General features: G+C 48.0%; 2 protein-coding genes across 3 annotated transcripts; both read right to left on the reverse strand.

Annotated features, from left to right (window-relative positions):
* Positions 1-2,493: 2,493 nt before the first annotated feature.
* Positions 2,494-10,107, reverse strand: LOC138641649 (zinc finger protein Xfin-like). Of its 2 annotated transcripts, none has more exons than XM_069729209.1 (4): positions 9,819-10,107; positions 7,135-7,219; positions 6,634-6,723; positions 2,494-6,540 (listed from the first exon to the last, which is right to left on the reverse strand). In XM_069729209.1, the coding sequence occupies exons 1-4, from the start codon at positions 10,002-10,004 to the stop codon at positions 2,786-2,788; spliced, it is 4,116 nt and encodes a 1,371-aa protein (XP_069585310.1). In that variant the 5' UTR covers positions 10,005-10,107; the 3' UTR covers positions 2,494-2,785. The 2 variants fall into 2 exon arrangements, with proteins under 2 accessions (XP_069585310.1, XP_069585311.1); XM_069729210.1 differs by having other exon boundaries at positions 9,804-9,910.
* Positions 10,108-17,719: 7,612 nt separating this feature from the next.
* LOC138641653 (uncharacterized) lies at positions 17,720-44,357 on the reverse strand. The gene is made up of 4 exons (XM_069729214.1): positions 44,174-44,357; positions 35,556-36,329; positions 35,011-35,079; positions 17,720-20,119 (listed from the first exon to the last, which is right to left on the reverse strand). Exons 2-4 carry the CDS (start codon positions 36,292-36,294, stop codon positions 18,972-18,974), a joined length of 1,956 nt encoding a protein of 651 aa, XP_069585315.1. The 5' UTR covers positions 36,295-36,329; positions 44,174-44,357; the 3' UTR covers positions 17,720-18,971.
* Positions 44,358-72,089: the final 27,732 nt, after the last annotated feature.

Raw genomic sequence — 72,089 nt, forward strand, 5'->3', positions numbered from 1 at the left:
GCAATTTATACAAATACCAGAGACACTTATACATGTAGACACATTCAAATCAATGGGTCTCCGCACAGGTCACTGTTTCCACCGACCATGTGTGCAATACACATTGACATCCATGTCTTGCCAGCAACATGGTCCGCAATACTTCCTGCACACTGATGACACCGGGATGACATCTGTGTGACATGTACCGCCACCTGGTAAAAGCAGTAGTTAGCGATGTTCCCAGGTGCTGAATGCAGGTCTCATTATTGTCGCCTGCGATTAGCGAGACCAGGCGATGCTGATGAGACTTGGTCAGCACTAGCCAGATGTGTATTAAATAAAAATAACTGCGTGAAGTCACTGTTAAATTTTTCTAACCAGTTGAGGGAAAGCAGACCAGTAGGTGTTAATATTCTGGCAAGGGGCCAACAAAGGTTCCCAGCCTATTAATTACAGCTCACAGTTGTTTGCTTAGCCTTTACTGGTTATTATAGGGGGGTCCCCCAATAGTTACTAACCAGCAAAGGCTGAAAAGACAGCTGTGGGCTGATATTAATAAGCTGGGACAAGACCATGGATATGGTTATTGTCCTCATCATAGACTGAAAACCTCACCCGCCACAGAAATGGCGCAACCAGTAGATGAGCCAAATCTGAAGCTTAGCCTCCGCTCTTCCCACTTGCCCTGGTGTGGGGTAATAGTTATGTCCGCTGACATCAAGCCCAGGAGTTAGTACTTGAGAGGCATCTATTAAACCCCCTCAATTACTAACCACATAATCAAATTTAATAGTCACACAGAGTAGAGTCCTTTAATTGAAATAAACACTCCCTGACCCTCTTACCTATCTATTAACCAAAAAATCTAAGCCAGCTCATAATCCATTAGGCTGACGGTTCGGTGAGCGGTAACATCAGTAATGTGACTGCTCATGCTAAGCATGAGTGCACAGCTGCATGTGACTGGCGGTGATGGCATTAAAGTTACAGGCGTTCACAGACAGCGGTTCTCAAAATCGGCATGACTGGTGAAGTGAGCGGTCGCTTCACTGAAGTCATCTCTCACTACATCACCTGGATACACAAAAGAACACAGTGAGGTCAAAAATACTCTGTTGTAAAAAAAAAAAATCACAGTAATAAGCAAGTGCTAGTCAAAAGATGGGGAAAATAACCTGGGTATTTAGTCGATAGTATACATTTTATTGCAAAAAAATGTATACTAAGCTGCTCCACCAATTGTCAAGGTATACCCATATACCTAGACATAGAGCAGTCCTAACTAATGTATATAATCCCTATCTAATGTATTTAAAACCTGATCATCTGTATAGTTCCTGTATAAGCAGGGTTCAGAGAAGGAATATCCATGTGGACATGCTGGATGGAACAGCTTAAGTGCAAATGACCCACAAATGAGTGGTGGACTCCCCAGTCTTGTAGAAACAAGAGGTTGAATGCTGGACTGAGAGTGGGGAGATAGATTAAACCTTGCAGGCACAACCCCAAGCCGCATGCTGAGAGCGGATACGTGACGAATTAGTGACACCACGGAGTTGGGATCCGTGACAATGAGCATTATAGATTCAGCGGAAAGGTGAGGATTACTAAAAAATTTTGGCTAATAAATGGGTAAAAAAGGGTCGGGGGAATGTTAATTAAAATCTTTGTGTGTCTTTTATTAAATTTGATTATGGGGTTAGTAACCCATGGGGTTGATTTCAGCGAACATAAATCAGCTGACTTAAACTCCAGAACTATTACCCCACTTGCCACCGCACCAGGGAAAGTGGGAACAGCGGAGGCGAAGGGCTAGATTTGGCACATGTAATTGATGCGCCATTTCTGGGGCAGCGGAGGACTAATGTTCTTAGTCTGGAAGGGGGCCAGTATCTATGGCCCCGTCCAGCCTGTTATCAGCCCACAGATGTCTGTTTAGCCTTCTCTGGTTAGTAAATATAGGGAGGTTGCCCTATAATAATCAGTAAAGGCTAAGCAAAACACTGTGAGCTGATATTAATACGCTGGGAACCTATATGGCCATTATCCCCTTCCCAGAATATTAACAGCAGCTGTTGGCTTTCCCTCAGCTGGTTAGGAAAATTAAGGGGGGCAGCATGCTTTTTTTTTTTTTTTTTTTCCATTTATTTAATTTGCTTAATACACAGACAGCCGGTGCTGACTACAAGTCTCATCAGCGTTGCCTGATTGCAGGAAGACCAGGGGACAATGATGAGAACTGCAATCAGCACCCGGTGCCTGGGAACAGCGTTAACAGTACTGCTTTGTCCCAGGCATCAGTAAGTGTCCCACTGATGCGGAACATGAATGCCACACGTATGTTACACACGGACACAGATAGCACTGCTATTGGTTTCTACAGTACCAGAAATATCAGGACGTGTGAAGGTGGCCTTAGACTGTGAACTAGATAAACGCCAACAGCTTGCCTAGAAGTCAGGGGTACAGCATCGCACATAGCAGACAATGAAACTATGTCCAGCACTCGAGTGAGGATAAAATAATGATGGAGCTTTATTCTCAGAAACATGAACATAAAGGTTCTTAGTGGCTTAGATTTCCCCTTATATTTGCTAAGAAAAAAAAATGCAGATTTTGGATTTTAAGCTCTGGCCACCTAATCACACCATATACCCAGGATGCTAAAGACTATGCTGTAAATTCTAGTTTTACTTTCAGAATTCAATTCAACCCTTAACTTTACAGACTTAGTTTCCATTCATGTCGTTTGTCTTTTGTTTTGTTTTTTATATCCCCTCTGCTGACTGTATACCGACATCCATCACAGGGCCACTCCTGATGCCCTCATCAATAATCTAGAACCTTCTATGTTAAGAGCCTCAGGAGGTGGCTGCTCTTCCCAGGTTAACATATCCGGGTAGAAGAGGTTGGGGTCTTGGTACGACATCACCTCGGAGCACTTATGTCTGTGTTTGACGAAGGCAGAATGAGAGCTGAATGTTTGGTGACACGAGGCGCACGGATACATGTTCTCACCTGTGTGAAGCCTCATATGTTTTGCCAGGTCAGATTTTTGCACAAATCCTTTCCCACACTCCTGACACTTGTGTGGGCGCTCTCCAGTGTGAGTCCTCAGGTGTTTCACCACTGCAGACCGATCGATGAAGCATTTCTCGCAAAGGTCACACTTGTATGGTTTCTCTCCTGTGTGGGTTCTCACGTGCTTCACTAAATCCGAATTCTGAATGAAAGACTTTGCACACGTGTGACACTGATAGGGTTTCTCTCCAGTGTGTGTCCTCATGTGTTTCACCAGGGCCGATCTTTGGCTGACTTTTTTGCCACACACACTGCAGACATGGAGCTGATCTCCATGAGTCTTCTTGTGGGTTAAGAACACGGAGCGATGGCTGAACGTCTTACTGCATTCTGGACAAGTGTACGACTGTGTTTTTGTCACCTTTCTTTTATGCTTAAGTAAGGAGGGTAAACTTTTAGAACTGCCTAAAGGAATGATCGGAAGATTATCATCTTGCTTAATAATGTGAAACTTTGGTGTCAAACTCCCGGGACTGTCCGCTGATTCCCCCCAGTAGGTGATTTGGTGCTGAAGTCCTGGATTCTGTGACACGATGCTCTCCTCCTCAGTTCTGCGGTGCGTTTTCTGATGTTTAGACAAAGTTGACTGTTCAACAAAGTTCCGTCCACATTCCTGGCAGTGATATGGTCTCTCACCTGTGTGTGTACGGTAATGCTTCACAAGGTCTGATTTTTGGATGAAGCTCCTGACACATAGGTTGCACTTGTAGGGTCGCTCTCCCGTGTGAATCCGTAAATGTTTAATTAGCACGGACTTGTACGTAAATCTGTTTCCACACACACTACATGGAAACAACCTTTTACCTCCCTCCTTCTTGTGTGTTAAGGAAACTGTGCGGTCAAGTCTCTGAGAGACTACAACTTTGTTCTTGAGCGCGCCAGCTAGACGTGATTTTTCTTCATCATGCCATTTCATGTGTTTAAGGAGATTGGGGCTCTGACTAAACTTTTTTCCACATTCTTTGCATGGGTATGGCTGCAATCTATTGTGAATCCTGCGGTGTTTGATCAGGGACGACCCCTCGGTGAAGGTCTTATCACATTCAGGGCAGCGGTATGGCTTCTCTCCTGTGTGGATCCTCCGATGCTTCACTAGATCAGAGTTCTGGATAAAACATTTCCCACAGAGCTCACATCGATACGGTTTTTCACCAGTGTGAGTCCTCATGTGTTTCGTCAGTGCAGATTTTTGAACAAAGCCACGGTCGCACATGTCACACTTGAATGGCCGTTCCCCTGTGTGGGTTCTTTGGTGTTTTACAAAGTCTGAATTCTGAATGAAAGCTTTCCCACACTTTGCACAGTGAAAGGGCCGTTCTCCCGTATGGGTTCGCAAATGTTTGACTAAGTCTGAGGTCTGTAAGAAGGTCCTGGGACACTTGCTGCATGGGTACTGTCTTTCTATATTGTGTGTTCTCAGATGCTTCTTAAAGGCTGGTCTATTATGGAACACATTGGAACACTCTGTGCATCGATACGGGTACCCCTCTTCCATCGTATTCTTGTTCAGATACTCTGGGTCTACAATGATTATTTCATGAAAAGCGGTGGTGGCCGGTGGTTCTTCTACAATGTGAAGTAAATTATGTTTAATTAAGTCCGAGTTTTGTGTAAACGTCTTCTCACACTGTTGACACTTATACGGCTTCGCTCCTTTGTGTGTTCTACGATGTTTCACCAAAGACGACCCTTCTGTAAATCTTTTATCACATTCCATGCAATGATAGGGCTTCTCCCCAGTGTGGATTCTTTGGTGTTTGACTAGATCTGAATTCTGAATGAAGCGCTTTCCACACTGACCACAGGCATAAGGCCTTTCTCCCGTATGTTTCCTCATGTGTTTCGTCAGCGCTGACCTCTGCAGAAAGGCTTTCTCACACAGAGAACACTTATGTGGCCTTTCCCCCGTGTGGATTCGACCGTGCTTCATTAAAGCAGATTTCTCTGCAAAGGTCTTGTTACAACACTGACATGTGTACGGACGTTCCCCTGTGTGGGTCCGACAATGTTTGAGGAGATCGGACTTTTGCATGAAACTCTTAGAACATATCTTGCAGAGATGGGGCTTGTCTACCTTGTGGCTTTGGATATGTTTCAACAGATCTGACTTCAGGATGAAGTCCTTGTTGCACTCGGTGCATCGGAAAAGATTATGTCCACCGTGCACCAGGGTATGCTTTTGGAAATCAGACCAGTGGTCGAAGCACAGACCACACTCGCCACACAAGTAAGAACAGGATTCCTTCGCTGTAGGGCTGACGGATAAACACTGCTGCCTTGTGTGCACTACCTGATGCTTCACCAAATCTGACTTCTGTATAAATGTCCGATCACACTGAGAACAACTGTAAGGACGATCTCCAGAGTGAATTCTTTGGTGCAATAGGAGATTTGATTTCTGAGAAAAACCTCTCCCACAGGTCGGGCACCTGTAGGGCTTTTCCCCCGTGTGCGTTCTCTGGTGTTTGGCCAAGGCAGATCGTTCAGCAAACATCTTGTGACAGTGAGTGCACGGGAATGGCCTTTCTCCGGTGTGCGTCCGGTGATGCTTCACCAGGTCAGATTTCTGGATGAAGCCTTTGTTGCACTGTACGCACTGATAAGGTCTGTCTCCAGAATGTGTCCTCATGTGCTTGACCAAGTCAGACCTCTGGATGAAGCTCTTGCTGCAATGTAAGCACTTGTGGGATTTCTCTCTCGAATGCATCGTTTGATGTCGGATGAAGGATGTCCACTGCTTCCATGACTTCCCACAGTCTGCACATGTGTACTGAGAGTCTACTGCTCCAGTCTTATTCCCCTGAGCACGCTGTACGCTCTGCTCTTTGATCGGCGCACTTGCCTCTATTTTCACCTGTTTAATTTGATTTCTACTTTGGGGACGATTTGTAATGTGTGTTCTCTTGTGTTTAATCAAAGCAGAACTTTCTGCAAAGCTCTTAGGGCAGGTAGAACACTGATACGGCCTTTCTCCAGTGTGGGTTCGAATGTGTTTAACCAGGTCAGAATTTTGGATGAAGCCCTTTGAGCATACAGAGCAGCAGTAAGGCCTCTCCCCGGTGTGGCTCCTCCGATGCTTTGTTAAAGCAGAACTCTGACTAAACGCTTTGTGACAGTCCAAGCACTTGTACGGTCTCTCACCAGAATGTGTCTTCCGATGCCGCAGAAGAGTGGATCGTTCTGAAAAGTTCTTCTTACATTCTGAGCAATGGAATGGCCTCTGCCTTTGGCGAGTTTTTTGCAGTTTGGTCATATGCTGCTGTTCACACAAGGCCCGATGTCTCTCCACAGCAGTGTAACAACTGAAGCTTTTACCACAGCAGCTACAAATGTGAGGTTTCTCTTCAGAGATCTCCATGTCTGGGGGAGTTTGTGGCAAGATCTGGTTTTCATGTTCTACTCCCATTTCTTCTTGGTAGATCATCTGGTGGTCTTGACCAACCATACCAGCTTCCCATGCTGCTCCATATTCTGTTTCTGTTACATAAAATAAACAAAACCAAGTTACCAAATGAAATTGTAAGACTTCAGCGACTCACGGGCTGGTTGGAAAAAAAAATAATCTCTCACCTTGGTCTTTGCCACCAGGACAATCTCTGGTCCATGGTTCCTGACCACCTTCAATTCTAGACATGACTTCAGGCTTGTACATCTCGTAATCTGCAAATTGAAGATGATGTTTACAGGTGGAGTTCAGGCAGAGTTTTGTAGAAGGAAAGATATAGGGTGGCCATCATGGTGGGTACATAAAACCAGAAATGGTGGAACTATTCTGAGACCCATTTCTAAATATCTGCGGCATTTCTGCAAGATGTGAGGTCCTCGCTAACCAAAATATTGTAATTCTACAATGACTGTTAGAAACCCTAACACCATCTTGATGAATGGCCACACCTAGACCTGCCACTAAGCAGGATGTAGATACAGATGTAGATGACTTGTAAACACCTCACAGAAATACATCTCGCCACAGAGGTGACATGTTATCTACAATTACAGGATATGAATCTTCTGCACCTCTGTGACAAATCCAGAATCAGTCCACCCACACCTGGCCAAGTCAGGTCTTACCTAAGGAAAGCACGCTCTGGTAATTGTCTGTTATCACCGACTTGTACAGATCCCTCTGGGACGGGCTGAGACTCCGCCACTCACTCTGGGAGAAACAAAAAGCATCATCATCAAATGTCGACTCAATCTAAAGAGACTAGAGAAGTCGGGGGATCTGCGGAGGACGCGCTGTTATGGGGGAATCTGCGAAGGACGCGCTGTTATGGGGGAATCTGGGGATGACGCGCTGTTATGGGGAATCTGCGAAGGACGCGCTGTTATGGGGAATCTGTGAAGGACGCGCTGTTATGGGGGAATCTGCGAAGGACGCGCTGTTATGGGGGAATCTGCGAAGGACGCGCTGTTATGGGGGAATCTGCGAAGGACGCGCTGTTATGGGGGAATCTGCGAAGGACGCGCTGTTATGGGGGATCTGCGGAGGATGCGCTGTTATGGGTAGTGATGAGCGAGTGTGCTCGTTACGTGAGTTTTCCGAGCATGCTCGAGTCTCAGCCAAGTATGGCCGATGCTTGGATGCGATGCTCAGATCCCTGCCCTGCAGGTTGCATGGCTCAAAGATGCAGGAATTATCGCCTGCCACGCACGGTTACACTGTAGCCATGTTTATTGGTTGTATTACAGCGACGAAACGTGGGGCAGGGATCCAAACATCAGCAATACTCGGTTGAAACTTGAGCATGCTCGCTCATCACTAGTTATGGGGATCTGCAGATGACGCGTTATGCGGGATCTCGCTCTAATCTGGGGAGGACGCGTCATCGTGGGGGATCTGGAGAGGACGCGCTGTTCTCAGGGATCTGGGGAGGACACTTCATCGTGGGGGATCTGGGCAGGACGCCCTGTCGTGGGGGATCTGGGGAGGACGCGCTGTTCTCAGGGATCTGGGGAGGACACTTCATCGTGGGGGATCTGGGGAGGACGCGCTGTCGTGGGGGATCTGGGCAGGACGCGCTGTCGTGGGGGATCTGGGCAGGACGCGCTGTCGTGGGGGATCTGGGGAGGACGCGCTGTCGTGGGGGATCTGGGCAGGACGCGCTGTCGTGGGGGATCTGGGCAGGACACTTCATCGTAGGGGATCTGGGGAGGACGCCCTGTCGTGGGGGATCTGGGCAGGACACTTCATCGTGGGGGATCTGGGCAGGACGCGCTGTCGTGGGGGATCTGGGCAGGACGCGCTGTCGTGGGGGATCTGGGCAGGACGCCCTGTCGTGGGGGATCTGGGGAGGACGCGCTGTTCTCAGGGATCTGGGGAGGACACTTCATCGTGGGGGATCTGGGGAGGACGCGCTGTCGTGGGGGATCTGGGCAGGACGCGCTGTCGTGGGGGATCTGGGCAGGACGCGCTGTCGTGGGGGATCTGGGGAGGACGCGCTGTCGTGGGGGATCTGGGCAGGACGCGCTGTCGTGGGGGATCTGGGCAGGACACTTCATCGTGGGGGATCTGGGGAGGACGCCCTGTCGTGGGGGATCTGGGCAGGACACTTCATCGTGGGGGATCTGGGCAGGACGCGCTGTCGTGGGGGATCTGGGGAGGACGCGCTGTCGTGGGGGATCTGGGCAGGACGCCCTGTCGTGGGGGATCTGGGGAGGACGCGCTGTCGTGGGGGATCTGGGGAGGACGCGCTGTCGTGGGGGATCTGGGCAGGACGCCCTGTCGTGGGGGATCTGGGGAGGACGCGCTGTCGTGGGGGATCTGGGGAGGACGCGCTGTCGTGGGGGATCTGGGCAGGACGCGCTGTCGTGGGGGATCTGGGGAGGACGCGCTGTACTGGGGGATCTGGGGAAGACGCCCCTTCGTGGGGGATCTGGGGAGGACGCGCTGTACTGGGGGACCCGGGGAGGACGCGCTGTCGTGGGGGATCTGGGGAGGACGCCCTGTCGTGGGTGATCTGGGGAGGACGCGCTGTCGTGGGGGATCTTGGGGAGGACGCGCTGTCGTGGGGGATCTGGGCAGGACGCCCTGTCGTGGGGGATCTGGGGAAGACGCCCTGTCGTGGGGGATCTGGGGAAGACGCCCCGTCGTGGGGGATCTGGGGAAGACGCCCCGTCGTGGGGGATCTGGGCAGGACGCCCCGTCGTGGGGGATCTGGGCAGGACGCCCCGTCGTGGGGGATCTGGGGAGGACGCGCTGTCGTGGGGGGATCTGGGGAGGACGCCCCGTCGTGGGGGATCTGGGGAGGACGCCCCGTCGTGGGGGATCTGGGGAGGACGCCCCGTCGTGGGGGATCTGGGGAAGACGCCCCGTCGTGGGGGATCTGGGGAGGACGCCCCGTCGTGGGGGATCTGGGGAAGACGCCCCGTCGTGGGGGATCTGGGGAGGACGCCCCGTCGTGGGGGATCTGGGGAGGACGCCCCGTCGTGGGGGATCTGGGGAAGACGCCCCGTCGTGGGGGATCTGGGGAAGACGCCCCGTCGTGGGGGATCTGGGGAAGACGCCCCGTCGTGGGGGATCTGGGGAGGACGCGCTGTACTGGGGGATCTGGGGAAGACGCCCCTTCGTGGGGGATCTGGGGAGGACGCGCTGTACTGGGGGATCTGGGGAAGACGCCCCTTCGTGGGGGATCTGGGGAGGACGCGCTGTACTGGGGGACCCGGGGAGGCCGCATTTCTGGAGGGCTCGTGTGGTGACCTCTCAGTGACGCTGCGGACGTTACGTGAACTGGACACACCGTACATGCTGGTACCTGACTGCCGGTTGCCATGATGCTGCTCTTGTTGATGAGCCGCAGCTCCGGTAGGAACAGACAAAGGAAGTACCGGGAGAGCCTCAGCCTATGGTCAGTGACCGCCGCACTGCATTCTGGGGATTTCTGAGCGCCGTACACGCCCACAATGTGCGGACTACATATCCCACAGTGCACTGCGGGCATCGTCCTGCTGGAGGGGGACTGTGCCGTCCGGTGACTGCGGGCCGCGGTCCTCACTGTGCGGTACACGGTCAGTGGAGGGTGATGAGGCGCAGACCCTCCCGGCGGAGGCTTCTCTGAGGGGCGGCAGAACCCGCGTCACTGCCGGTTTCTTCGGGACATAATCTGATAAAATACATGAAGAAAACCTCCGCGTGTGGAGGAGCCGCGAGTAAACCGCTTTCCTCCGTGTTTTTAGGCCTCCGGGTGCGGGATTCTGCGGTCAGAGCGATGGCGGCGATGCCGGACTCTGCGGTTTCATTATTCCCGGGGAACAAACTCGCAACTTACGAGAATTTTTCATTTTTTTTTTCTTTACAGTTTTCCGAGACCCAGAACGTGCAGCTCTATGGACGGCGCCTCGGCCGCTTTCTGCGCGGTGAGATGACGGGTTTATTGGTTCCTTTAGGTGTTTTTATCGCTTTTTACTGCATTTTTTGGCAGAGGTGCAGAAACCGGAAGATTTTGGGACTTTGCTTTTAGAATATGTAGTTTTATGGACCCCGCGGCACTGCCCCCGACCCCCGCGGCACTGCCCCCGACCCCCGCGGCACTGCCCCCGACCCCCGCGGCACTGCCCCCGACCCCCGCGGCACTGCCCCCGACCCCCGCGGCACTGCCCCCGACCCCGCGGCATTGCCCCCGACCCCGCGGCACTGCCCCCGACCCCGCGGCACTGCCCCCGACCCCGCGGCACTGCCCCCGACCCCGCGGCACTGCCCCCGACCCCGCGGCACTGCCCCCGACCACACGGCACTGCCCCCGACCCCCGCGGCACTGCCCCCGACCCCCGCGGCACTGCCCCCGACCCTGCGATACTGCTCCCGACCCTGCGGCATTGCCCCCGACCCCGCGGCACTGCCCCCGACCCCGCGGCACTGCCCCCGACCCCGCGGCACTGCCCCCGACCCCGCGGTACTGCCCCTGACCCTGCGATACTGCCCCCGACCCCCGCGGCACTGCCCCCGACCACACGGCACTGCCCCCGACCCCCGCGGCACTGCCCCCGACCCTGCGATACTGCTCCCGACCCTGCGGCATTGCCCCCGACCCTGCGATACTGCTCCCGACCCTGCGGCATTGCCCCCGACCACACGGCACTGCCCCCGACCCCGCGGTACACCCCCGACCCCGCGGTACTGCCCCCGACCCTGCGGCACTGCCCCCGACCACACGGCACTGCCCCCGACCACACGGCACTGCCCCCGACCCTGCGGCATTGCTCCCGACCCTGCGGCATTGCCCCCGACCCCGCGGTACTGCCCCCGACCCCCGCGGCACTGCCCCCGACCACACGGCACTGCCCCCGACCACACGGCACTGCCCCCGACCACACGGCACTGCCCCCGACCACACGGCACTGCCCCCGACCACACGGCACTGCTCCCGACCCTGCGATACTGCTCCCGACCCTGCGGCACTGCCCCCGACCCCGCAGCACTGCTCCCGACCATGCGGCATTGCCCCCGACCCCGCGGTACTGCCCCTGACCCCCGTGGTACTGCCCCCGACCCCCGCGGCACTGCCCCCGACCACACGGCACTGCTCCCGACCCTGCGGCATTGCCCCCGACCCTGCGATACTGCTCCCGACCCTGCGGCACTGCCCCCGACCCCCGCGGCACTGCCCCCGACCACACGGCACTGCTCCCGACCCTGCGGCATTGCCCCCGACCCTGCGATACTGCTCCCGACCCTGCGGCATTGCCCCCGACCCCGCGGTACTGCCCCCGACCCCGCGGCACTGCCCCCGACCCCCGCGGCACTGCCCCCGACCCCGCGGCACTGCCCCCGACCCCCGCGGCACTGCCCCCGACCCCCGCGGCACTGCCCCCGACCCCCGCGGCACTGCCCCCGACCCTGCGATACTGCTCCCGACCACACGGCACTACCCCCGACCCTGCGGCATTGCCCCCGACCCCGCGGTACTGCCCCCGACCCCGTGGTACTGCCCCGGACCCCCGTGGTACTGCCCCCGACCCCCGTGGTACTGCCCCCGACCCCACAGCATTGCTCCCGACCCTGCTGATGCAAGAGGCAGGTTAGCGGCTGCCCTGTGCGGAGTGGTGCTGCTCCTGACACGGCTGCTGTGAGGCAGGTTAGCGGCTGCCTGGTGCGGAGTGGTGCTGCCCCTGACACAACTGCGAGAGGCAGGTTAGCGGCTGCCCTGTGCGGAGTGGTGCTGCTCCTGACACGGCTGCTGTGAGGCAGATTAGCGTCTGCCCTGTGCGGAGTGGTGCTGCCCCTGACACAACTGCGAGAGGCTGATTAGCGGCTGCCCTGTGCGGGAGTGGTGCTGCCCTTGACATGCCTGCTGCAAGAGGCAGGTTAGCGGCTGCCCTGTGCGGAGTGGTGCTGCTCCTGAGACGGCTGCTGTGAGGCAGGTTAGCGGCTGCCCTGTGCGGAGTGGTGCTGCTCCTGAGACGGCTGCTGTGAGAGGCTGGTTAGTGGCGCTGCTCCTGAGGCCATACAGCCCATTGTGGACCTGGAAGGGGTTAAACCCATCCACTCACATCTCAAAACTGTTTCCTGTTGGATTAAAAGGGTTTTTTGGTAAGGAAGCCCAGGAGTCAGCGCTGTCTTCAGGTCGAGCCATCGTCACATGATCACACACATACTATTTGCTTTCAGCGGTCACAGAGATCAGCAACTTTTTTCCCTGTTTTATGTGGATGAGAATCTGTTCAGCACCTGATCGCCGCTCTGCATTGACATACATGTGGGCATATCACGACGCTTGCGCCCAATCCTGTCTCTTGCGCCTTCCTCGTGCTCTGCTGTGCCTTCTCCATAGACTTGTATGGGCAGCAACTATAATCTGATCCCTCACTGAGCGGAAGACACCGCTAGAACGCTCTGGTAAGTGGAGGCAGAAGCAGATTTCTTTTAGTCATGTCGATCATACAGTTTCATATCTACCACTCGCTTATGAAGGATACTGCCTAGATAATCACTATTTCAGAAAAAAAAAATGTAACTGGGGCGTAGGTTCACCTTCCAGCAGGACACCGACCCTAAACCTCCTGCCAGAGCTACAATGGAGGGTTTAGATCAGAGCATATTCCTGTGGCGCAGTCACAGTCCAGACCCAAATCCCAGAGAATCTGTGACAAGGCGTGAAAATTACTGATCACAGACGCCTCCATCCAATGTCACTGAGCGAGAGTGCAAAGAATAAGGGGCAAATTGTCACCTCTAAATGGAGACAGACCCCACGAAACTGCAGCAGTAATTGCAGAGAAAGGTGGTCCTGCAAAGTACTAACTCTGGGGGATAAATACAAATGCACCACCCAATATTCAGATTTATATTTTTTAAAATAGAGAACCCGGTATTATTTCCTTTACACGTCACAAATATTTGCTACATTTTGTTGGGATCACATAAAATCCCAATAAAATACATTTAAGGTTGTAATAAGAAATAATTCACAGGGTATGAACACTTTTTCAAGGCCCTGTATGTATTATCACTTGTACAAGTTTTAAAAAGTTGCACATGATGCATCAGGTAAAAGTGACAGTCTTCAAGACTGTCCTAAATCCATATTATAGATTCAAAGCAAGAACAAACAATGGGATAAGATCTGGGATTATCTAAGAGATAATTAACTGTAAAATGGGTGTGAGCAAGCCCCCAATTTGTTCATTTATAGATCCCCCGTCACACCTAGTGTCTGCAAATTTGCACTTCAGAAGACAAACTCTACAGCGCCACCTATTGGAAGAAGCAATGCAAAATGTCAATATCGACCCTCTAATAATGAGTCTTGTCACACGAGTTAGGATAAAAGCCAAAACCTCAATTTGCAGACACTGTGTTTCAGGGTACTGCCCCTTGTCAGAGCATTGCAAATCTTAAAAGTCTCCTCCCCATGGCATGGCAGGCTTGACATGTCACTCTCCATAAGGAGTAAAGTTACCCCTTGGATCACCGGCAGACATTTCTTACCCAGCTAAACCAGATCTCAAACGTTGCACCAACAATGGGCAGTACTGGAAAAACAGTGTCTGCAAATTGAGATTTTGGCTTTTATCCTCATTGATGAGACAGCTCGTTAGAAGGTCAATATTGACTGTTAGGATGGCTACTTCCAATAGGTGGACCTAGCACTCTAGCCCTCTTCATCTCTGAAGAGACATTTTGCATATTTCCTGGGGAAGTATTGCAAGACTTAAGTCTACTCACCTTGACATGTCACTCTTTGCAAAGAAAAACTTTACCCCTTGGACCCAAGGTCTGTGCACGGAGCATTTTTCACTTAACCTTCATCCGGCTGAGTAGGTACAATTGTAACTATTCCTTTAAAATTGCAATAATTTTTTTTTTTTTTCGGAAAGCCGTAGAGGGCTGAAATTTCGTGACACCTCTGCAGTTTTGGTCCAGAATATATTGGCCAAATTTCAATAAAATATATATGAAGGTACAATTGTACCTCTGCAGCCTGTTAACGTTGTAAAATTATGCAGCCTGACGAAGGTTAAGATGTCTTCATTACTACCGTATTTTTCAGACTACAAGACGCACTTCCCCCTCCCCCCCCCCCCCCCCAAAAAAAAAAAAGTGGGTGCGTCTTCTAGTTGGAATGCAGGCTTACCGGCAGTGGTGTGGCGGCGGCAGAGGTGCGGGGATGATGAGGCGCAGGGATGATGAGGCGCAGTGAGCGGTATGGCGTGAGCGGGGTCCCTTCCACAGGTGAGGTGACGCAGCGGCCTGGTAAGCAGCAGTGCCGGGTGAATCATGGCTTTAATCGGTGGCGGCAGCCATCTTCCTGAGGCTGCGCGTGCGCAGATGGAGGTCGCGACGGCCATTTTTCTAAATCTGCAAACGCTGCTTCAAGAAAATGGCCACCGCGATCTCCATCTGTGCATGCGCGGCCTCCTGCAGCCATTTTCCTAAAGCACCGGAAAGCAGAGCACTTCATCTGCGCACGCGCGGCCTCAGGAAGATGGCCGCCGCCACCGATAAAGCCCTGATTCACCCGGCCCTGCTGCTTACCTTGATACCGGGCCACTGCGTCACCACTGGGACTGCTGCAATCCCCCCCCCCCCCCCCCCCCATGGACACCAGGCCGTGGCATCGCCCACCTAAACAGGAAGGCACCCTGCTCAGGTGCACACCATATTGCCCACCGTATCACCACCGATACCATGCCTCCTGTGACCCTGCTCTGCCACCGCCAGCCCTCAGGTAAGATACTGTAAAATCGAACAATAAGACGGACCCCCATCTGATTAAAAAAAAAAATCTTTTTTTCTGCAATTTTCACCCCAAATTTGGGGTGCGTCTTATAGTCCGAAATAAAACCCGGTATTTTTCATCAGTTTGAGTTTTTGCCATCAGTGATTTTCTTTAACACTGGAAAAAAAAAATTGCAAAGCTTTTAAAGGGAACCAATCACCAGTTTTCAATGACTGAACCAAGACTAGAACCTTAATCGGTGCCTGTGCTGCATTCCATAAAGGGGTACATAACTTCCTGGCTGACCCTCTATACTCCCAAAAAACCTTTTGAAATTTTCCCACACTATGTAAAGCCTGCTGGTCCGGTGTAGTCCAACAGGTGTCCTTGCTGAGGCGTCTATTCCTCCTCCTATTCCTCCTCTTGTCTTCTGATCGCCATGTTCCTGCTCTGATTGACGTGGATGACACATAGCCCGGTGAAATTTCACACCTGAGCACTTTGCTCTGACCTACTGCAAGCAGAGCCTAAAACATAAGTGCGCTTGTGCCTGCAGTAGAGCAAAGTATGCAAGCGTGAGCGTTAAAGAGAGCAGGACAGCGGCGAGCAGCAGCCAGTAGCACGCTACTACCCTCAATGGAGTAACTCTTCAGTGTCTGTCTTTCCTTCCAGACTACACCCACTGATGACTTGTGGCACCCGAAATATCCAGAGTCAGCATGCTTCCAAGTCAGCACCATGCATGTGCCAAGGGCCCGTTCCCTCAATCCACTTTAGGGTCAAGCCCGCAGGAACGGCAAATGATTGCACAGAAAGAGAAGGTCACTGTTAACCTCGAGAAAAGATGGGAACCTATACTGCTGTGAGATCAATATGATTGCAATCACCCAAACATAAATGTGGTCGTACTTAAAGGGCACCTGTCACCCCGAAAATCCCGGGTGAGGTAATCCCACCGGCATCAGGGGCTTATCTACAGCATTCTGTAATGCTGTAGATAAGCCCCCGATGTTACCTGAAAAGGGAGAAAAAGACGTTAGATTATACTCACCCAGGGGCGGTCCCGCTGCTGGTCAGGTCAGATGGGCGTCTCTGGTCCGCTGCGGCGCCTCCCATCTTCATTACAAGACGTCCTCTTCTGATCTTCAGCCACGGCTCCGGCGCAGGCGTACTTTGCTCTGCCCTGTTGAGGGCAGACAAAGTACTACAGTGCGCAGGCGCCGGGCCTCTGACCTTTCCGGCGCCTGCGCACTGCAGTGCTATCCTCTGCCCTCAACAGGGCAGAGCAAAGTACGCCTGCGCCGGAGCCGTGGCTGAAGATAAGAAGAGGACGTCATGGAAAGAAGATAGGAGGTGCCGCAGCGGACCGGAGACGCCCATCCGACCGGACCAGCAGCCGCACCGCCCCTGGGTGAGTATAATATAACGTCCTTTTCTCCCTTTTCAGGTAACATCGGGGGCTTATCTACAGCATTACAGAATGCTGCAGATAAGCCCCTGATGCCGGTGGGCTTACCTCACCCCGGATTTTCGGGGTGACAGGTTCCCTTTAAAGAAAAAAAAAAAAAAAGCTTCTATGTTGTGATGAGGTAATTTGTCTGATCGCTCTTTGCGCCACACATCTGGTCAATGAGTATCTAGATTGCATCTTCAAATCAGATACTGCGATTTTGTATTAGTCTTTGCCTGATGAAGAGATCGGAGGAGTCTCGAAAGCTGCAATTTGTTACCTCTTAATGATGAACTGAAAATATGGTATCAACCACTGAGGACTCTCAATTCTAAATATTTTGCTACAGACTATATTTATGAATTAGCCATTTTCTGAATCAAGTACCTTCAAGTTGTGTCCCACCAGCCATGCCAAGGCGACCTCTCTCTCTGGTAAGACCCTAGACCTTATATTTATCAAACCCGGCTTCTCCAGGGCCAACAGCCTATAAATGTAACCATCCATTTGTCTAGCTGTATGACAGCCGCTCTCTGCTCAGTGTATTCCCGGCCTTTTTTTGGGGGAACAGAGTGCTTACACTTTGGTTGCTCTATGCACCAGTCATTCATACAATGTAGGAAGCTTTATGTATTCTACTTTGCAGAATTGCACAATTGTGCACTGGAGAGCGGTCCAAACAGCCCAGGATCCATGTTACCCTAATTCAACCCAACATTAAAAGTCAAAACTGTGAAGAAAACCAGTGTGTAGCGCATTAAGGAATCACAGCTATGATGTCAGGGGGGTGCTTAAAACTAGTGACAGATTCAAGCCAGCAGAATTATGTAAGGGAATATTAACACGTGGCAGATCTGAATGGCGCGGCAAAAACAACCCCATTCCTGCAACTTAATCTGCCCCATATAAATATCCCCTTATGTTATGGAACGCAGAACCACAACGTTTGCATCAGAAAAACGAAAAAGTGTTCCGAAGTTGCCTGAAAATTTAACTGAGCGGTGTAACATTTTCTTATAAATACAAAAAAAAAAACCTTGAAAAGAAATAAGATACTAAAAATGCATCCTTTATTGCATGAAAAGATTAAAATATCAATTCATCTAAAGGGGAGAAGATGGTCACAGCGAGAATAAAACCCTCAAGGTCAATCCATTCTCATCCACTCGCCGCTCATCATCATCTCAGCAAATCGCTAAAAGCCATCCCTCTCTCATTCTTCATGCCGAACTTTTCCAGGAACAGCCCCGGGTGTCAGGATTCATAACAGGGTCCGATTGGGACGTCCCCTGGTTTGCAAAAAAAAAAATAATAACAATCTTAACCTAAGGGGGTTTCATTGTAGAAAACTAGAAATGTTTGTTTTACCTTTTAAAAATAAAAGCTTTAAATAAAAAAAAAAAAAAAAAAAGAATTCTGAGATTCTCCACCTCAAGCTAAACAACCTCCTCTAATCTGAATGATGCCTTTATACAATACAGTGATTCCTACTCATGCTAAATTCGCATTTCCTTCCTCTACATCTGATCCAAGAACCTGCTTTATAATGAACAAAATAAAATAACGTGAAATCTTTTGTAAACAGCCTAATGAAGTTGGTTAATGATGCAGGATACAAGTCTAATGACGAAAGTCTTGGAATGCAGCAGCACAAAATTATTTTAAAGGGAGTCTGCCAACACAAAACGACTGTTCAAACCAAGCACAGGAGTTCAGTACACGACTGAGGTGGCCGAGCAGTTACCACCTACTGGTTTTCCATCTGTCTCCACCCTTATCTGGTTTCTGTAAGGCCAGAGCTTTCAATCAAAGAAGAGAAAGCAGCGATATATACAGCAGAAGTCAGCGAGGAGCATTGGACTACTTGGCCAAGACAAGTGTGCACTGTTTGAACAGTTATTTTATGCTGACAATCTCCCTTTAAGGCCTGGGATATGTAAAAAGCCCCAATACATACACACATATGCTGGCTGCAACCCCCCCCCCACTTATAAATCCATCTGTACAGAATACCCCCGCAGCCTGGAGCACAGCTCCGCACATGGACTGTCTGCTCCCTTCATGTCCAGAAACTTTTTGGAATATCCAGTCAAACTAGAAACCTAACAGAATGGGACAAGATTTTCTTCTAATAGAAAATATAAAAATAAATTTATGTATCCAATATGAATCCTTGCCTGTCCAGTGTGGACTACCACTCCAACCATTGCAGGAAGTGTTCAGGAAAATAACCTCTTTGCAGCCAGTGCATTAAGTAGTTTGAGCTAGCATAGTTGCTGTGGTCGAGGATGGGATAAGGTTCAGCTTTTGGTAGAGCGCTCTGGTGCAGGTCGGATGGGGCGGACACTCTCCGGGGCCGGCCTGATGAGACGAGGCCGCCCTCTACGCTTTGGAGCAACTACTGGAGTACTTTTTTCCAATTTCTTCACTGCCACAGGACTTTCAGCCTTGGGGGTTACGGCTACAGGAGAGGTATTGGTTACATGGGACCCATTGGCAGTGGCGGACTCTTGCTTCTGCCGGGCCGCTGCTCTTTCCTGTCTAAGTTCACGCAGTTCATCTCGAATGTCTGTGAGCACACCGAGAAGTTGCTGCTGCAGCTCCCTGTCTTGGTTACGTTGCTGCTGATGTTGAATCCGATCTTCCTCCCACATCCCCAACTCGCGATGGTATAACTGGTCCCACTGCTCCTCCAACTCAAACAGTCGATTCATTTTAGATTTCCAAGGAGCTTTCCGATCGTCGGGGTCAAAGGCGCAATCTCCATTTGTGGGAAGTTCTCCTCCAGAAGAGGGGTCGCCATCCCCATCCTGTGAGGATGAAGAGGGCAAGGAATCATCCTGTACATTCTCGCTGGGCGGCGGGGATTGGGATTGTCTGTCCCACTCATCCGGATTCTCTTGCCAGTTGTCTCGGTCTTCCTCTTGTGCAGGTGAAGCCTTCCCTGCATGCTGACTGCCTCCTTCCTCGTGCTCCACCTTTAGTTGCACAATTCCCCCATCTTCACTAATTGGAGCCGCTGGGCTACTGCGGTTACTGCTGCTGTTGTTGCCACCACTGCTTCCAGTAGCATTGCACTCGGTTTGCCCACCTGGATTATCCAGTGACCCCTCTGGGGAGGAAACAATGGAGTTCTGGGACTCACAACGTGCTGGAACGGAGACGAGCTGGGTAGTCACAACCTCCTGTTTCACAGTAAGGATCTCAGGTGCAGCTGTGACGATTGTCTGTGGTGCTGGGATCAGGTTCTGGGTGGTCACCAGGGTGCACACCTCTTTTAAGCCCGTCCAGGTCTCAGGAAATGGCTTGATTTTAACTTTTTGGGTAACATTTTTATCGCGTTCGCCATTCTCTGCGTCATCCGGTACATGGACAAAGGAGAGCTGAGCAGGAGACGTGCTGACCAAAGGGGACATGACCGAAACTTCCGGGATAGGCCTTGGACTTGCTGTGAATAGAATAAGAAAAGGAATGTAACTACAGAGATCAAAAGGAAAACGTGTGATTAATGCAATCATTCTACCACGGACCCCATATATGCCCCTGCCACAAAATCCGTAACAGAGATCAGTCCCTAGCCGAGTATAATGGATTACAGGACCCCTCAGATATTGCCCAAAAAGAAAGTACACCCTCTTACTAAGACTTTCCAGATGCATTCAGGAAACTTTGGCAGTCCCCCTATCAGTAAGTTTAACACATTTCAAACCCTATTTTTACAATTCTGACCACTGTCACTTTATGAGGTTATAGCTCTGGAACTCAATGGATCCCATTGATTGAGTTTTTTCGTGACATATTGTACTTTATGTTAGTGGTAAAACATGCGTTTATGGGGGAAAAATGTTGAAAATTTTGCAAGTTTCAAACTTTTAATTTTTGTGCTCCTAAGTCAGAGAGTCGTGTCACACAAAATACTTAAGTAATATTTCCCACATGTCTACTTTACATCAGCACAATTTGGGAAACATAAGGGTTAAAATTTAACCAGCAATTTCTCATTTTCCTAACAAAATTTACACAATCATTTTTGGGACTTCGAGGGGTCAATATGACAGAAAATCCCCAAAAGTGACACCATTCTAAAAACTGCACCCCTCGAGGTGCTCAAAACCACATTCAAGAAATGTATGAATCCTTCAGGTGCTTCACAAGAACTAAAGTAATGTGGAAGGAGAAAATTAACAATTTTTTACTTTAGAACCAAACTTTATTTTAACAAGGGTAAAAGGAGAAAATGGAACCCCAAATTTGTTGTGCAATTGCTCCTGAGTACACCTATACCCCATATGTGGGGGAAATCCGCTGTTTAGGCGCATGGCCAGCTCAGATGGGAGGGAGCAGCGTTTGCTGGAATCGATGGCGGTTACCATGTCGCATTTGGAGACCCCCTGATTTGCCTAAACAGTGGAAACCCCCAATTCTAACTCAACCCCCAACACAACCCTAACTGCAAAGAATGGAAAACATAACATTTTTTTTTTTTGTATTATTTTTTTCTAACTAAGGGGATGACAAAGGGGAATTTGATTTACTATTTTTTTTTAATCACTGTGATGGGGTCTATCACAGTGATCAAAATTAACCAATAGGAAAAATCTATTGTTGCCGGATATCGGCCGCAGATCTCGGCAGGCGCACTTCTCCTGCATTTTCTTCCGGGAAGATGAGGTGGAGGGCTGGGGGACGGAGCAGGTACCTGGTGAGCCTGAGGGACCCAATATCTCTCTCCTCTGTGATCAATCCTATCAGAGGAGGAAGGAATTGAAAGATAGGACTTTTTGTGATCGCCATTATTTGGTGAATAACGGTGATCACGTGACGTAAAAGCCGACCATCATGTTCTCTGGGGTCTCGGCTACCCCTGGTGGCTGAGAACTCAGGAGATTTTCCGATGCTGCGGGGCGCTATACACTTATTTCTCTGCGCCATTAAAAAGTGGTGCTGAGGAATAATGCCCCTTAACTGACGCCGTCAAAAGGCGTATGCATGGTCATTAAGGGGTTAAAGTGGTTGTCCAGCAAAATGTGTTTCCTTGTCTTTTTTTTTTTTATCAAATGTTTTTATTAAACAGTAAGAAAAATATATGCAGATTACATTGCTGCAAACAGTACACATATATGTATTACATTTTCAATAAAACTTTTTAAACCCCCAACCAGCCTCCCCCCCCTCTAGAGACCTAACAAGAACAGCTCCGATCTCCCCAAACGTCCATCATTAACCAGGAACAAGATGTCATATCAATACTGCTCCCGCGGGTGTTTCCTTGTCTTTGATAAGTTATATAATAAAATATATGCAAACCGTGGTTACAGAGTTCTTATTTCCACAGCCGGGCCAGGCCCCTTCTTGTTCTATGCATTGGTCAATCTAGAAGGAGGCTGGCTAGAAATTGTAGCGAGCATAAGTCACGGTCTGAAAACCAGTAGTGGAGCTGCTGGGATAGAAATAGGGGCACAGAAGCTGGGACATTGGGTCAAGGGTTGTAAAACATGACAAAGTATAATTAACAACCCTTAGGGTATGTTTACACGGTCAGTATAGCCTGTGGATTGGACGCTGCGTCCAGCCCACTGCGCCCAGATTTTCTGAAATACCATCTCCACTATGCGTGCAGGGACGCCTCCGGCTTCCCTGCGTAACCGGACATGCGGTGCATCTTTCTAGACCGCATCATGTCTATCTATCTTGCGGGGATGCTCAGTCTCCTCAAGATAAATAGCACCGTTCTATGTATAGGATGTGGTGATTCCGCACGGTTCAATGAACACATGTGGAATCACCGTGCGTACAAAAGCCAGCAGCGCTTTGGACAGTGCCGCATCCAAAGCGCTGCCAACCTGGACCGCGGAAACATACCCTTATATATCACATAAAACATACAGAAACTAATTTCTGATCCTAAAGTTTTCAACTTCTCTTCTAAATGACTCGAAATCTGAATTAGGCCAGATTCACTATTGCATTAGCGTCTTTTTTTGTTTTGTTTTGGTGTTTATTTTTATTATATACAGGTGGCGTATGGCTTCAGGGGTGCGATTTACAGAGCAAGAGGAACAGAGCTATTAAATTTTATTTAATTCAGAAAGGTAGGCAGTGTTTATAAAAATATACAATGATACAAAATGGGAACAAAACAATACGATATATGCAATTATATAAAAGGTAGTAACGACGGGGCGTGTCCTAGCTGGCCATGTGAGTGGAAGCAGGGAAGAGTGCTCCTGCTGCCATAAGGACAAAAATCCTGCTTTAACCCCGATTTTCGGGCAAACTCACCTAAATCCAGCTGGCTGAAGGTCCGGAGAGTGCAGCGGTGCGGAGCAGCAGGTCCGGAGTCGGCAGCGATGACCAGGAGGCGGCAGAAAGACGCTGGCACCAGCGATGCAGGAGCCAGCCAAGATGGCTCCGATGCTAGGGAGGATGCCGAGAAGGAGAACGCCGCATGTCAGCGGCGCATGGAGGTGGCCGCAAAGCTGCAGCAGTATGCCAGAGTGGAGGCTGCTGAGGAAGCAGAACCAGGATCTGGAGCTGACCAGGAGGAGGAGGAAGCAAGCACAGCCGAGCAGCATGAGGTACAGAGGGGGAAGGAGAGAGGCAGCATGGCTGGGGCTAGTGGGGGACCTGGAGGCATATCACAGGGAGAGGAGCCGACTCTTAGAGATGTTATCACACTGATCTCTTCATGTCAGCAATCCCTGAACTCCTTGGCCCAGCAGATGCAGGAAGTTAAAGGGGACACGGCACAGATTAATGCGGCTCTGCAGAAAATGGACAAACGTATAGGAGTGGTGGAGGAGAGGGTGAGCACGGCAGAAGATCACATAGTTAAGCTACAAAAAGCTGAAAAGAAGTTTGCCCAAGCGGGGGGCGTGACCGGATGTGGAGCTGAGCGGACGTGCGAGGCTCGAGCTCCCTAACCACCAGCTATCATAAGCGGCCCAAAGCACAGTGAGGTGACCGGAGGAGGTCAGATCTGAAGATAAGATAAGCCAGGCGGTGGTGCACTCCAGGAATGAAGCGAGGGAGAAGGAGGGGGCAGGCGCCCAGCAGGGTCCAGGTCTTTGAAGCGATGGGTAGTTGGATCCAAGATGGCGACCGCAACTCTCACCACGCGGCCGCCGGCAGCAGCAGGAGTGATGGCAGTGTGGAGCAAAGGTCAGAGCTGCACAGTGAATCACTCCACCAGCCCCAAACTCCCAGCAAAACTGAAAGATCCCTGAGCACACAGAGCTATTCACCAACGCTGCAGTCCCTGCTTTTTCCCCCTGCTAGGAATGCTGAAGGTTCAGAGCCTGAAGATTTACAGCCACTAAACACAGCCCTGACCGTCTCCTCAGACTCTCCTATTACAGACTCCAATTCTGCCCCTGTCACTGTAGCCACACTCAAATCCCTGCTGGGAGACCTGAAGCAAGCCATTCATACTGATATCACAACGGCTTTCACTGAGCTACATAAAGAAATAACGCAGATTGGCGACAGAACCTCACACATAGAGGGGAAACTGGAGGAATATACTACGGCGCACAACCAACTAGTAGACGCGCATAATGAAGCGGACGAAGAAATCATGGCCCTAAAACTGAAGCTTGCAGACCTAGAAGACCGATCCAGGCGCAATAACCTACGTTTCAGAGGAATCCCTGAGAGTGTGTCAGCGGATACACTAAAGGAGTTTCTAATGGACTTCTTCACAATTCTGGTGCCGTCAGCAGAACAGAGGGACCTGCTGATTGACAGGGCACATCGGATCCCCAAACCAAAGTCTGCTCCCAGCTCCGCACCGCGAGACGTGATAGCCAGGCTGCACTTCTACCATTTCAAGGAGGCAGTGACCAAGTCAGCGTCAGCAAAGCAAGAACTTCCAGAAAGATTCCGGAACATTCTGGTGTTCACCGACTTGTCTGCGACAACCCTGAACAGGAGGCGAGAATTCTCATCCGCAACCAAGATTCTACGGGACAACAGTATTGTCTACAAGTGGGGATATCCAGTAAAGCTCATCGTGACGAAAAACGGAACTTCACACGTCCTTGCGTCTCCCAGAGAGGCCATGACCCTGCTCCAGGAATGGTCCCTGACATCAGTGGATGAAGATACCAGCTCCCCACTAAAGAAAAGACCCCCGACACTGAACAAAGAATGGACCTGATTCTCACGCAAGTACTCTGTTACCATATGTATCCCCTGTGTGCCTATGCCAGGACACCACACTGTTATTTTTTTGCCTGGCTGGCAGGTTGAAGGGGCATGAGAATATTGCTTTCGTTTTTTCTATTCTCTCCCCCCCTTTAATACTGGATAGGAACGACTATCCAGTTGGTTCACATAGAACCGGACTCTGAGTTGTACAAGTTGTACTTGTTCTGGTTGTTGTTAATTACTTTAACCCCTTTGTTTCCCTTATTATTATCCTGTATCTGGTGACTGATTGAATTTTTTTTCTTTTTTGTAACTGATGGTATTTCAAATATCTAGCATTAATGTGAAAGGCCTAAACAGCCCTTTCAAGAGATCGTTATTATGGAAGGAAGCCCAGGCACTCAAAGCGGACATACTATGTGTCCAAGAAACTCATTTAAATCGTGATGATACCCATAGACTACAACATAAAAATTACCCCCATATCTATGTGTCATATGCGGCGAAAAAGAAGAGAGGGGTAGCGATTGCAATAAAAGACACTGTAGCGTTCCAGCTTGTTGATAGCGTTCTGGATGATGAAGGCAGATATGTAATATTGATATGTAGCATCAATAACAAGGTGTATACAATTGCATCTATATATGCACCCAATACAGGTCAAATCACTTTTATTAAAGACCTCATAACTAAATTATCCAAAATAAAACAAGGATCCCTGCTAATCTGTGGAGATTTTAACCTCGTCCCGATCCCCAACATAGACAAATCTTGGTGCTCAAAGAAAAAGTCCCAATCCCATGCGCTGTCCCAGTGTCTTATATCAGAAGAATTGTATGACACGTGGAGGGTCCTTCATGCTTCTGAAAGGGATTATACATATTACTCCCACCCACATAAAGTATATTCAAGAATAGATCTAATAGTAGTGGATAAATGGCTCCTACAAAATATACAATCAGCAAAAATTGGGAACATAACCTGGTCGGACCACGCTCCTGTAACATGCCAAATTAAAGAGACGTACAATAATTTAACTTATTCTCCGTGGAGAATTAATAACTTCTTAATAGCCTCAGATAATATTAAATCCCAACTTAACGACCTTCTCCAGGAATTTTTTGATATCAATAGTACCCCTGACATATCCCCGACCACAGTGTGGTGCGCCCACAAGGCCTATATAAGAGGGCGGCTAATACAGATAGCAGCGCAACACAAAAAATTGAGAATGCGACAAATAGAAGAGCTCAATAAAAATATAGCAACAATGGAAAACATCCATAAACATAGCCCATCACCCACGGTATATAGGAAACTACAAAAGGCAAGATACGAACTATATCAGCTATTCCAATATAAATATGAGCATAATTTGAGGAGGAATAAAGCTAAATATTATTGGCAGGGGAATAAGGCGAGTAAAATACTTGCCAATAAGATTAAAGCGAGATTAACAAAGCAAAAAATAGCTCACATACAAGATGATCAAAAGAACAAAATATACAACCCTAAAGAAATTGCGAATACTTTCGCAAGATATTACTCCTCACTCTATAATCTCAAGACCGACAACCTTATCCCACAACCCAACGCTGAGCTAATTAATAATTTCCTGAATAGCATATCTTTACCCCAAATCCCAGAGGATAAATTGATGGCAATAAATCAACCTATAAGCCAAAAAGAAATCCAACAAACCATTCAGGCAACAAAAAATAATAAATCCCCAGGACCGGATGGTATAACTAATGAATACTTGAAGTTATTCAACCAAATATTGTCCCCACATCTATTATTAGTCTTCCAAAATATATTTGAAACAGGCAAAATACGAGAAGAAATGTTACAAGCGACTATAGTCCCTCTTCCCAAGCCAGGAAAAACTCCCGATCATCCAAGTAATTTCAGGCCAATATCCCTACTAAATACTGACCTCAAGCTGTACTCCAAAATCTTAGCAAATAGACTCTCCGATGTAATCCCTTCCCTGGTGCACAGAGACCAGGTTGGATTTATCAAATCTAGACAGACATTGGACGGCACCAGACGAATGATTGACCTCATCCATGTGGCGGGGAGCGACCGGACGCCTTCTCTGCTCCTATCCCTGGACGCGGAGAAGGCGTTCGATCGGGTGCATTGGGGATACCTGTTTGAGGTTCTGGCCAGATTCGGATTTACGGGTAATATTGCTAAATCAATCACTCTGCTATATTCTCACCCATCAGCATCGGTTTCTGTCTCTGGAATGATGTCGGACAGGTTTACTATTACTAACGGGACGAGACAGGGGTGTCCGCTATCACCCCTTATATTCGCTTTGGTGATTGAGCCTCTAGCGCAGAAAATTAGATCACACTCGATGATATCAGGAATTCAGGTGAATAAAACGGAACACAAAATAGGCTTATTTGCTGACGACATCATTCTAGCGTTAACAAACCCGACAGAATCATTACCGGCAGCAATGCAAGTAATCGATTCATATACTAAAATATCATATTATAAGCTGAACGTGTCTAAATGCCAGGTATTAAACCTGACCCCTCTCACAAAACACCCCAAAAGCTTTGAGAATAAGTACCCTTTTAAGTGGGAAAATGACCATATTGAGTATTTGGGTATTCGGCTGACACTCTCGGCAGATAAAATGCTATCACTGAATTATGAGTCTCTAAGGAAGAAAATCCAAACTGACATGTTACGTATGAAGAAACACGAACTATCATGGCTGGGCAGGATTGCATCGGTAAAAATGTTCATTCTCCCACAAATACTGTATTTGTTCCGCAATCTCCCCATCATATTCCCAATGAAAATATTAAAAGAGATTCAAGCAATGATTTTAAAATACATTTGGCAAGAGAGAAAACCCAGAGTCCAAGCGGACACGCTTTACATCCCTATGAGTAAGGGTGGCCTGGGGTGCCCCTCAGTAGTCCGGTACTACAGGGCCGCATTATTCGAACAGTTACGATTCATGTGGAATAATGATGATGATCGGCACTGGATAGCAATTGAAAAACATTTGATGAGAACCTCCAATGTCTCAGCTTTTTACCATGCACATCAAACTAAAGTCCCTAATAGAAACCTAAAAATGTCCCCAACAATAGACGCGGCTCTGGAGCTATGGAGTGTGTTGACTAATAAATTAGGCCTTATACAAACCGCATTCCTCAAAGCTCCTATAGAGACACTGGAGCATTGTATCCCGGACCTCAAACTTAAAAATTGGAATTTACCCAAAACCACCTCAATTGGGAACTTGTATGAGGGGGAGGAATTAATTACTTTTACATCATTGAGAGATAAATACAATGTTCCTCAAAGGGATTTTTACAAATATTTGCAGATCCGGCATTTCCTAACTGAAAGGAAAAAACAGATGCCTGCACCGCCATCTAAACTTTACTCTATGCTGATGAACCCGACATCACAGATTAGAGCGCTGTCCACAAGCTACGACTGTATGTTGGAGAATACTCTGCCCTCTCTAACTACATACCTGCAAAAGTGGGAAAAAGACCTAAACTGCACATTCACACCGGATCAGTGGAGGGCATCCTTCTTAATTATTGGAAGCCAATCTAAATGTACTAACCACATAGAAAACGCCAGGAAATTGTTATATCGGTGGTATTTCACTCCCAGTAGATTGTCCAGGATGTCCTGCAGTTCCCCAGACACGTGCTGGAGGTGTGGAGACCCCTGTGCAGACATGCTACATATATGGTGGAGTTGTGACAGAATTAGACGTCTGTGGGCAGCCATAGATCATCTGATGTTCCAGATTTGTGGTATACCGGTGACTCTTAATGCACAGCAGGCGTTACTCGCTATTGATTTGGACTCGTTTCCCTATGAGTTCCGTACAGTGATTGTACATATTATTGTAGCAACAAGACTCAAAATTGCTAGTTACTGGAAAAACTCCAGGTGCCCCTCACTGCCCGAGGTCGTATCACTGATCAACGAAAATTGCCTATCAGAAAAAATAATCGCTACATCTAATAATAATATAGCTCAATTTCAGAAAAAATGGAACAATTGGTTATCTTTCCGTTTAAATACCGTTCTTAAATGACTTTGCAGATTTGCATATAGAGAATGTGATTGGATAGTTATTGTAATGTCACCATTTCCCCTATCCTCTTCCCTTCCCTAATCCCCATAACGTTGTGTTAATTAAGAATTTAATGTCAATAAGATGTAATGCTTGACACAATTTGTAAATAAAAATTTATGTTTAAAAAAAAAAAAAAAAAAGAAGTTTGCCCAAGCAATAGCCGAGCTCGCTGCTAAAAATGAGGATCTGGAAAATAGATCCAGAAGAAATAATATACGTATAGTGGGGCTGCCTGAAAAGACTGAGGGGAGAAATCCCACTGAGTTTGTTGAAAACTGGCTGCTGGAGAAGATTGGGAGCACAGTGTTGACAAAAGTCTTTGCTGTTGAACGGGCTCATAGGGTCCCGCCGCAGCCCCCTGCCCCAGGAGCGAATCCCCGTACCATGCTTGCTAAAATACTCAATTACAGGGACAGAGACATTATCCTTAGAAAGGCTAGAGAGATGGAGGATCTGACGGCTGGAGGTCAGAAAATCGCCATTTATCCGGATTATTCCGCTGCGGTTCAGAAGCAGCGGATGAAGTTTACTGGAGTCAAGCGGCGACTGAGGGAGCTGGGAGTGCAGTATTCAGTGATGTTTCCCGCCAAGCTGAGACTGGTGGCTTTTAATAAGACCCACTTTTTCCTGACACCGGAGGACGCTACCCAGTGGCTTGATACTCATGAGAAAAAACTTAAGGGAATGGGCGACTGACATTTCGGCGAGATCCAGTTGGGATTTGTTTTCTCTGTCGATGGAGGAGAGTTCTGCGCTCGTTAGCAATGGTTAAAGAGTTGAGCAACTGTTGGGGGTTTTGCTGGGCCATATTGAAGGAATGGCCGGAGGGGACAGTACCAACTACTAAGTACGGGGGAGGAGGGTTATGCTGGGTACTGTGAACTGGTTTGGTACTTTTTCTATATGTTAATATAAGTTGAAATGTTAAGATACAATAAAGTGAAAGTTGGGGAAATTGTGATTGCTATGGCAGCGGGACGCGAATGGAGAGGGTTAAGTAAGGGAGAGTGTTCGCAGTGGGCAGTGGAGCCCCACTCTTGCTGAGAGGAAGAATGCGTTATATTGGGGGGGTTAGGGGGGCAAGTTGGGAGGGGGCAAGTTGGGAGGGGGCAGGGGGGGTGGGAGGGTTGGGGCAGCTCATACTTGGGAAATTGGATACTATAAGAAATGATGAGCCACATGATGGGAGATTGTATTAAAATATTGAGTTGGAATGTGAGAGGTCTGGCGGATAAAACACGGCGGGCGGCAAGTCTGCAGTATGTCCGAGAACAGAAGGTCTCGATGATATGTCTGCTGGAGACACATTTAGTGCGGGAGAGGGTGAACATATTGAATAGGCGCTGGATACAGAGGGCGTATCATTCTACTTTCTCGACGTATTCTAGGGGTGTGTCTGTGTTAATACCTGCGGGGGTGCAGTATGAGGAGGTGATGGTAAAAGAGGATGTGGATGGTCAGTATGTGGTGGTGAAATGTAAAATGAATGGAGTGTTGATGTGTATAGCGGCAATGTATATTCCGCCCCCATACTCAAGCAAGAAGATAAGAAAGGTGCTGGAGAGGGTAGAGCGCTGGGGACCGTTACCATTACTAATTATCAGCGACCTTAATAATATATGTGATGACTTTTGGGATAAGAACAAAAACCCCCAGAATAGGACGGCGGGACATATCACTACGTTTGGGACTTATGTCGGGGAAGTGGGCATGGTTGATTTATGGAGAGTTAGGCATATCGGGGAAAGGGCGTATTCATGCTACTCGCCAGCTCATGGTACGCTGTCTAGGATTGATCTGGCACTGGGTAACCGATTACTAGATACGATGGTAAGGGACGTGAGATATTTACCTAGGGCTCTCTCAGACCATAGTCCAGTTGAAGTGGAATTTCGATCAGTGGGGACACGGAACGGGAGCAGAAGAGAGTGGAAAATTCACCCTAATTGGCTACACAGTATAGACTTGGAGAAGATTAAGAAGGAATTGGTGGAATTTTTTGAGATAAATGAGGGTAGCGTAGATGTGCTTACTGTGTGGGAAGCCATGAAAGCGTACTTGAGAGGGCTGTTTAGGGATATTAGCAGGTGTAAGCGGAAATCGAGAGAGGCAGAGAGGCTGGCGATAGATGGGCTGAGGGTGGCTGAAGATGAGATGGTAATAATGGGTACTTTGGAGGAGGTTGAAAGCAGCTCAAAGCCAGCTAGAGGCGGTCTTGCTGAGTAAGGCTGAAAGGAAGAGGGAATTCATGAATTTGGCCTATTACCAGGAGGGTGAATCAGTGGGTCATTTGCTGTCGCTGGTGGCATCTGCCCAGAGAAATACTTCCTTTGTTCACTCTTTGGTGACTGGGAGTGGTGTTGCTGTTTCTGAGACTTCAGATTTTGGAGACTTTTGCAGATTTTTACGCAGACTTATACTCCTCTCGGGTAGATGGGTCAATGGAGGACACGGTGGCGTTCCTTGAGGAGTTGGAGCTCCCGAGGCTGAGTGACACAGCTAGGGAGGATTTGGAGGCTCCCATTACGGAGGAGGAACTGGGACGGGCATTGCAGTCGATGGCTAATGGGAAGGCGCCTGGCGTAGACGGATTTCCTGCCGAAATTTATAAAAGCTTGGGGGAAGTGTTGATCCCTAAATTGAAGGCGGTCTTGGAAGAGGCTACGAATGGTGGAAGGCTACCGGCATCTATGCGGGAGGCCACAATAGTGGTGATTCCAAAGGAGGGGAAAGACCCGAAACAGCCGGATTCATATCGGCCAATTTCTTTGCTTACTATCGACGTTAAACTCCTGGCTAAGATGTTGGCGATGAGGTTGACAAGTGTTATTTCTGGCCTGATAGACCAGTCTGGCTTTATGCCTGATAGGTCAACTGCGATTAATCTACGAAGGCTGTATATGAACTTGCAACTCAAAGCCGATAACTGTGGCCAGAGAGTTATTGCATCTTTAGACGCTCACAAGGCATTCGATAGTGTGGAGTGGGGGTATCTCTGGCAGGTGTTGCGAAGAATGGGGTTTGGACCGCAGTTCATATCATGGATTCAATTAATGTACTCGATGCCGATGGCCAGGGTTAGGGTAAACGGGGAGTTGTCACGGACCATACAATTGGCTAGAGGGACGAGACAGGGGTGTCCGCTTTCCCCCCTTTTGTTTGCTCTGGCGGTGGAACCACTGGCCGCTACGCTTCGACAGTCTGATGAGATGACGGGGTTTAAATATGGGGTGATTGAAGAAAGGGTGGCGTTGTATGCGGATGATATTTTGTTGTTTCTGGCTGACCCGGTTGCATCCTTGGAGAGAGCCATTGGGATTATTGAACGATTCGGATCAGTGTCGGGACTTAGGATAAATTGGAGTAAGTCTATCTTGTTTAAGGTGGACGATGTGGATGGGGAGCCATTGGAGGACGGGCGACTGGAGGTGACGAGTAAATTTAAGTACCTGGGAATATGGGTATCTATGCCGGTCACTGACTATATACATGAGAATCTGACTCCAATCTTGGGTGCCCTCAAGGCAAAAGCGGATGCATGGCTTAAGCTACATTTGTCTGTGGTAGGCAGGATGAATCTTATCAAAATGATTCTGATGCCGAAAATATTGTATATTCTTCACAATGCGCCGGTTTGGATACCACGTGGGAAATTTAGACAGATCAACTCTCTGTTTAGGAATTTGATTTGGGGGAGGCAGCATCCGCGTATCAAACTGGAGACACTTCAGCGACCCAAGGATGATGGGGGTCTGGCATTGCCTAACCCTGAGTTGTACTTTCTTGCAGCCCAGAGTCAGCATTTAAGGGGCTGGGCGCATGAAGGGTCATCTGGGGCAGTACAGCGGTTGATGGAGGTGGTGACAAAAAGAAGGCCAGTGGTGCAATGTTTGGAGGATGGATCCTTGGAGAGTTTGGGGAAGCTATATCCGACTTTGCTGTTGATACGCAAGCTGTGGAGTAGATTGAGGCACGTACGTGGGATCACGGACTTGACTAGATACTCGCCGTTATGGCATAATAACAATCTGAAAGAATTTGAGGCATTGGGGGTACTGATAGAGTGGTTGGGCAAAGGGATTCAGTTTGTGTATCAAATAATTGAACAAGGTGAACTGAAATCATTTTCCCAATTGCAGGCGGAATTTGGTCTTGGGTCTGCAGGGGAGTATCAATATTTGCGGGTGAGGCATGCCTTTGGAGCTCAGAGTAGGAACGGAGGTATTAGGATTCAAAGGGATATAGTACTGGAGTATGTGTGTAATGATGGGACGACTGGAGGAGTCATATCCACTCTGTACAGGGATCTGTTGCACACTTTTCTATTGGGGTTTCCAATAATGGCAAGAGCTAAATGGGAAAGGGATTTGGACCCAATAGATAACGAGACTTGGGAGTCGGTGTTGGAATGGATCCCAAGACTGTCGCTGAGTGAACCGTATAGACTGTCACAGCTCTATGTGATACACAGAGTTTATAGGTCTCCGATGGTGCTATATAGGGCAGGATTGCGTAATGACTCTGAATGTCCGAGGTGTAAGTCTACGGATGCAGACATTTTCCATATGATGTGGACATGTCCAAGGTTGGCTGCCTTCTGGGTGGTAGTTTTGAGTCGTATGGAAGGTGCGTATGGATGCACGGTGCCAAGGGATCCAGTTGTCTGTTTGTTGGGATGCGTGGATGAGATTGGAGTGGATAAACACCTAAAGATAGCTATAGCCAGATTGTTGTATATGGCTAGGAAGGTGATAGCTAGAAACTGGATTAGGGAAGAGCCGCCGTCAAGAGGAGAGTTCCTCCAGTATGTGAAACAGGGCCTGACACTAGAAAAAGGGATTTATAAGAAGAAAGGGAAAACTGAAACGTTCAATAAAATGTGGTCTCCATGGATTGCTATGGGATAGTAATGTGAAGTGTGGCTTATACGAGTGGTTGAGGGATTAGATACTCTATTGTTTTAATGATGGTAGTAATTAACAAGATGAGCTGCTTTGTGGGGGTGGGGGGCTTTGGGATCGAAGGGGGCTGTTTGAAGGGGGAGGGGGGGGAAATACTCTATATTGAAAATGTAAATGTAACATGTTAATTGCCTTGTTATTCTTAATAAAAATTTATTTGAATAAAAAAATAAAAGGTAGTAACGAAAATAAATAACTAAACCTGATGTCAAGAAAACTGTTCTAAGCTAGGAGAGGGAATAACTCAGATTGGGAAAATGGACAACCCTCACGGCGAACTAGGACTTCCAGAATGAACATGACCTAAACCCAAATTCTGCTTTTTATTAGCTCGCCCCTTGATGACCTCTTGTGTTGAAGGATTGTGGGATGTGCTAGGTCTGTTTGAATTCTATGAGATCCCAACTTACAGGATATCGTCGCCCCTGGAGGTCCCAGGCGTTCGATATTGATGCCACATTTCTTATCGCAATTTTATCTTAACGTAGAGATCAAACATGGCCTGGATGGTAGAATCTATTGGATCGTTATTAATATGGAGGGGTTAGGATGGCCTTACAGTGATGTGAGTGAATTATCTGTTTGTCCCTTTGCTACGCCGGCGAAAATATATCTCCCATAAATATCAAATCGATGCAAACCCCAATATTCATTATTGGCAACCGGAGACAGTGTCTACGAAAAATGCTTTGATGAGAGGAAGCTTATGCCTGGGAAGGCAGTTCTCTGTGTAAACTAATCTCAAAGCTTGCGGTTTTTCTCAAAGCATTTCCCTGCTGTAATTAGCAGGTCCCTGCAGGAGGCCTCTGCTTCAAAGAAGGTTGAAGTGTCATCTCTCACCCCATTTCCCGTTTTAATTTGTTTCTCTCTCCCTAGCTATAATTGGTTACACATCTTTAATACTTCAAAGGAGATTGGATTGTCAGCTCTTCTCCCTTCTCGAAAAACTCTTATGGATTTTAATTTTTCTCTATGACAATTTGATCTACACTTCGCAAATACTTGCTACTTTATGTTGGTATCACAAAATCCAAATAAGATACAGTTAAGCTTGCAAGAAAAGCTGACAGGGTATGAATGAGGCGTGCAGATACTCACCGATGGAGCCCACCATGTCACCGCCCATTTCTCCTCTACATGTGAAGAATATGGATTGTCGGGGAACACCTGGAAGGGAAGGACACGAACATCATCAGTAATGGGAGCGAACACGTGACAAAACCGAAAGTCTTAAAAGGGACAATAAACCGTCCACGCATCTTCTAAGGCCTTATGTGAAGTCTATGACGCCCGGATATTAATCCGTTCAGGCTGGGGAGAGTCCCCCTGTAGAGAGATAAACAGTGCACTGCTCTCTTATCAGCCATTTTAGCTTGGAAAGAATTTGACTACAGGACAGGTAAACTCGATCCTTTGCTCCCTGTTATCAGTCACTTCGAGTTGTGCCAAGAAGTTGACTGTAGCGGTGGTTAATGGGATACATTGGACTGACATCAGCCCCTCTTATAATGCTCCATTGCGGATATAACTTGCATTGTGGGAGATGTAAAGAGCACAATGTTAACACTATGACTCTCACCGTCAATTACTCCCAACGGACGGCATGTCCTACCCCAGCAGTCTTATAACCGGGGGCCACTTACCAGGCTCCATGTACATGCCCTCCTGCTCTCCGTCCAGCGTGCAGTGGTGGCCGATAGTGGATGCCACCAGGTCCTCCATTGCGGTGAGGTTAGTGTCTATTATTGGGGCTACCCCGGGAACAGGGGGCACTTTGGTGCCAGTTTTCCGTTGGGTGATCTTCCTCTTGACCTCTAGGCGTAGGTCTCTCCACTTGTGTTTCAGGTCGTCGATGCTCCGGGGCGTATACCCCAGTTCATTCACATTCTTCTGTATCTGGGTCCACAGTTGGCTCCGTCGCTGGTTCCGGCGGGTGGACTCGGTGCGCAGCGCCTCGGAGCCGTACAAAGCACTGAAATGTGTCACCACGTCTCGCACTAAAGTCTCCGTCTCTTCATTGGAAAAGTTGGCTTTTCTTTTCCTGCCAGCGAAGGCCATCGGGCCGAGGGGCTGCAGGAGGAGATTTTCCTTCAGTTGTAGGGCGGTGGTGGCGTTCATGGGCATGGTTGGCATGGTTATAATGGGCGGTGGTGGCAACTCGGGGGTCTCAGCAGGTGTTGGAGGCGACAAGTCCATTGGTTCTAATTTTAGTTCCAATTTAGGTTCCATATTTGTAGAACTCTCTGAGGCGTCGGAGCTCGGGGCAGCGGATGGAGCTGGGTCCGAGGAAGACGACGCGTCAGACTCCGCCATGATAGAGGCCTCTTGCCGTACGACTGCTCTGGTGCCGATTCTCCGAACAGGACGGTTTCCGCCAGACATAAGGGCAGCTGGAGTCAGACTCTCAGTATATGAATCTACAGCAGAAAAAAACATGGAGATAAATAAGAATTCAACATCTCATAATAAATAACCCCCTCCCCCAATAATACAATGCACTGCTCCAAGCAATGCGACATAAGAGCTGCGAGTGGGAGCAACCATTCTGAATGCAGAAAAAGGGGAGGATAACTGATGTAGGAGAGAATATCGACAGATATGGGGGGCACATCGCATGTGTAATGGGGTGGGCTGGACTGTTTCACAGACAGAACATGGAAACACAAGCTTCATGTGCAATAGAAAGAACATTACAATGAATCACATGAGAACAATATCTGGAAACTGGAAAAAAATCCAAAGGAGGAGAAATGGTCAAAAACTGCAATTACACCAATGTTACAGGAGTTACATTCTATGGCCTTCACTGTGCAGTAAAAATCACCCGTGATCAGATTCTCCATGTCGGCGCGATAACGGCGATATCATGAAAATCATGAAGCTCGAAGTAGATGATAAAGCAGCAGAACTTTCCCACCAATCATTAATAGAGAGGAAGGGGAGAGGCGGCCACTGGAGGGCGCTGTCCACAATATCCCGAGAACGGCAGCTTCTGATGTGACCGCGAACAATCCCCATAACCGATCTACAGGAGCAACAGACACAAAGGAGGGCCCCTCTAAGAAGGCCGGACAAAGGAGGGCCCCTCTAAGAAGGCCGGACAAAGGAGGGCCCCTCTAAGAAGGCCGGACAAAGGAGGGCCCCTCTAAGAAGGCCGGACAAAGGAGGGCCCCTCTAAGAAGGCCGGACAAAGGAGGGCCCCTCTAAGAAGGCCGGACAAAGGAGGGCCCCTCTAAGAAGGCCGGACAAAGGAGGGCCCCTCTAAGAAGGCCGGACAAAGGAGGGCCCCTCTAAGAAGGCCGGACAAAGGAGGGCCCCTCTAAGAAGGCCGGACAAAGGAGGGCCCCTCTAAGAAGGCCGGACAAAGGAGGGCCCCTCTAAGAAGGCCGGACAAAGGAGGGCCCCTCTAAGAAGGCCGGACAAAGGAGGGCCCCTCTAAGAAGGCCGGACAAAGGAGGGCCCCTCTAAGAAGGCCGGACAAAGGAGGGCCCCTCTAAGAAGGCCGGACAAAGGAGGGCCCCTCTAAGAAGGCCGGACAAAGGAGGGCCCCTCTAAGAAGGCCGGACAAAGGAGGGCCCCTCTAAGAAGGCCGGACAAAGGAGGGCCCCTCTAAGAAGGCCGGACAAAGGAGGGCCCCTCTAAGAAGGCCGGACAAAGGAGGGCCCCTCTAAGAAGGCCGGACAAAGGAGGGCCCCTCTAAGAAGGCCGGACAAAGGAGGGCCCCTCTAAGAAGGCCGGACAAAGGAGGGCCCCTCTAAGAAGGCCGGACAAAGGAGGGCCCCTCTAAGAAGGCCGGACAAAGGAGGGCCCCTCTAAGAAGGCCGGACAAAGGAGGGCCCCTCTAAGAAGGCCGGACAAAGGAGGGCCCCTCTAAGAAGGCCGGACAAAGGAGGGCCCCTCTAAGAAGGCCGGACAAAGGAGGGCCCCTCTAAGAAGGCCGGACAAAGGAGGGCCCCTCTAAGAAGGCCGGACAAAGGAGGGCCCCTCTAAGAAGGCCGGACAAAGGAGGGCCCCTCTAAGAAGGCCGGACAAAGGAGGGCCCCTCTAAGAAGGCCGGACAAAGGAGGGCCCCTCTAAGAAGGCCGGACAAAGGAGGGCCCCTCTAAGAAGGCCGGACAAAGGAGGGCCCCTCTAAGAAGGCCGGACAAAGGAGGGCCCCTCTAAGAAGGCCGGACAAAGGAGGGCCCCTCTAAGAAGGCCGGACAAAGGAGGGCCCCTCTAAGAAGGCCGGACAAAGGAGGGCCCCTCTAAGAAGGCCGGACAAAGGAGGGCCCCTCTAAGAAGGCCGGACAAAGGAGGGCCCCTCTAAGAAGGCCGGACAAAGGAGGGCCCCTCTAAGAAGGCCGGACAAAGGAGGGCCCCTCTAAGAAGGCCGGACAAAGGAGGGCCCCTCTAAGAAGGCCGGACAAAGGAGGGCCCCTCTAAGAAGGCCGGACAAAGGAGGGCCCCTCTAAGAAGGCCGGACAAAGGAGGGCCCCTCTAAGAAGGCCGGACAAAGGAGGGCCCCTCTAAGAAGGCCGGACAAAGGAGGGCCCCTCTAAGAAGGCCGGACAAAGGAGGGCCCCTCTAAGAAGGCCGGACAAAGGAGGGCCCCTCTAAGAAGGCCGGACAAAGGAGGGCCCCTCTAAGAAGGCCGGACAAAGGAGGGCCCCTCTAAGAAGGCCGGACAAAGGAGGGCCCCTCTAAGAAGGCCGGACAAAGGAGGGCCCCTCTAAGAAGGCCGGACAAAGGAGGGCCCCTCTAAGAAGGCCGGACAAAGGAGGGCCCCTCTAAGAAGGCCGGACAAAGGAGGGCCCCTCTAAGAAGGCCGGACAAAGGAGGGCCCCTCTAAGAAGGCCGGACAAAGGAGGGCCCCTCTAAGAAGGCCGGACAAAGGAGGGCCCCTCTAAGAAGGCCGGATAAAGGAGGGCCCCTCTAAGAAGGCCGGATAAAGGAGGGCCCCTCTAAGAAGGCCGGATAAAGGAGAGTCCCTCTAAGAAGGCCGGATAAAGGGGCGTCCCCCTAAGAAGGCCGGATAAAGGGGCGTCCCCCTAAGAAGGCCGGATAAAGGGGCAGCCCTCTAAGAAGGCCGGATAAAGGAGCGTCCCTCTAAGAAGGCCGGATAAAGGAGCGCCCCTCTAAGAAGGCCGGATAAAGGAGCATCCCCCTAAGAAGGCCGAATAAAGGAGCGTCCCTCTAAGAATACCGGATAAAGGAGAGTCCCTCTAAGAATACCGGATAAAGGAGAGTCCCTCTAAGAAGGCCGGATAAAGGAGAGCCCCTCTAAGAAGGCCGGATAAAGGAGCGCCCGCCCACCCCTTAACCCCTCCAATACAGACCACCCACCCCTGTACCCCCCACATACAGGTCCCGCACCCCAGTATCCCCCCATATACAGACCCCAGTGTTCCCCCATATACAGAGCCCACACCCCAGTATCCCCATATACAGACCCCAGTGTTCCCCCAATACTATCCCCCAATATACAGAGCCCACACCCCAGTATCCCCCATATACAGAGTCCGCACTCCAATATCCCCCCATATACAGAGCTCGCACCCCAATATCCCCCTATATACAGAGCCCAAACCCCAGTACCCCCATAAACAGAGCCCTCATATACAGAGCACAGTATCCCCCTATATTATCCCCCACATACAGACCCCAGTATCCCCCCTTATACAGACCCCCAGTGTCCCCCATATTATCCCCCCATATACAGACCCCCAGTGTCCCCCATATTATCCCCCATATACAGACCCCCAGTGTCCCCATATTATCCCCATATACAGACCCCAGTGCCCCCCATATTATCCCCCATATACAGACCCCAGTATCCCCCATATACAGACCCCCAGTGTCCCCCCACATACAGACCCCCCAGTGTCCCCCCACATACAGACCCCCCAGTGTCCCATTTTATCCCCCATATACAAACCCCAGTGTCCCCTATATTATCCCCCATATACAGACCCCAGTGTCCCCCATATTATCCCCCCATATACAGACCCCCAGTGTCGCCCATATTATCCCCGATATACAGACCCCAGTGTCCCCCATATACAGACCCCCAGTATCCCCCATATACAAACCCCCAGTATCCCCCATATTATCCCTCATATACAAACCCCCAGTGTCCCTGTCCCCCATATTATCCCCCATATACAGACCCCCCAGTGTCCCCCATATTATCCCCCATATACAGACCCCCAGTGTCCCCCATATTATCCCCCATATACAGACCCCCAGTGTCCCCCATATACAAACCCCCAGTGTCCCCCATATTATCTCCCATATACAAACCCCCAGTGTCCCCCATATTTTCCCCCATATACAAACCCCCAGTGTCCCCCATATTATCCCCCATATACAGACCCCCAGTGACCCCCATATACAAACCCCCAGTGTCCCCCATATTATCCCCCATATACAAACCCCCAGTGTCCCCCATATACAAACCCCCAGTGTCCCCCATATTATCCCCCATATACAGACCCCCAGTGTCGCCCATATTATCCCCCATATACAGACCCCCCCAGTGTCGCCCATATTATCCCCCATATACAGACCCCCAGTGTCCCCCATATTCAAACCCCCAGTGTCCCCCCACATACAGACCCCCAGTGTCACCCATATTATCCCCCATATACAAACCCCCAGTGTCCCCCCACATACAGACCCCCAGTGTCCCCCATATACAGACCCCCAGTATCCCCCATATACAGACCCCCAGCGTCCCCCATATTATCCCACATATACAGACCCCCAGTGTCCCCCATATACAAACCCCCAGTGTCCCCCATATACAGACCCCCAGCGTCCCCCATATTATCCCACATATACAGACCCCCAGTGTCCCCCATATTATCCCCCATATACAGACCCCCCAGTGTCGCCCATATCCCCATATACAGACCCCCAGTGTCCCCCCACATACAGACCCCCAGTGTCACCCATATTATCCCCATATACAAACCCCCAGTATCCCCCCACATACAGACCCCCAGTGTCCCCCCATATTATCCCCCATATACAAACCCCCAGTGTCCCCCATATACAGACCCCCCCCCAGTGTCCCCCATATTATCCCCATATACAAACCCCAAGTATCCCACCTTATACAGACCCCCAGTGTCCCCCATATACAAACCCCCAGGGTCCCCCATATTATCCCCATATACAAACCCCCAGTGTCCCTCCACAGACCCCCAGTGTCGCCCATATTATCCCCCATATACAGACCCCCCAGTGTCACCCATATTATCCCCCATATACAGACCCCCAGTGTCCCCCATATTCAAACCCCCAGTGTCCCCCCACAGACCCCCAGTGTCACCCATATTATCCCCATATACAAACCCCCAGTGTCCCCCATATACAGACCCCCAGTGTCCCCCATATTATCCCCCATATACAAACCCCCAGTGTCCCCCACATTATCCCCATATACAAACCCCAAGTATCCCACCTCATACAGACCCCCAGTGTCGCCCATATTATCCCCCATATACAGACCCCCAGTTTCCCCCATATTATCCCCCATATACAGACCCCCAGTGTCCCGCCACATACAGATCCCCATATACAGACCCCCCAGTGCCCCCATATTATTCCCCATATACAGACCCCCAGTGTCCCCCATATTATAACCCATATACAAACCCCCAGTGTCCCCCATATTATCCCCATATACAGGTCCTTCTCAAAAAATTAGCATATAGTGTTAAATTTCATTATTTACCATAATGTAATGATTACAATTAAACTTTCATATATTATAGATTCATTATCCACCAACTGAAATTTGTCAGGTCTTTTATTGTTTTAATACTGATGATTTTGGCATACAACTCCTGATAACCCAAAAAACCTGTCTCAATAAATTAGCATATTTCACCCATCCAATCAAATAAAATTGTTTTTTAATAACAAACAAAAAAACCAACAAATAATAATGTTCAGTTATGCACTCAATACTTGGTGGGGAATCCTTTGGCAGAAATGACTGCTTCAATGCGGCGTGGCATGGAGGCAATCAGCCTGTGACACTGCTGAGAGGTTATGGAGGCCCAGGATGCTTCAATAGCGGCCTTAAGCTCATCCAGAGTGTTGGGTCTTGCGTCTCTCGACTTTCTCTTCACAATATCCCACAGATTCTCTATGGGGTTCAGGTCAGGAGAGTTGGCAGGCCAATTGAGCACAGTAATACCATGGTCAGTAAACCATTTACCAGTGGTTTTGGCACTGTGAGCAGGTGCCAGGTCGTGCTGAAAAATGAAATCTTCATCTCCATAAAGCATTTCAGCCGATGGAAGCATGAAGTGCTCCAAAATCTCCTGATAGCTAGCTGCATTGACCCTGCCCTTGATGAAACACAGTGGACCAACACCAGCAGCTGACATGGCACCCCACACCATCACTGACTGTGGGTACTTGACACTGGACTTCAGGCATTTTGGCATTTCCTTCTCCCCAGTCTTCCTCCAGACTCTGGCACCTTGATTTCCGAATGACATGCAAAATTTGCTTTCATCAGAAAAAAGTACTTGGGACCACTTAGCAACAGTCCAGTGCTGCTTCTCTGTAGCCCAGGTCAGGCGCCTCTGCCGCTGTTTATGGTTCAAAAGTGGCTTTACCTGGGGAATGCGGCACCTGTAGCCCATTTCCTGCACACGCCTGTGCACGGTGGCTCTGGATGTTTCCACACCAGACTCAGTCCACTGCTTCCTCAGGTTCCCCAAGGTCTGGAATCGGTCCTTCTCCACAATCTTCCTCAGGGTCCGGTCTCCTCTTCTCGTTGTACAGCGTTTTCTGCCACATTGTTTCCTTCCAACAGACTTACCATTGAGGTGCCTTGATACAGCACTCTGGGAACAGCCTATTTGTTGAGAAATTTCTTTCTGGGTCTTACCCTCTTGCTTGAGGGTGTCAATGATGGCCTTCTTGACATCTGTCAGGTCGCTAGTCTTACCCATGATGGGGGTTTTGAGTAATGAACCAGGCAGGGAGTTTATAAAAGCCTCAGGTATCTTTTGCATGTGTTTAGAGTTAATTAGTTGATTCAGAAGATTAGGGTAATAGGTCGTTTAGAGAACCTTTTCTTGATATGCTAATTTATTGAGACAGGTTTTTTGGGTTATCAGGAGTTGTATGCCAAAATCATCAGTATTAAAACAATAAAAGACCTGACAAATTTCAGTTGGTGGATAATGAATCTATGATATATGAAAGTTTAATTGTAATCATTACATTATGGTAAATAATGAAATTTAACACTATATGCTAATTTTTTGAGAAGGACCTGTACAAACCCCAAGTATCCCACCTCATACAGACCCCCAGTGTCGCCCATATTATCCCCCATATACAGACCCCCCAGTGCCCCCATATTATTCCCCATATACAGACCCCCAGTGTCCCCCATATTATCCCCCATATACAGACCCCCCAGTGCCCCCATATTATTCCCCATATACAGACCCCCAGTGTCCCCCATATTATAACCCATATACAAACCCCCAGTGTCCCCCATATTATCCCCATATACAAACCCCAAGTATCCCACCTCATACAGACCCCCAGTGTCGCCCATATTATCCCCCATATACAGACCCCCCAGTGCCCCCATATACAGACCCCCAGTGTCCCCCATATTATAACCCATATACAGACCCCCAGTGTCCCCCATATTATAACCCATATACAGACCCCCAGTGTCGCCCATATTATCCCCCATATACAGACCCCCCAGTGCCCCCATATTATTCCCCATATACAGACCCCCAGTGTCCCCCATATTATCCCCCATATACAGACCCCCCAGTGCCCCCATATTATTCCCCATATACAGACCCCCAGTGTCCCCCATATTATCCCCCATATACAGACCCCCCAGTGCCCCCATATTATCCCCATATACAGACCCCCAGTATCTCATATTATCCCCCCATATACAGACCCCCAGTGTCCCCCATATTATCCCCCATATACAGACCCCCAGTATCTCATATTATCCCCCCATATACAGACCCCCCAGTGTCCCCCATATTATCTCCATATACAGACCCCCAGTGTCCCCCATATACAAACCCCCAGTGTCCCCTATATTATCCCCCATATCCAGACCCCCAGTATCTCATATTATCCCCCCGTACACGGGAGCGCACAGTTCGGGGGTCTGGACACGGGCGCGCCCCTCCCCCAGGCGGCGTGTCTTGCAGGTTTTCCCGGGCATTGGCCTCCTGCTGTCCGGCTCATGGCCCGGGCTCTATTGTTCACTCACCGTTCTGTCCTCCAGGAGACGCGGGCGGCTTCGCCCGTGCAGTGTGAGCGGCTCTCGGACCCGAGTGTGCGGGAAGCGCGGGGTTGAGCGGTGTCCGGGTCACAGCGGCCCGCGGAGCTCCAGGCCGTCCATGCAGCGTGCGGATAATGGCTCCCGACCCAGAGGAACTGGCTGCATCATTTCCTCCCCCTCCCACACGGTAGCGCCACCTACCGGAGCTTCCAGACAGAGCATCGCGGTACTACTAGTGGCGACACCTAGTGGCCAGCCGAGATAATGCTTTGTTAATATGGCGACATCTAGTGGTTAGCCAGGATAATGCTTTGTTAGTGGAAATACGGCGACATCTAGTGGTAAACCAGGTAATAACGCGCTGTAAATGGACTATGGCAATATCTATTGGCCAGAACCAGGTTACATGCTGTTACTGGGAATATACAACCCCTGGCAACAATTATGGAATCACCTTGGAGGATGTTCATTCAGTTGTTTACTTTCGTAGAAAAAAAGCAGGTCATAGACATGGCACAAAACTACAGTCACTAAAAGAAATCAAGAACAAAAAAAATGTGGTAGTCAGTATTTGTTACTTTTTTTTTAACCAAGCATAGGTGAAAAATTATGGAGTCACTCAATTCCCAGTTACATGCTTACATCACCTTTAATCAATTCATTATATCATTAGTATGTTTTATTTTCGAGCATAGGTACACGTTACGTTTTCTCATAAATCTTTGACAATCAGGGTTTCGAAAGGCCTGATAAATGGGATTTATGTGGAACCTCTCACAGGGCCATTGATTTAAATCAGGCACACTGAGTCACTTTCTGCAGTTTGCCCGATGTTTTCAGCCTTCTTGGGAAAGACAAAAAAAAGAGAGGTCACCTGCACTTTTCTGCCCGTCTCATGAAGGCAGACACTGCTGAAACAGAGGCCAGAAAGAGAGAGAGAGTGCAAACTACTTTATCTGCCTCATTAAAGTCAAAGGCTTTTGTTTTTTTTTACCCAAATCCCATTTTTCAGGGCTTCAGATAGAACCCCGACCGAGCAATTCACTGAAATGAAGCTGGCGGAGTCCTGTGATCATTCTCTGGCCTCCGAAGCGAAGAGAAGGGGCAGCGCTCACTATCATATGGGCCCATCATATACTGGAGCATTATATGGGGCCCATCGTATACTGGAGCATCATATGGGCCATTATATACTGGAGACTTATATGGGGCCCATTATATACTGGAGAATCATATGGGGCCCATCGTATACTGGAGAATTATATGGGGCCCATCATATACTGGAGACTTATATGGGGCCCATTATATACTGGTGCATCATATGGGCCCATTATGTACTGGAGAATTATATGGGGTCCATTATATACTGGTGCATCATATGGGCCCATTATGTACTGGAGAATTATATGGGGCCCATTATATACTGGAGCATCATATGGGCCCATCATATACTGGAGACTTATATGGGGACCATTATATACTGGTGCATCATATGGGCCCATTATATACTGGAGAATTATATGGGGCCCATCATATACTGGAGCATCATATGGGCCCATTATGTACTGGAGAATTATATGGGGTCCATCATATACTGGAGCATTATATGGGCCCATTATATACTGGATAATTATATGGGGCCCATTATATACTGGAGCATCATATGGGGCCCATTATATACTGGATAATTATATGGGGCCCATTATATACTGGAGAATTATATGGGGCCCATTATATACTGGAGAATTATATGGGGCCCATTATATACTGGAGCATTATATGGGCCCATTATATACTGGAACATCATATGGGGCCCATTATATACTGGAGCCTTATATGGGGTCCATTATATACTGGAGCCTTATATGGGGTCCATTATATACTGGAGCCTTATATGGGGTCCATTATATACTAGAGCATTATATGGGACCAATCATATACTGGAGCATCACATGGACCCATTATATACTGGAGCATTATATGGGCCCATTATATACTGGAGCATCATATGGGCCCATTATATACTGGAGCATTATATGGGGCCCATTACATACTGGAGCATTATATGGGGCCCATTATATACTGGACAATTATATGGGGCCCATTATATACTGGAGCATTATATGGGGCCCATTATATACTGGAGCATCATATGGGCCCATTATGTAGTGGAGCATCATATGGGCCCATTATATACTGGAGCATTATATGGGGCCCATCATATACTGAAGCATTATATGGGGCCCATTATATACTGGAGCATTATATGGGCCCATTATATACTGGAGCATCATATGGGCCCATTATATACTGGAGCATTATATGGGGCCCATCATATACTGAAGCATTATATGGGGCCCATTATATACTGGAGCATTATATGGGCCCATTATATACTGGAGCATCATATGGGCCCATTATATACTGGAGCATTATATGGGGCCCATCATATACTGGAGCATTATATGGGGCCCATCATATACTGAAGCATTATATGGGGCCCATCATATACTGAAGCATTATATGGGGTCCATTATATACTGAAGCATTATATGGGGTCCATTATATACTGAAGCATTATATGGGGCCCATTATATACTGGAGCATTATATGGGGCCCATCATATACTGGAGCATCATATGGGATCCATTATATACTGAAGCATTATGTGGGGTCCATTATATACTGAAGCATTATATGGGGTCCATTATATACTGAAGCATTATATGGGGTCCATTATATACTAGAACATTATATGGGGCCCATCATATACTGGAGCATCATATGGGCCCATTATATACTGGATAATTATATGGGGCCCATCGTATACTGGAGCATCATATGGGGCCCATTATATATGGAGCATTATATGGGGCTCATTATTCTGTATGGAGCGAAAATGGTGCCCATAATACTGTATGGAGGAATATGTGGTGCCCATAATACTGTAAGGAGGACTATGTGGTCTAAGATCCACAGCATTTTTGGACACGCGGAATTGCACCAAATCTGCAGTGTAGTGCACAACCAATGTTAATCAATGGGAATCCAGAATTGTTGTGCACACGCTAGGGAAATATCCGCGTGGATTCGCAGTGTTTTATTTCCCACAGCATGTCAATTCTTTTTGCGGATCTGCAGCATTTCTGCACCCATTGACTTCCATTGTCAGTTAAATCCACAGCAAAACCACAGGTGTAAAAAGATTTGCGGATTTGCTGCGGAGTTGGGTGCGAAAAACGCTGCAGAAAGGAAGGAGGAAGAGTGTGTGGGCGGAGACTATGTGTGTTGGCGGAGACCATGTGCATGGGCGGAGAATATGTGCGTGTCTGTGTGCGGGTGTCTGTGTGTATCTGTGTGAGTCTGTGTATAGGCAGGCATCGTCCGATGGGACTACTAGTCCCATCCGGCTATGTCTGCTGTTACATAAAACAGTGACAGCATTAGCCGATGATTGGATAGTAGTCCCATCATCCGGCTACTGTGTTCAATAGTAAAAAAAAAAACAAAATAAAACACTTACTATATACTCACCAAACAGCTAATCCCCGACGCCCTCGATCTCCTGCAAAAAAAAAAACAACACAAATACTCCCTGTTGCGATGAAATCCGTTTAATATCGAGTGTCCCACGACGATCTTTCGTATAGAACAGTCACATCAGGAGATGTGACTGCTCTACACGACTCCGGTGATACAGTGACAGGAAGTATCCTCCCGCCGTATATCACTCCGCCGCCTAGAGGTCACCGGAGTTCATGCTGTCACTTGCGACACTGTGCCGTAAAGTGAGAGCATGAACTCAGATACACGGGAGATCCTCGTGGGACACTCTTTATTAAATGGATTACATCGGAACAGGAAGTATTTGTGTTGGTTTATTTTTTTTGCAAGAGATCAAGGGCTTCGCATGAATTAGGAGTAATAATAAAAATGGCAAACTGTGTTGAGTTTTATTTCATTAAAATTCTTTATTCTGGCTGTGACGTTATTTACCATGTAACTATGGGATTAGTAATGGATAGGTGTCTTATTGATACCTCTCCATTACAAAGCCGTGGGGTTGATGTCACTAAACAATAAAAAGGTGACATCAACCCCCCCCCCAACTATTACCCCACTTGCCACCGCTACAGGGCAAGTGGGAAGAGAGAGGCTAAGTGCCAGAATTGGCGCATCTTAGAGATGCGCCTTTTCTGGGGCGGCTGAGAGCTGATGTTTTGAGCCAGTTAGGGGCCCCTATTTTAATAGCCAGTAAAGGCTAAGTATACAGCTGTGAGCTGATATTAATAGCCTGGGAAGATCCATGGTATTACCCCCTTCCCAGGCTATAAACATTGGCTGACTTTCCCTCTGCTGGTTAAGAAAACTACACAGGAGCCCACGCCATTTTTTATTTCCATGTTTTTTGTAAATTAAACAGATATTGTTTTTCATGCAGATTTTGTGTTTGTTGTTGTTTAACTCTTTATGTATAATTTTATTATGCTCATTACTAAACATCGGGCCTGGTGTTTATATATATACAGTGGGGCAAAAAAGTATTTAGTCAGTCAGCAATAGTGCAAGTTCCACCACTTAAAAAGATGAGAGGCGTCTGTAATTTTCATCATAGGTAGACCTCAACTATGGGAGACAAACTGAGAAAAAAAATCCAGAAAATCACATTGTCTGTTTTTTTTAACATTTTATTTGCATATTATGGTGGAAAATAAGTATTTGATCAGAAACAAAATTTCATCTCAATACTTTGTAATATATCCTTTGTTGGCAATGACAGAGGTCAAACGTTTTCTGTAAGTCTTCACAAGGTTGCCACACACTGTTGTTGGTATGTTGGCCCATTCCTCCATGCAGATCTCCTCTAGAGCAGTGATGTTTTTGGCTTTTCACTTGGCAACACGGACTTTCAACTCCCTCCAAAGGTTTTCTATAGGGTTGAGATCTGGAGACTGGCTAGGCCACTCCAGGACCTTGAAATGCTTCTTACGAAGCCACTCCTTCGTTGCCCTGGCGGTGTGCTTTGGATCATTGTCATGTTGAAAGACCCAGCCACGTTTCATCTTCAATGCCCTTGCTGATGGAAGGAGGTTTGCACTCAAAATCTCACGATACATGGCCCCATTCATTCTTTCATGTACCCGGATCAGTCGTCCTGGTCCCTTTGCAGAGAAACAGCCCCAAAGCATGATGTTTCCACCACCATGCTTTACAGTAGGTATGGTGTTTGATGGATGCAACTCAGTATTCTTTTTCCTCCAAACACGACAAGTTGTGTTTCTACCAAACAGTTCCCGTTTGGTTTCATCAGACCATAGGACATTCTCCCAAAACTCCTCTGGATCATCCAAATGCTCTCTAGCAAACTTCAGACGGGCCCGGACATGTACTGGCTTAAGCAGTGGGACACGTCTGGCACTGCAGGATCTGAGTCCATGGTGGCGTAGTGTGTTACTTATGGTAGGCCTTGTTACATTGGTCCCAGCTCTCTGCAGTTCATTCACTAGGTCCCCCCGCGTGGTTCTGGGATTTTTCCTCACCGTTCTTGTGATCATTCTGACCCCACGGGGTGGGATTTTGCGTGGAGCCCCAGATCGAGGGAGATTATCAGTGGTCTTGTATGTCTTCCATTTTCTAATTATTGCTCCCACTGTTGATTTCTTCACTCCAAGCTGGTTGGCTATTGCAGATTCAGTCTTCCCAGCCTGGTGCAGGGCTACAATTTTGTTTCTGGTGTCCTTTGACAGCTCTTTGGTCTTCACCATAGTGGAGTTTGGAGTCAGACTGTTTGAGGGTGTGCACAGGTGTCTTTTTATACTGATAACAAGTTTAAACAGGTGCCATTACTACAGGTAATGAGTGGAGGAAAGAGGAGACTCTTAAAGAAGAAGTTACAGGTCTGTGAGAGCCAGAAATCTTGATTGTTTGTTTCTGACCAAATACTTATTTTCCACCATAAAATGCAAAAAAAATGATAAAAAAACAGGCAATGTGATTTTCTGGATTTTTTTTCTCAGTTTGTCTCCCATAGTTGAGGTCTACCTATGATGTAAATTACAGACGCCTCTCATCTTTTTAAGTGGTGGAACTTGCACTATTGCTGACTGACTAAATACTTTTTTGCCCCACTGTATATGCTATGCAATCTTGCCTTGCGCAGGCGTGTACTATGGAGGACAGAGAATGAACTTCAATCCAATATTGCAGCCAGCATGTAGCCAGCGGGTAAGGAAAGGGTGAATCAAACACCCGAAAACCCCGCCTCCATGGCTGAAGATTGTTCCCTCCAAATTCAGGTGACAGAGTCCCTTTAGGCTGTGTGCACACGTTGTGGTTTTTTCGTGTTTTTTTCACGGTTTTTCCCGATAAAAACGCTATAAAACCGCAAAAAAACACGCATACAATAAGCATCCCATCATTTAGAATGAATTCTGCATGTTTTGTGCACATGATGCGTTTTTTTCCGCGAAAAAAACGCATCGCGGTAAAAACCGCAGCATGTTCATTAATTTTCAGGTTTTTTTGCGGATTCCCACTCCAAAATGCATTGGGAGGTGTCCGGAAAAAAACGTGGCAAAACGTGTCAAAACCGTGGCAAAAACGCAGCAAAAACGCGGCAAAAACGCATGCGGTTCTCTTGCGGATTTCTTGCAGAAAATGTCCGGAATTCTCAGGAATTTTCTGCGAGAAATCCTGAACGTGTGCACATAGCCTTAAGGTTCCAGGCATCTAGTTGAGCACTTGCAGGACAAGCATGCAGGGAATCCGGTCATTTGCAGGACTGGAACAGGTTAATTTCCCTCCACAAGGGGGCGATCTCCATAAGCTTTTGTTGCAAAAAGAGTCCAGATGGATTCTGTGTACAGGGTCGGCGGGTCCCCCTATACACACGGGCGCTGGTCCCCCTATACACACAGGCGCCGGTCCCCCTATACACACGGGCGCCGGTCCCCCTATACACACGGGCGCTGGTCCCCCTATACACACAGGCGCCGGTCCCCCTATACACACGGGCGCCGGTCCCCCTATACACAAGGGCGCTGGTCCCCCTATACACACGGGCGCCAGTCCCCCTATACACACAGGCGCCGGTCCCCCTATACACACAGGCGCCGGTCCCCCTATACACACGGGCGCTGGTCCCCCTATACACACAGGCGCCGGTCCCCCTATACACACGGGCGCCGGTCCCCCTATACACAAGGGCGCTGGTCCCCCTATACACACGGGCGCCAGTCCCCCTATACACACGGGCGCCGGTCCCCCTATACACACGGGCGCCGGTCCCCCTATACACACGGGCAGCGGGTCCCCCTGGACTAAATGACAAAATAGATATGACGGTATTTCTGTAGAAGAGTATTATATTATATTAAACATTGGTTGTTTTTATTTACAGGTGTATTTGCGCATGTTTTTATATGTTTTGTGGTTCATTTTCTGTGATTTTTTTCTGTTTTCCTGGGAGGAGTGACTTGGTGCTCCAGACCCACTTGGTTGGAATCACCTGTGATTCATTCTGTATATCAGGGCCTGTTATTTCCTGTTAGCATAGGACCCGTTGAAGCACAGCTAGCTGATGGCTTACCAGATGGTGAGTGCCTCCTTTTTTTCTTTGGTTTTGGACTTCCGTGTCCTTCTCAGTGGTGGTCGGGCTCGGCCTCCTCACCTCGGCCGTGTCTCTGAGCACTTGGAAGCAGGTTGGTTGGATGCAGCAGCCAGGGCCGGCTCCAGGTTTTTCTGGGCCCCGGGCAAAAGAGTCTCAGTGGTCCCACATACCATGTTTCATGCTGCACAGATATGGAGGAGAAATATAGATATACTACACAGGGCCTAGCCTTCCCCCTCATCCTTCACATAGGCAGATCTGCACACACAAAATTCGTAAACATACACACACGTACAGTACGCAGACATGCACACAAAGTACGCAGACATGCACACACAGTACGTAAACATACACACACATACAGTACTCAGACATACACATACATACAGTACGCAGACATACACACAAAGTACGCAGACATACACACACAGTACGCAGACATACACACACAGTACGCAGACATGCACACATACAATACTAAGACATACACAACTTACAGTACGCAGACATACACATACAGTACGCAGACATGCACGCACATACAGTACGCAGATATGCACGCACATACAGTACGCAGACATGCACGCACATACAGTACGCAGACATGTACGCAGACATGCACGCACATACAGTACTGTTATGACCTGGTGGTCAGGACAATAATGGACCTGGTGGTTAAGAGCACACGGAATGACCTGATAGTTACTGATAATAAAGGACGAGCTCTGGGACGTGGGAACTCTGCTGACCGCAATCCCTAATCCTATCAAACACACTAGAAATAGCCGTGGATTGCGCCTAACGCTCCTTATGCAACTCGGCACAGCCTAAGGAACTAGCTAGCCCTGAAGATAGAAAAATAAAGCCTACCTTGCCTCAGAGAAATTCCCCAAAGGAAAAGGCAGCCCCCCACATATAATGACTGTGAGTAAGATGAAAACACAAACACAGAGATGAAATAGATTTAGCAAAGTGAGGCCCGACTTACTGAACAGACCGAGGATAGGAAAGGTTACTTTGCGGTCAGCACAAAAACCTACAAAAAGACCACGCAGAGAGCGCAAAAAAGACCCTCCGCACCGACTCACGGTGCGGAGGCGCTCCCTCTGCGTCCCAGAGCTTCCAGCAAGCAAGACAACAATAAAAATAGCAAGCTGGACAGAAAAATAGCAAACCAAAGAAATACAAGCTGGAACTTAGCTTCTGCTGGGAAGACAGGTCACAAGAACGATCCAGGAGTGAACTAGACCAATACTGGAACATTGACAGGTGGCATGGAGCAAAGATCTAAGTGGAGTTAAATAGAGCAGCCAGCTAACGAATTAACCTCGTCACCTGTGGAAGGAAACTCAGAAACACCCACCAGAGGAAGTCCATGGACAGAACCAGCCGAAGTACCATTCATGACCACAGGAGGGAGCCCGACAACAGAATTCACAACACAGTACGCAGACATGCACGCACATACAGTACGCAGACATGCACGCACATACAGTACGCAGACATGCACACATACATACAGTAAAATACGCAGATATACATTACACATACAATACGCAGACATGCGCACACACACACAATACAGATATGTACATATATATATTTGAAGACAAATACACAAAAATACATAAATATATACAGTCATACACACTGATATACACACAGATCTGCACATCATGCATGCATACACAGACAGACACGAGCCTCACTCACCTCCCCCTGGCTTGTCGCTCATCAGGCTGCTCTGGCATTTGGCTATGGAGGGCGCGCTGTTTGATGGCAGTCAGACATGGCCGCACTCAGTGCACTCTGCAGCTGTGTCTGCTACTAAATGATGCGGTCGGACCGTCACTGTGCCTTTGCTTGTGTGTCTCCCGGCCGCGTCATTACTCCAGCTGCAGAGTGCACTGTGCCCGACCATGTTTGTTTAAGTGACGGCTGAGCTCAAGTAGTGCCGAAGCTGCTGGGGGAGCAGCCGGGGCTCCGTGGTGTCCCGGCCACCAGTGGGCCCCCCATTTCTTCAGGGCCCCGTGTACACCGGGTGCTGACGCCGGCCCTGGCAGCAGCGCAGACAATGAGGAGACGGTGGTACTTAACCAACATTATTTATTTAACACAAAAATTAAAATATATTAGTAAGTGTGTGCATATACAGTATATATATATATATATATATATATATATATATATTTCAGTAAGCTCTATATGGCGGGTTACAGTAACAGGTAATACAGATGTTATCACACATAATATGACTATATACAACATCTGCCACGTTCTGTTACATTCATCGCTCTTATCTAGCAGTTAATAATAATAATAATCTTTATTTTTTATATAGCGCTAAGATATTCCGCAGCGCTTTACAGTTTGCACACATTATCATCGCTGTCCCTGTTGGGGCTCACAATCTAAATTCCCTATCAGTATGTCTTTGGAATGTGGGAGGAAACCGGAGTGCCCGGAGGAAACCCACGTAAACACGGAGAGAACATACAAACTCCTTGCAGATGTTGTCCTTCGTGGCATGTGAACCCAGGACTCCAGCGCTGCAAGGCTGCTGTACTAACCACTGAGCCACCATACAGTGCTAACCACTGAGCCACCATACAGTACTAACCACTGCGCCACCATACAGTGCTAACCACTGTGCCACCATACAGTGCTAACCACTGTGCCACCATACAGTGCTAACCACTGTGCCACCATACAGTGCTAACCACTGAGCCACCATACAGTGCTAACCACTGAGCCACCATACAGTGCTAACCACTGAGCCACCATACAGTGCTAACCACTGAGCCACCATACACTGCTAACCACTGTGCCACCATACAGTGCTAACCACTGAGCCACCGTGCTTAAACGACTGTTAATGCCTTTATGCCTCAACTTCACTGGCGTCACTCTAAGTCAGCGCCGCCATCAGGGCTTTACTGCCCCAACTGGCGTATGGGGCCCGGAGAGCAGAGGGGGCCCTTCTGATCACCGGGCCTCGGGTCAGGATCCTGGTTGGCTTTCTGCACAGCAATAGTTGAGATCTGCCAACCAATCATAGGCCGGCAGCTGATATCCGCGCCTCAGATGGATGAGGGAGAGCATGCCTGCCACTGTACCCCAGTCAGGTTAGGAGTAACTTTTGTTTTATTTTTTACTTTTCTTGTAAAGCCGCACTATAGGGGCAGAAATAGGAGAACATATGGGTCCAGAAATGAGGCACAAGGGTCCAGTAATGAAACATGTGGGGTCCAGAATAAAGTACATATGGGAGCAGGATGTTGGGCATTCTTACTGTAGAGCAGTGTTCCCCAACTCCAGTCCTCAAGAGCCACCAACAGGTCATGTTTTCAGGATTTCCTTAGTATGGCCCAGGTGATGCAATTGTTGCCTGTGTAGATGATGGAATTCTCACCTGGGCAATACTAAGGAAATCCTGAAAACATGACCTGTTGGTGGCTCTTGAAGACCGAACTTGGGTAACACTGCTGTAGAGGCTAATTAAGGGATATTATTACTGCTGTGATTTTTATATTTAAGGATACTGTTTTCAGTGGGGTGAGGTCCTATTACTGTGCAGGGCGACACTGTTGCTTTTTTATTTCTTCATCTGGTGTAGTGTGGAAGTTGGGGAATGTGTTCTAGATAACTGTGTTATATTCTTCAGAGAGGAGTCGTGGCTGGAAGAGGTGATGGCAGTCTCTGCTGGATGAAAAAAAAAAAGAGAAGATGAAGGACTTCAACTATAGAGGTCACTGGTGAGTCAGTGTGTACACTGACAATAAATACAGAGCTCCTGTGTATAATGTCACTGGTGATCCCTGTATTACCTACAGTACAGAGTAAAAGTTTGGACACACCTTCTCATTTAAAGATTTTTCTGTATTTTCATGACTATGAAAATTGTAAATCCACACTGAAGGCATCAAAACTATGAATTAACACATGTGGAATTATATACTTAACAAAAAAAGTGTGAAACAACTGAAATTATGTCTTATATTCTAGGTTCTTCAAAGTAGCCACCTTTTGCTTTGATGACTGCTTTGCACACTCTTGCCATTCTCTTGATGAGCTTCAAGAGGTAGTCACCAGGAATGGTCTTCCAACAATCTTGAAGGAGTTCCCAGAGAGGCTTAGCACTTGTTGGCCCTTTTGCCTTCACTCTGCGGTCCAGCTCACCCCAAACCATCTCGATTGGGTTCAGGTCTGGTGACTGTGGAGGCCAGGTCATCTGGCGTCGCACCCCATCACTTTCCTTCTTGGTCAAATAGCCCTTACACAGCCTGGAGGAGTGTTTAGGGTCATTGTCCTGTTAAAAAATAAATGATGGTCCAACTAAACGCAAACCAGATGGAATAGCATGCGCTGCAAGATGCTGTGGTAGCCATGCTGGTTCAGTATGCCTTCAATTTTGAATAAATCCCCAACAGTGTCACCAGCAAAGCCCCCCCCAGACCATCACACCTCCTCCTCCTCTATGCTTCACGGTGGGAACCAGGCATGTAGAGTCCATCCGTTCACCTTTTCTGCGTCGCACAAAGACACGGTGGTTGGAACCAAAGATCTCAAATTTGGACTCATCAGACCAAAGCACAGATTTCCACTGGTCTAATGTCCATTCCTTGTGTTCTTTAGCCCAAACAAGTCTCTTCTGCTTGTTGCCTGTCCTTAGCAGTGGTTTCCTAGCAGCTATTTTACCATGAAGGCCTGCTGCACAAAGTCTCCTCTTAACAGTTGTTGTAGAGATGTCTGGTGCTAGAACTCTGTGTGGCATTGACCTGGTCACTAATCTGAGCTGCTGTTAACCTGCGATTTCTGAGGCTGGTGACTCGGATAAACTTGTCCTCAGAAGCAGAGGTGACTCTTCGTCTTCCTTTCCTGGGGCGTTCCTCATGTGAGCCAGTTTCTTTGTAGCGCTTGATGGTTTTTGCCACTGCACTTGGGGACACTTTCAAAGTTTTCCCAATTTTTCGGACTGACTGACCTTCATTTCTTAAAGTAATGATGGCCACTCGTTTTTCTTTACTTAGCTGCTTTTTTCTTGCCATAATACAAATTCTAACAGTCTATTCAGTAGGACTATCAGCTGTGTATCCACCAGACTTCTGCACAATATAACTGATGGTCCCAACCCCATTTATAAGGCAAGAAATCCCACATATTAAACCTGACAGGGCACACCTGTGAAATTAAAACCATTCCCGGTGACTACCTCTTGAAGCTCATCAAGAGAATGCCAAGAATGTGCAAAGCAGTCATCAAAACAAAAGGTGGCTACTTTGAAGAACCTAGAATATAAGACATAATTTCAGTTGTTTCACACCTTTTTGTTAAGTATATAATTCGACATGTGTTAATTCATAGTTTTGATGCCTTCAGTGTGAATTTACAATTTTCATAGTCATGAAAATACAGAAAAATCTTTAAATGAGGTGTGTCCAAACTTTTGCTCTGTACTGTATATACTGACACTATATACAGAGCTCCTGTGTATGATGTCACCAGTGATCACTGTATTACCTGTACATTATATACAGAGCTCCGGTGTATGTCACTGGTGATCCCTGTATTACCTGTATACTGGCACTATACACTAAAACAGAGCTCCTGTGTATAATGTCACTGGTGATCCCTGTATTACCTGTACATTTACATAGTGTACTGTGTACAGAGCTCCTGTATATAATGGTACTTATGTTAATATTAGTATTTGTCACGGATCCCCCTCCGTGCTGTCACTAATTTGTCACGTATCCGCTCTCAGCACGTGACTTGGGGTTGCGCCTGCAAGGGTTAGTCTATCTCCCCTCTCTCAGTCCAGCATTCAACCTTTGTCCTATGCTGTAATGGGAGCATAAATCACACACCGACCTAGGCCACACACCCGCTCATACACGCTGCCACCGCTCACTCAATACACAGGCGATGAGTCCCGGAAATATTACTAATACTGTCTACCACTCATAAGGCTCACACACCTTAGGCTATGGATTCTTTAGAACATACAAGGTTCAACTTTTAAAGTTTTATGCTTTAATACAAAAATGTTCAGTGCTTACAGTAAAGAAAAAGGTATAAAAATATGGTAATAAAAAGACATACAACTATGCAAAACAGTATAAAATAAACAGGAGAAAACTTACAGAAATAGTTAACTTGTAGTCTGCTTCTGCTCCCTGAGGAGGGGTGAATATTGACTGGATCACATCAGCTTCCCAGGATGCCCTCACATGTGAACAATTTTGAATGTATACAAGCCTAATTTATAGAGTCACTCTGGAGGTCAGATTTCTAGACCAGACCCTCAAGTTGATATTCTAATTGCTTGTTTTTGATTGGACCGCGGCCGCGCCCCCAATGAATATATTATTTTCTCTGAGATCCTTTGTGTAAAGCTTCCCACAGATAGATAGTGTCAGGCTGTAATTGACAGCTCTCTTCCAAAGAGCCAAAGGTGTGAAGCGCTTCCTCTCTTTCCTGTTCCTAGCTAGGCCCCCCCGGCGAGATTGGAGACAGAAGTCCGCAGTCTCAGGAAAATACATATTAACACCTGGGTGAGACCTGCAGCCTTCAAGACAGATGTTGAATTATTACTAGTCACACAGAAAAACCTATATATCATTCACTGCACACATGTATATTAATACATATTTTACTACAGTATTATGTTTTTGTTTTTGTTTTTTTTGTTTTTTTTATTAATGATCAGTGTGGAGAAACAAGATTATATCTTAATTACCCAGACAACCATGTTTAGCAAACCAAGAAGAATTGACTTTTTATCTCTATGTTGGCTTTTGGATGTAGGTTGATTTCTGGTGGATCAAGAAAACAGACTTATTTTTGTGTGAGCCTGGAATATTGACTGGTAAGCTGACATGTGATATAACATAGTGTGCTCTTATCCTTGTGATTATCAGGTCTGCTAATATGCTAACTATGCATTGTGTTACGGAGCCAGTTTGTTGACTTCGAAAGCAGAAAGGGAAAATCTGTGCAAACAGTTTAAATATTCAAGTAATGCTACTTTATCTAATCACCATTGTTCCCCTTATCTGTGATGCTAGACTGAAGGACACTTGTTAGATCTAAAAATAGGTTACATGCCACTATATATAAAGACTTTTTCTTCTGGTCGGAGTGACTCTTCAGGATCTCAGCTAAAGGTACGTCGGACCCGGCTGAAAGAACACAAGACTGCTTAATTGACCATCACTGAAACCCCAGAGATGTCTAAAAAAATCCAGGTTCACAGTCGGTTCACCTGGCCACATATCTCATTTTTCTCGGTTAGCTTCCTAAGCTTGGTGTTACCTCTTCACTGTGGGGGCCTGCCAAAAGTGGGGAGCCACTGGTAGAGGTATGCAACACTGGAAGCAGGGCCATATTTAGAGTTTCTGCTGCCCTAGGCACTTTTAGTGCTGCCTCCCCCTTTGGTGAGTATGACACTATCGGCAGTGACTTTAGCAAGAATCGCTGATGTGAAAGTCGCCTTTTGCAGCAGATCGCGCAGTTTTTCTGCATCTGCCGCGTAACGGATCACTTACAGCAACACTGCGTTTGTCCTCATTCATTCCCTATGGGATTTGCGGCACTTGCAGTGATCTGGCAAATGTGGTACCATACCTCCCAACTTTTGAAGGGAAGGAGGTATAAAGTTTGTGGCGCGCGTAGTGCGTCGTGGCAAATTTTAGGCCACGCCTCTGACCACACCCATTTCATAACTAGTCACACCCATATCCATGTCCCAACCACACCCATTTAGCACTGCTGATCACACTGTTTCATATACAATAATTATAAACAAAAGAAATATAGCCACACAGTGCTCCATACTGTATAATGGCCACACAGTGCTCCATACTGTATAATGACCACACATGATGCTCAATACTGTATAATGGCCCCACGTGATGCTCCATACTGTATAATGGCCGCACATGATGCTCCATACTGTATAATGCCCCCCTCCCATCCAGCATGCATGGCTCATATCCCCCCCTCCCGTATGCATGGCTCATCTCCCTCCCATCCCATATGCATGGCTCATTTCCCCCCCTCCTCCTGTATGCATGGCTCATACCCCCCCCTCCTGTATGCATGGCTCATATTCCCCCCCCTCCTGCATGCATGGCTCATATTTCCCCCCTCCTGCATGCATGGCTCATATCCTCCCCTCCTGTATGCATGGCTCATCTCCCTCCCATTCCATATGCATGGCTCGTATTCCCCCCTCCTGTATGCATGGCTCATCTCCCTCCCATCCTATATGCATGGCTCATATCCCCCCCGTATGCATGGCTCATCTCTCAACCCACCCGCTCCTGCTCCCATCATGCATGACTTGGCTCCCCGTCCTCCTTCATCCCCCCTGTCCCCCCGTCCCTCAAATACACCTTTCCCACACCGCGCGGCAGCGCCGAACATCCCTCTAGCTCTGTCTTGACTCTCAGCACAGCACCTTCTTCCTGCATGAGCGGTCATGTGGTACCGCTCATTAAGGTCATGAATATGCCCATATTCATTACCTTAATTAATATTATTATTATTTATTGTTATAGCGCCATTTATTCCATGGCGCTTTACCCCTCCTCACATGTATACATAATAAAAACAAGTACAATAATCTTAAACAATACAAGTCATAACTAGTACAGGAGGAGTGAGGACCCTGCCTCGAAGGCTCACAATCTACAAGGGATGGGTGAGGATACAGTAGGGTACAGTAGGGTGAGGATACAGTAGACCTTAATGAGCGGTACCACGTGACCGCTCACTCAGGACGAGCTGCAGGCGCTGAAACCAGGCATTGCTGGAGCAGGGTATGTATGACGTCTTCAAGGATGGTGGGAGACAGGTAGGGAGGGGGGGGGCTGGGGGTCGGTCGGTCGGGAGGTGACCCAGTACTTAAATAAAGGCAAATAAACTTGCTCAGGTGCCGCCCCCCACATCATCCCGCCCTAGGCACGTGCCCTCAAGGGCCTAGTGGCAAATACGGCCCTGACTGGAAGCAGCTTTAATCCCAGCAAGTCAGCGGAAGGGTGAGACTTTAATTTGCACCATCTTGGTATTTGCTAGGATTGTTCTGTTTGCTATTGTGTGTTGTGATTCAATATAGTATTGCCACCCTGTTTTACCCTCACCCTGTGTTGTCGGAGTAGTGTTATGTCTACTGGGAGAGAGAGCGGTCGTTCAGTGGTGTGAGCCCTGGTCCATGCAGTCTTGCTAAAGACAGCCGGGTCAGTGGACGAGAGCACCCACTGACCTCGTGTTTCCACAATCAGTAATTTAGTTGTCAAGGTTTGGACTGGCCCATAAGGGAACAGGGGAATCCCCGGTGGGCCCCTGTTCATATCTAGGCCCCCAACCCCACATTATGGGCAGTATTTGGCATAATTCACGTGTTTCACTCTGTACAGAAAAAATGCAGCATCTCATTAATTAACCAAACTACCCAATTTATTATTACATAGAGATATAGGTACATATATGAACAAGGGTTGTGTAATATTTGTATGCAGGTGAAAAGTGAGCCCCCCCCAAAGTCAATGTTACTGGGCCCTTGGCACCCCAGTCCGACACTGAAGTAGTGTCTCACTATGTGGTGGTAATATGTGGTCCGGTCACGGTGTAGTGGTAATTCTCCCAGTATGTGGTATTATTTGGTCACTATGTGGTGGCAATATATGGTGTGATGGTATTTGTTCCTTGTACGTGGTAGCATTGTCCATTTTAAAAATGTATGTGACACATTTCCTTAAAAGAAATAAAAATATACAAAAAAAAAAAAACAGTACTGGTTTTATTTTAAGAAATGTTTTTAATAGAGTAGAGTAGGGTCTGGCCAAAAGAGACTATCATGTCGTGATGGCAGCTTTAAAAAATTACCTTGCCCAAAACTAAAGTTGATGGCTATGTATGTGATATGGTGTTCAATGGGAACTATTAATGTGTGATTGCTGAAGACGTGGTGCACAAGTGGAGTTTTTCTAAGAGTGGGTGGTGAGACTGTGGAAAGTTTGAGGCTTGGAGGCGGAGCTGGGGTGGGGCCTGGGCGGAGTCTCAAGGGGATCTCATGGGGCCCTGAAATTCCTGGTTTCAGTATTAGGCCCGTCCCATCAAAGTCTATGTAATAAACACCTGATCGTTCCACCGACCCTAGTGGGGAACAGGGGTAATTCCCGCTAGGCCATAAGTCCTAGATATGCGAGTCACTAGGTATACAGTGTGATTGTCGGACTGGCCATCTCCATTACCTAAAGCATGGCCCCAGCCCACACACAGTACCACTACACTGGAAGTAACAGCTCACAAGAACAGTCCTCTGCTACAGCCAGATTGTCTTCCGAGCCAGGTTCAGATCTGGTCATAGACTTCTACTGGAGCTGGTCACAGACTTCTACTGCCAAGGGAAGTCTTCCTGACAGCTCAGACTTTCTCTGACATCTGATCACTGTCGGACCCTTTTGTGGTGATGGTGTTATGAAAGGCAATTCAGTATCACAATGGACATGGAGGTCAGAGCACATACAGTGATCTGACAATAACCCAAAATAATAGAACGAGCTCTGAGACGTGGGAACTCTGCAGACCGCAATCCCTGATCCTCTCCAAACACAACTAGAGGCAGCCGTGGATTGCGCCTAACGCTCCCTATGCAACTCGGCACAGCCTGAGAAACTAACTAGCCTGAAGATAGAAAAAATAAGCCTACCTTGCCTCAGAGAAATATCCCAAAGGAAAAGGCAGCCCCCCACATATAATGACTGTGAGTAAGATGAAAAGACAAACGTAGGGATGAAATAGATTCAGCAAAGTGAGGCCCGATATTCTAGACAGAACGAGGATAGGAAAGATAACTTTGCGGTCTACACAAAATCCTAAAGAAAACCACACAAAGGGGCAAAAAGACCCTCCGTACCGAACTAACGGCACGGAGGTACACCCTTTGCGTCCCAGAGCTTCCAGCAAAACAAATAGACAAGCTGGACAGAAAAAATAGCAACAAATAGCAAAGAAGCACTTAGCTATGCAGAGCAGCAGGCCACAGGAATGATCCAGAGAAACACAAGTCCAACACTGGAACATTGACAGGAAGCATGAATCAAAGCATTAGGTGGGGTTAAGTAGAGAAGCACCTAACGACCTCACCAGATCACCTGAGGAAGGAAACTCAGAAGCAGCAGTACCAGTTTCCTCCACAAACGGAAGCTCCCAGAGAGAATCAGCCGAAGTACCACTTGTGACCACAGGAGGGAGCTCTGCCACAGAATTCACAACAGTACCCCCCCCTTGAGGAGGGGTCACCGAACCCTCACCAGAGCCCCCAGGCCGACCAGGATGAGCCACATGAAAGGCACGAACAAGATCGGGAGCATGGACATCAGAGGCAAAAACCCAGGAATTATCCTCCTGAGCATAACCCTTCCATTTAACCAGATACTGGAGTTTCCGTCTTGAAACACGAGAATCCAAAATCTTCTCCACAATATACTCCAATTCCCCCTCCACCAAAACCGGGGCAGGAGGGTCAACAGATGGAACCCTAGGTGCCACGTATCTCCGCAACAATGACCTATGGAAGACGTTATGTATGAAAAAAGAATCTGGGAGGGTCAGACGAAAAGACACAGGATTAATAACCTCAGAAATCCTATAAGGACCAATGAAACGAGGTTTAAACTTCGGAGAGGAAACCTTCATAGGAATATGATGAGAAGATAACCAAACCAGATCCCCAACACGAAGTCGGGGACCCACACGGCGTCTGCGATTAGCGAAACGTTGAGCCTTCTCCTGGGACAAGGTCAAATTGTCCACTACATGAGTCCAAATCTGCTGCAACCTGTCCACCACAGTATCCACACCAGGACAGTCCGAAGACTCAACCTGTCCTGAAGAGAAACGAGGATGGAACCCAGAATTGCAGAAAAATGGCGAAACCAAGGTAGCCGAGCTGGCCCGATTATTAAGGGCGAACTCAGCCAAAGGCAAAAAGGACACCCAGTCATCCTGATCGGCAGAAACAAAGCATCTCAGATAGGTTTCCAAGGTCTGATTGGTTCGTTCGGTCTGGCCATTAGTCTGAGGATGAAAAGCCGAGGAAAAAGACAAGTCAATGCCCATCCTACCACAAAAGGCTCGCCAAAACCTCGAAACAAACTGGGAACCTCTGTCAGAAACGATATTCTCTGGAATGCCATGTAAACGAACCACATGCTGGAAGAACAATGGCACCAAATCAGAGGAGGAAGGCAACTTGGACAAGGGTACCAGATGGACCATCTTAGAAAAGCGATCACAGACCACCCAAATGACTGACATCTTTTGAGAGACGGGAAGATCTGAAATAAAATCCATAGAGATATGTGTCCAAGGTCTCTTCGGGACCGGCAAGGGCAAAAGCAACCCACTGGCACGAGAACAGCAGGGCTTAGCCCGAGCACAAATCCCACAGGACTGCACAAAAGAACGCACATCCCGCGACAGAGATGGCCACCAAAAGGATCTAGCCAGTAACTCTCTGGTACCAAAGATTCCAGGATGACCAGCCAACACCGAACAATGAACCTCAGAGATCACTTTATTTGTCCACCTATCCGGAACAAACAGTTTCTCCGCTGGACAACGATCAGGTTTATTAGCCTGAAATTTTTGCAGCACCCGCCGCAAATCAGGGGAGATGGCAGACACAATTACTCCTTCCTTGAGGATACCCGCCGGCTCAGATAAACCCGGAGAGTCGGGCACAAAACTCCTAGACAGAGCATCCGCCTTCACATTTTTAGAGCCCGGAAGGTACGAAATCACAAAGTCAAAACGGGCGAAAAACAGCGACCAACGAGCCTGTCTAGGATTCAAACGCTTAGCAGACTCGAGATAAGTCAGGTTCTTATGATCAGTCAATACCACCACGCAATGCTTAGCTCCTTCAAGCCAATGACGCCACTCCTCGAATGCCCACTTCATGGCCAGCAACTCTCGGTTGCCCACATCATAATTCCGCTCAGCAGGCGAAAACTTCCTGGAAAAAAAAGTGCATGGTTTCATCACTGAACAATCAGAACCTCTCTGCGACAAAACAGCCCCTGCTCCAATCTCAGAAGCATCAACCTCGACCTGGAACGGAAGAGAAACATCAGGTTGACACAACACAGGGGCAGAAGAAAAACGACGCTTCAACTCTTGAAAAGCTTCCACAGCAGCAGAAGACCAATTGACCAAATCAGCACCCTTCTTGGTCAAATCGGTCAATGGTTTGGCAATACTAGAAAAATTGCAGATGAAGCGACGATAAAAATTAGCAAAGCCCAGGAACTTTTGCAGACTTTTCAGAGATGTCGGCTGAGTCCAATCATGGATGGCTTGGACCTTAACAGGATCCATCTCGATAGTAGAAGGGGAAAAGATGAACCCCAAAAATGAAACCTTCTGCACACCAAAGAGACACTTTGATCCCTTCACAAACAAAGATTTAGCACGCAGGACCTGAAAAACCGTTCTGACCTGTTTCACATGAGACTCCCAATCATCCGAGAAGATCAAAATGTCATCCAAGTACACAATCAGGAATTTATCCAGGTACTCTCGGAAGATGTCATGCATAAAGGACTGAAACACTGATGGAGCATTGGCAAGTCCGAATGGCATCACTAGATACTCAAAATGACCCTCGGGCGTATTAAATGCAGTTTTCCATTCATCGCCTCGCCTGATTCGCACCAGATTATACGCACCACGAAGATCAATCTTGGTGAACCAACTAGCCCCCTTAATCCGAGCAAACAAATCAGATAACAAAGGCAAGGGGTACTGAAATTTAACAGTGATCTTATTAAGAAGGCGATAATCTATACAAGGTCTCAGCGAACCATCCTTTTTGGCTACAAAAAAGAACCCTGCTCCTAATGGCGACGATGACGGGCGAATATGCCCCTTCTCCAGGGATTCCTTCACATAACTGCGCATAGCGGTGTGCTCAGGCATGGATAAATTAAACAGTCGACCTTTTGGGAATTTACCACCAGGAATCAAATTGATAGCACAATCACAATCCCTATGCGGAGGTAGGGCATCGGACTTGGGCTCATTAAATACATCCCGGTAATCAGACAAGAACTCTGGAACCTCAGAAGGGGTGGATGACGAAATTGACAAAAATGGAACATCACCATGTACCCCCTGACAACCCCAGCTGGACACCGACATGGATTTCCAATCCAATACTGGATTATGGGCTTGTAGCCATGGCAACCCCAACACGACCACATCATGCAGATTATGCAACACCAGAAAGCGAATATCCTCCTGATGTGCAGGAGCCATGCACATGGTCAGCTGGGTCCAGTATTGAGGCTTATTCTTGGCCAAAGGCGTAGCATCAATACCTCTCAATGGAATAGGACACTGCAAGGGCTCCAAGAAAAACCCACAACGCTTAGCATATTCCAAGTCCATCAAATTCAGAGCAGCGCCTGAATCCACAAACGCCATGACAGAATATGATGACAAAGAGCAGATCAAGGTAACGGACAGAAGAAATTTTGACTGTACCGTACCAATGGTGGCAGACCTAGCGAACCGCTTAGTGCGCTTAGGACAATCAGAGATAGCATGAGTGGAATCACCACAGTAGAAACACAGCCCATTCAGACGTCTGTGTTCTTGCCGTTCAACTCTGGTCAAAGTCCTATCGCACTGCATAGGCTCAGGTTTAAGCTCAGGTAATACCGCCAAATGGTGCACAGATTTACGCTCACGCAAGCGTCGACCGATCTGAATAGCCAAAGACATAGACTCATTCAAACCAGCAGGCATAGGAAATCCCACCATGACATCCTTAAGGGCTTCAGAGAGACCCTTTCTGAACATAGCTGCCAGCGCAGATTCATTCCATTGAGTGAGCACTGACCATTTTCTAAATTTCTGGCAATATACCTCTATCTCATCCTGACCCTGACAAAGAGCCAGCAAATTCTTTTCTGCCTGATCCACTGAATTAGGCTCATCGTACAGCAATCCGAGCGCCAGGAAAAACGCATTGATATTACTTAATGCAGGATCTCCTGGCGCAAGAGAAAATGCCCAGTCCTGAGGGTCGCCGTTCAAAAAAGAAATAATAATCAAAACCTGTTGAACTGGATCACCAGAGGAACGAGGTTTCAAGGCCAGAAATAACTTACAATTATTTTTGAAACTCAGAAACTTAGTTCTATCTCCAAAAAACAAATCAGGAATAGGAATTCTTGGTTCTAACATAGATTTCTGATCAATAGTGTCTTGAATCTTTTGTACTCTTGCCGAGAGCTGATCCACAAATGAAGACAGACTTCTAATGTCCATCGCTACACCTGTGTACTGAACCACCCAAATGTCTAGGGGAAAAAAAAGACAAAACACAAAGCCAAGAAAAAAAAATGGTCTCAGAACTTCTTTTTTCCCTCTATTGAGAATCATTAGTACTTTTGGCTTCCTGTACTGTTATGAAAGGCAATTCAGTATCACAATGGACATGGAGGTCAGAGCACATACAGTGATCTGACAATAACCCAAAATAATAGAACGAGCTCTGAGACGTGGGAACTCTGCAGACCGCAATCCCTGATCCTCTCCAAACACAACTAGAGGCAGCCGTGGATTGCGCCTAACACTCCCTATGCAACTCGGCACAGCCTGAGAAACTAACTAGCCTGAAGATAGAAAAAATAAGCCTACCTTGCCTCAGAGAAATACCCCAAAGGAAAAGGCAGCCCCCCACATATAATGACTGTGAGTAAGATGAAAAGACAAACGTAGAGATGAAATAGATTCAGCAAAGTGAGGCCCGATATTCTAGACAGAACGAGGATAGGAAAGATAACTTTGCGGTCTACACAAAACCCTACAAAAACCACGCAAAGGGGCAAAAAGACCCTCCGTACCGAACTAACGGCACGGAGGTACACCCTTTGCGTCCCAGAGCTTCCAGCAAAACAAATAGACAAGCTGGACAGAAAAAATAGCAACAAATAGCAAAGAAGCACTTAGCTATGCAGAGCAGCAGGCCACAGGAATGATCCAGAGAAACACAAGTCCAACACTGGAACATTGACAGGAAGCATGAATCAAAGCATTAGGTGGGGTTAAGTAGAGAAGCACCTAACGACCTCACCAGATCACCTGAGGAAGGAAACTCAGAAGCAGCAGTACCAGTTTCCTCCACAAACGGAAGCTCCCAGAGAGAATCAGCCGAAGTACCACTTGTGACCACAGGAGGGAGCTCTGCCACAGAATTCACAACAGATGGTGGCTGTAACCCCACCTAACAGCCATATGACCTGTCATGGTGCCAAGTGCCTCTTCTCGGCCCAGCCTTTTAGAATTAAGTGCAATACAGGTGTCACCTGACCTGGTGTGGTCTTTAATCTCCCCCACTGGGTACATAGATTCCCACTATTAGGTTCCAACTACAGTAATTCTTTCTTCACTTTCACTTTTGCCTTTGATCAGCAGATGGTGGTGTTCGCTTGCAATTACTCAGCTAGGAATCAACTTTAGTCTTCTTTCTTGCCCACTTCCTTACATTCCTCTCTTCTTTAAACTTGTCAGTCCTCAGGCAGAAAGTCTTTTTGCCTCTATGTTCTTCAGAGGTAGGCCAGATTTCCACAGTTCTTGCTCCCATTCTGTGTCTCTTGCACTACGCCTTGCCAGAGGAAAGCATCCTGTGCGTATCTGTAGGTCAGGAAGCCAGTGTGGACACACTGAGTTCTTTGAAGCCAATCTTGAGCTGTTTTGTCAGTAGTACTTTGAACTTCCGCACAAGGTACATGATGTTCTACCCCTGGCTCTTCTCCACCAGGCCATTTGACCACACTTCACCATCAGGGCGCAGGCCTTGCATCTTTCTAGCCCTACAGAAGTCGAGAACATGGGGTGACACCCTCGTACACCATACCTCCTTCAGCTGCATCAGCGTCCCGTCTCCAACACGTGACTGTGCATTAGGTGTGTGTAACGGGAGTAGTGAAACCACTGTGTTGTAGGCTGAGGATGGTATGGGTGGTATGGCTGGTATACGGGTGAGCACAGCAGATGCAGACTAATATACAGACACATACAGGTGGGTACTGGAAGACTAATTAGAAAAGGGGACTTAAGAACTAGGAAGCATGCAACAAGCGGAGTATGCAAGTTGCTCAGGAACCTCCCAACAGCTGGAGGTGCCTTAAATAATAAGTGTCTCCCAGCCATTGGCTGGGGACTAATGATGAGCGAGTATACTCGTTGCTCGGGTGGTCTCCGAGTATTTGTTAGTGTTAGGAGATTTAGTTTTCATCACCTCAGCTGAATGATTTACAGCTATTAGCCAGCCTGAGTACATGTGGGGGTTGCCTGGTTGCTAGAGAATCCCCACATGTAATCAAGCTGTCTAATAGCTGTAAATTATCTAGCTGTGGCAAGGAAAACTAAATCTCCGAGCAGTCAAATACTCGGAGATCACCCGAGCATGCTCGGAAAAACCCGAGCAACGAGTATATTCGCTCATCACCACTGGGGACACTTTAGGACATCGTGCATTGTCCATTTTAAGAGGATGGGAGAGTGCACGCACTCTAAGCAGTGCCTGGGGACCTGCGAGCCATGCGTAGACTCCAGGCATCAGAAGCAGGAGGAGCGGGGCAGGGGCCACGGCAGTAAGTAGCCGTCCCTGCCAGGGAAGGGAGGAAGCACGCAGGGACACCAGCGCTACAGTATGAATCTTACCTCTGCTTCTTCTCTGGAAGTGCAGGCATCTTCAACCTCCGTGGTGTACACCTGCCCCAGAGTCGCTTCCGGGCACCAAGGTAATGCAGACTTCTTCCTGTAGGCAAATTACACCATCTTCGTCATCCTTGGGCATCCTGCTCCACAACTTCACCTTGCATTGTGTGAGGTTTCCCTTGGCTCACCATCCTGTTTCTTCTAGGCCTTTGCCCATCCTCTGCAGTCACTCTGCAACAGTTAGTCCTTCTGTCTCCACTTTCCCCTACAAGGCAGAGGGGCAGACAGACATTCCTCATCATGGACTGATTCTTCCTGGTGTGGCATTCCCTCCAGTAGGAGCGGGGCTTTATTTTAGTGCTGAGCCCGTTTGTCAGTAACTGCCCTACATCCTTCAGGACATTCATTCCCAATGACAGTGGGACCACTTCTGATGGGGCCATTCACCAGTATGATCCCCCTTCTCTCCCAAATTCTTCCCACAGACACACATCTCCATACTTAGCATGCTGGCCACTAGGATAGGTAGCTGATTGACAGCTGTCAGTCAGATAATTGGGCCCCCTCTGGATCGTGCAACATTGGGGAAGTGTTGCCAGAAATAGGCTTCTGGCATTGTGGTCACCTGGGACCCGGCATTCGTTAAACAATTACGGTAATCCCCTGGCGATTTAACGCAGCCCACCTAGTGGGACTCTCAGAAATGATGTTGTGGGAGCCTTCAGTCCTATGTCTTGTTGGACCTAGCCACCCGGTGTACTCCCTGATCATGGGGCACATTAGTTTGATGGATGCCTTCACTGTTGGTTAGCCATACCACCATAGGTCTAACATTCAACTCTGTGCTCGTCTGGTGGGTGCGTAGAATTATACAGCTATCCTCAGAGTGGATGATACCCCATCCAATTTCCCGCATCTCTTGTCGTAACTCGCGGACCCAATCTGTTTCGACATTGTGAGCCCCCAAGGCCCGATACAGTCGGAGCTTGTTGCTCTCGCTTCCTAGCTTCTGCTCCGACTTCAAAGAAGCTCAAGTTAGGATTGTAGTGTAAACGTTCTTTCAGGGCCTGCCTCAGGCAAGTGTCCCCCAGGCCTGTGACCAAACGATCATTCAATACTTCATCCAGCAATCCTGGTCCTCTATATTCTTCTTGGTGGAGTGAGCTGATACATCCTGCATAGCATTCACATATTGGGTCACCGTCACTCCACCTCTCTGGACCCGACAAAAGAGGCAAATGTGCAAATTACCTAATTTGGCCATGTCATCATGCATGTCTTCTAGAATATTGTCAATGCAGCCCTCTTCTCCCACTCTTGACACACTGATGGCAACACCGCAGAAGAAATGCGAGCACAGGCTTCCAGTGTCCGCTGTTTCAGATGCTGCACATCTCGTATCGTCACAGCATAGACAATTGCCTTCAGATGACCCCAAAGCATCTGCAACAAGGAAACTGGAAGCCTGTGCTGGAATTTCTTCTGTGGTGTTGCTATCAGTGTGTCAAGAGTGGGAGAAGAGAGTTGCATTGACAATCCAACACAATGGGCAGCACTTTGAACACATTTTATAAGTGGTCATAAACTTGTAAATAACTCATGAGAGAATAAAGTTACGTTACAACCAAGCACACCATTGTTTTACTTGTGAAACTCTCATTAAGTTTGATGTGTCACATGACGCTCTTCCCATTGGAAAAAATAAAGTTGGATCCAAAATGGCCGACTCTAAAATGGCCGCCATGGTCACCACCCATCTTGAAAAGTTTCTCCCTCCCATATACTAATGTGCCACAAACAGGAAGTTGATATCACCAACCATTCCCATTTTATTTAGGTGTATCTATATACTGTAGATGGCCCAGTGTGTATGTATGTGTGTGTGTGTGTGTGTTTGTGTGTGTACATATATATACACACAAACACATATATATATATATATATATTATACAGTATATACATATATATATATTGTACAGACCTAAAGTTTGGACACACCTTCTCATTTAAAGATATTTATAACCCCATTTATAAGGGAAGAAATCCCACTTATTAAATCTGACAGGGCACACCTGTGAAGTGAAAACCATTCCCGGTGACTACAACTTGAAGCTCATCAAGAGAATGCCAAGAGTGTGCAAAGCAGTCATCAAAGCAAACAATGGCTACTTTGAAGAACCTAGAATATAAGACATAATTTCAGTTGTTTCACACTTTTTTGTTAAGTATATAATTCCACATGTGTTAATTAATAGTTTTGATGTTTTCAGTGTGAATGTACAATTTTCATAGTCATGAAAATACAGAAAAATCTTTAAATGAGAAGGTGTGTCCAAACTTTTGGTCTGTACTATATATATATATAATATATACTGTGTATATACACACTTGCTATAAAAGGAGAGGGGCACAGACACATTTCCCTCACAGGGGCTCCAAGCTGTCAGTGTCCGCCCCTGGTGTGTTGTATGTGTTGCACGTATATTGTGTGTATATGATACAGTGTGTTATGTATGTGAGGTGTGTGTTGTGTGCACAGTGTTGCGGCATGTGTCA

This window comes from Ranitomeya imitator, chromosome 6, assembly GCF_032444005.1.
Source record: "Ranitomeya imitator isolate aRanImi1 chromosome 6, aRanImi1.pri, whole genome shotgun sequence".
Classification (NCBI taxonomy): domain Eukaryota; kingdom Metazoa; phylum Chordata; class Amphibia; order Anura; family Dendrobatidae; genus Ranitomeya; species Ranitomeya imitator.

Excerpts from the sequence above, each read along its gene's own strand:
- LOC138641653 (XM_069729214.1), bottom strand. The coding sequence starts at position 36,294 with ATGTCTGGCGGAAACCGTCCTGTTCGGAGAATCGGCACCAGAGCAGTC. Across the intron at positions 35,080-35,555 it reads GGGCATGTACATGGAGCCTG|GTGTTCCCCGACAATCCATA; the intron begins GTAAGTGGCCCC and ends CTTCCCTTCCAG. Across the intron at positions 20,120-35,010 it reads TGACATGGTGGGCTCCATCG|CAAGTCCAAGGCCTATCCCG; the intron begins GTGAGTATCTGC and ends TTCTATTCACAG.
- LOC138641649 (XM_069729209.1), bottom strand. The coding sequence starts at position 10,004 with ATGCCCGCAGTGCACTGTGGGATATGTAGTCCGCACATTGTGGGCGTG. Across the intron at positions 7,220-9,818 it reads TCATGGCAACCGGCAGTCAG|AGTGAGTGGCGGAGTCTCAG; the intron begins GTACCAGCATGT and ends TGTTTCTCCCAG. Across the intron at positions 6,724-7,134 it reads CCAGAGCGTGCTTTCCTTAG|ATTACGAGATGTACAAGCCT; the intron begins GTAAGACCTGAC and ends TTCAATTTGCAG.